The 71,921-nt window shown below is 49.6% G+C and overlaps 1 protein-coding gene across 3 annotated transcripts; it reads right to left on the bottom strand.

Moving 5' to 3' along the window:
- Nucleotides 1-34,381: 34,381 nt before the first annotated feature.
- Nucleotides 34,382-63,151, bottom strand: LOC138295240 (zinc finger protein 23-like). 3 transcript variants are annotated; one of them, XM_069233432.1, is made up of 2 exons: nt 62,747-63,151; nt 34,382-37,063 (listed from the first exon to the last, which is right to left on the bottom strand). In XM_069233432.1, the coding sequence occupies exon 2, from the start codon at nt 36,639-36,641 to the stop codon at nt 35,592-35,594; it is 1,050 nt and encodes a 349-aa protein (XP_069089533.1). In that variant the 5' UTR covers nt 36,642-37,063; nt 62,747-63,151; the 3' UTR covers nt 34,382-35,591. The 3 variants fall into 3 exon arrangements, with proteins under 3 accessions (XP_069089533.1, XP_069089534.1, XP_069089535.1); XM_069233433.1 differs by having other exon boundaries at nt 62,848-63,151; XM_069233434.1 differs by lacking the exon at nt 62,747-63,151 and adding an exon at nt 62,508-62,590.
- Nucleotides 63,152-71,921: the final 8,770 nt, after the last annotated feature.

The raw sequence follows: 71,921 nt of genomic DNA, 5'->3' as shown, positions 1-71,921 counted from the left end.
AGTGTGCAATTGGCACACATATCCAGACAGGGTGACAGGGCATGGCTGCATTTTACCAGGCTGGTACTGCAGTGTAAAGTCGCAAAGGCCGCACTGCATTTAATGAAAGGACCATGCATACAAGGTGGTTGCTTTCTCAAGGGGAACTACGTCAGCGCAGCCCCAACTTTATTATATAAGCTCTGTTCTGCGCTCCGTCCGGACGCGCAGAACAGGATACAATGGAAAGGAGAGTCCGGGTGGCCCTCTACACTGCAGCAGCACAGGCGGAGGATAATCCTCCCTTCATTTCCCTAATCCCACCTGGGCCTCGTGGCTTAGACCTGCACAGTAATGCTGCTGCACTCCAGCAGGAGACGCCAAGTGGCCCCCTTGCCGCGTCGGGCGGCCGACCCCCATTTACATACTTCCACTGCTGCGGGTGGGCCAGTGGTCGTAGAGATGCGCTCCTGCGAGTAGGGGGATCACAGTGGGCCCATTCCGGCCTGCAGTCAGGACGTGGGCCTGAAAACCCGACTTCTGCGCTTGGGGGCAGTCCAGAAAGCTCCCACAGGTGCCCCTTGAGCCTCCCTGGCTCCTTTGGCCATGCTGGGAAAACATATTGCAGCGGGGTTGGCATGATGTTCCGTGGGCCCGTTTCCCCCACCTGTAGCAGAGACAAGGCCAGGCACTTCTCCTGGTCGCTCCCCATATGGGCCCTTAGGCCCACATATATTGCCAGCTGGTGGCCCCCGCGCACAGCCCTGCGCTGCTGCACCTGACCCAGTGGCCCTCGTGGTCACCGACTCACTCCTGTGCCGCGCCCTACCGCACTCTCACTATATAAGGTTTGTTAGGGCGGCCGCCTGGTGGTCGACTGGCCCCCCGTGGTGATTTCCCTCTCATACCTACGTTGGTTCCCTCTTACTTTCACGTTATAGACACATTTTAACTTTTGTGCTTACTTTGCAGGCTCTGCGTGGCAAGGTCACATAACATACATTTTGCAGTTCAGACATTATTCTGCGAATACCCTGCCCATGCTGCTCATTATTGCAGGACTTCATCTGCACATTTCATTCAAGGCTAGGCTAAAATACATAACATCGCAAGCCCTTGTTTTTCAGTGTTTGTTCGAACAGGTTTTTAATATGTAGGCACAATATAGTCACACAGCTGGGCTTCTCCAAAAAAGTAGCTTTCACTATATAAAATAGAAGGCATGTTTTTGGAGGTTAGAGGAGCTGGAGTTGGGATGAGTGCAGAATTTGAAATGCAGATCTAAGCAAAGTGAGCTGACATCATACAGAGAGGACCTCACAGCTTCTTAGGTTTGGGTTCTCACTGCCACCTTCAGAGATCAAGCAGATAATATAATTATCACTAAGCCCTCAGATGAGGGTTAGCAGCAGATAGAGAACCATCTTTATCATGATTGCTATTTATATTGTCTTCGCAATGTCTGTGATGCTAGTTATCCTATTCTGTTTCATCTCTCTCGTGATAGCAGCACACGTCCCATGTTAGAATGCGTAGGTTTCAAGGGCAAGATCTGTTTCCACGACTCCTTGGGGAGTCAGTGTCATGTTCGAGGTTGCCAAAATCACTTGTTACTGTGGAGAGGTTAGAAGTTGAGGTGAGGCACTGTGGGCTAGCCAGGGAAACAGGCCAACAGATACTAATAGTATAGAAGACCGTAGCCCATACACTCTGATGTGATATCTCCCCACATACACAGTACTACTGTCCAAATACTCTTCTTGCAGCGATTCCGCAAGATCGTACTTTCTAAGATGATTGTCCTACCCCACCTTCTCTATCATTTTGTAAAGGTATTGGTGTTCCCTCAAAGACGATTCTTTCAGGACCTGGATCAGAGGTTGGGGGGAGTTTACTGTGGGATAGTAAACAGCACAGGGTGGCCCTTAATAAACTACAGCTACCTGAGGGATAGGATAGTTTGCGTGCCTATCCGTTGAGTCCTACTACCTTGTAGCGCATCTTCAGTGGGTATCCCAGTGGCTGGTGGGTGTGAACTTATATGAGATCAGCGCTGGAGATGGGCCTCTCCCTTGCATATTCTCTGCCAACTACTCTTCTCTACCATTAAGTTCCACCTCTCCTGGACCCTTCATGTTTGGTTGGCCCGGAAGTGCCTTATCAATCACCCAATTCACCAGACAGGTAATCCCCTACTCCTCCCCTAGCACCCTCCAAGATCTCCCAGGACCCCAGAGACACTTTACCGCTGACTGACAGCACAGCATGATCACTCTCTCGATACAATGATGGTCTCTTCCAAGACACCCACCCCTCACGTTTGATTAGCTCAACTAGGTTGTGCCACGATTCCCTCCCCTAGTCAATTTATATTACATGGCAGCTCCTGACAACGTTTTGGACTCTGTGGGGTGTAGTGGACAAATGCCGCCCCACTAATGCTGTCGTACACACCTTATACACTATACAGGAGGGTCTCACCTACTAATGTGGCTCCATAAAGCACTTAAGGAGCACCCGAGGACCCCCTTTGTGCACTATCATCAGGTCTGGGAAGAGGATTTGGTGCAACCCTTACACTACACCAAATGGGCTAGAGCGCTGGAGTCCCCCCCAGGCAATTTCAGAAAACACATGCTTAAAAAATATTCAATACATGGTATTACACCTAGCGTATCTCATGCTCTCTTGGCTGAAATGCATGTTCCCAGTCTCACCTGCCCTAGGTTCCAAGCCCCCGCTGCTGTCCTCCAGCATATGCTCTGGTCCTGCCCCAGTATAGCCAACTACTGGCATGCAATACACGTCTCACTGGACACTGTTACAGAACATGTGATGAATTCTTGGGAGGCCACAGCCTTAGGTATCTTCCCTAGGGGAAAGGATCAGAAAGTGTGGGCATGCTTTGCCAATCTTGCTCTCCTGCTAGCTGAGCAACTACTCACCATACACTGGGTGGCCATCCTGCCTCTGATGCCTCTCCAATAGCACAGAGCTCTTCTCGGTTGGGAGGAGCAGAAATCACCACACAGCAGAAAGCACTACACTACATTGGAAGGAAGCCCAGCGACGCTGCTGACACCCCATATCAGGACCATGGGACACCATGCTAAACCAGTTTAAGGAGGTGACTGTAGACAACTCTACCCCCCTTTGCTCCTAGTCCACTGCGCTGCTCTCAAGCCCTCGTGCTAGCTCAGAGCCATTCTCCCCCACCTCCTCTTACAACTGAGAACGGTGGGCCTGAGAGCTCCTGTATGCCTCACCTCTATCACCTCAAACTCTCAGTGTCTTCAGCCCATGCTCTCCTAATTTCTCCCTGATGACGACTTATCTTTCCTGCCCCTTTTCTCTTCCATGTTTTGGTTACCCTGTGGGCTTATGACTTGATTCCAGATGTTTCCCACTTTTTTGGACTGTGTTTGTGAGACACAGAGTAATCATTTGTGTTTGTTTACCATGTATATGTTTATGTTGGTCATTTACTATTCCATTTTTATGATATGACGACTAGCTATTTTCTGATCTTTCTATATTGTATATGAAATGTTGTAACTGGTCACATTGAAGAAATAAAACCTCAATAACAATTGGGGGAAAAGTAAGTACTTTTAATGTACATATAATGGTTTTAATTACCTGTGCATGTTAAATGAACTTGAAAATGTTAATCTATTGTTTATAAAATAAAAAAGTGTACACTGTTTAATTCTGTAGGATTGCAGTCTGTACTTTCAGCAGATGTTTATTTTATGACAGATCAGCATGCTAAAAGATACACTGTACAGATGTACAGATGTAGAAAGAATACAAATCTAACTAGAGTCCTCCTATTCCTGAGCTTTCTAGCAAACTGTCCTGCAATGTTTGTTCAAAGGGTGGCAGCTCCTTACCAGCACAAAACCATAAATCTGATGCACAAATACTTCGGGGGCTACAAACCTCTAAGGCCAGTGGCATCTGACTTCCAACCGACCCCAAAACTTTACTTGTCCTTTCCCGGGCAGTACTGTTAATGTGAGAAACAAAATGCCAACCATAAACAGCTTGAAGATAAGATCCTGGATAACAAACCCTCTGAATGTTATTAGAATAGATGTCCACAAATGTCTTTAAAACCGAGGTTACGAGCCCTAGAAGGCCTTGCAGAACAAATCTCACATAATTGAGTAAATACGCAGAGCCTGGTCTTATCAACAGGAAGCCGAAATAGTCCTTATACCACAGTAAGCTGGGAACAGGGAATGTAATCTAGTTGTTGCTTTTTGTAACATTTGCATTCTGGCAAAGTTTGATGCTCTCTGGAGTTTGCATATTGTCACCTCTGTGGAAAAGGGATAAGTTGTACTGGGACCTTATCTTGACTAATCCTTCGGCGCCTATGAAGACTGACACTATTTCTGTTCCATTGTAGTCGGATGATGCTTTGTCACATTTATAATATTTTAATGGCTTCTCCCCAGTGTGTAATTTCTGATCACACTATAGCTATTCCTTTGTAATGAATGTTTTGTTACACTGAAGACAGATACAGCTTCTCTCTGGAATGCTTGTTAACACATAAGGTTCCTCCTGTGAAAAATAACTATTTGCAATAAAATGTTGTTTCTGTCAATATGGGCTACCTGATCAGCACCTAGTCACACATTTTGTTCAGTTACTTCTCAGTGTTAATTTTCCAGATGTTGCATTAATAGCCCCTTCTTAATGATTGCTTTGTCATGGAAAACGACCTTCACAACGTTGCTGTTACCACAAATCCTTAACAACGCATATGCCTTTACATTGTATATGGCTTTCCCACACATGCCTTTACAACACACATTGAAGTATCTTGCAGGTATGTATATATTTATTAGGGCAAGGGTGTTTTTAGGGTTTGGGGGTGGGTGAAGGTATTGAGTGGCAAGGGTATTTGTAGGGTGAGTGGAGGTATTTGGGTGGCAAGGGTATTTTCAGGGCTGTTAGGGTTTAGGGGTCAATAAGGAGACATATATATATATATATATATATAATTTACACACACACACACACACAAAAACCAAAGGTTACAGGGACGTTCCAGTTAGGTTCAGATTTAACATGCACAAAACCACAGAAACTGTTACAGTTAGAGTTAATTCACTGCAGATTTTACATATAACTATATCCTAAGGTAACTATAACTCACACCCATGCATGCAGTATTCGCAATAATAATTTCACTGCAGATTTTACAGTAATATCATCAATGATATCATGAGTGATGTAATATCTGGAGCAAATAGCAGGTCATGGCAAGGGCGCGAGTTGTAGGTACCTGTGCTACCCCCCTCCCTCTTGCCATCCATTGTCCAAGTCCATGCCACTGTTCCCTCATTACAGTTCTGTGTGGCTGTTGCTCTAACACTGCCCTTCCTGCCTGCCCTGAGCTGTTAGCTTGCTGCCCTACCCACCATCTCCCTACCGTCTGTTGCTCAAGTAGATGCACCAGCCCCCTCTCTCGCATCCTGCATGGTCTGCTGGGCTACCACTGCCCTCCATTTAGCTTTATATCCCTGCCCACTCCTCTTGCCTTCTGTTGTCCAATTTTATGCCCCATCATTGCCCTCCTGCTTAGCCTTTGAGCTTAGCTTGCTACCCCTATCCTCCTTCCCCCTGCCCTCAGTGTGCATACCCTTGCTCCCTCCTTTTTCGGCCACCATGTTCCATGGACCTGCCACTGCCCCTCCTATATACTCTGAGTAGTCTGTTGAGCTGCCACTGCCCCTCCCACCTGCCTAGCATAGTCAGATGGCTTCCACCTTCACTCTGCCTATGTTCCATGGCCCTGCCCTGACCTTCATGGTCCATTGTGCTGCCACTTACTTCTATCATCCATGCTCTGTTATGCTGCAACTGCTCCTCCTGCCTACCCTACGTGGTCTGTTATGAAGATCCTTCCCCTGCCCTCTCTTATGTGTCCATCTCCTACCTCTTTCCTTCTAGCTTCCATAGTCTTTTGTGCATTCCCCTGCCTCCTCCTTCTTGCTCATCATGGCTTTTGTGCTGCCACTAACCCTCGCTTGCCATGTATTGTCTTTTATGCTGTCACAACCCCTCCCACCTGCCCTGTGTGGCCAGATTGCTGCCTTGGACCACCTTCTCCCCATTGTCTGTGTGTATGGCATTATAGTCTCACTGTTGCTCTCCATGGTGTGTTATGCTTCCAGTGCCCATCCTGCCAGCCCTCCATGGTCAGCTTGCTGCTCCTGCCTTGCCCCGTGCCCTCAGTTTTCCATGTACAGGGCCCTATTCCCTCCACCCTGCTTTGTCTGGTCTGTTGTCGCTTTTCTGCACCCTTCCTCCTGCCCCTCATGGTCTGTTATGCTGCAACTGTCTGTCCGGTATGGTCAGCTTGGTGCCCTTGCCTCTTTCCTCATCTGCTCTCTGTTGTTCATGAGCATGGTCCACCCCCCTCCCAATTGCTATCCGTGGTCCAGTGTGCTGCATTACCACCTCACTTGTCTTGTGTGGTGTACTGTGTTGCTGCAACCCTACATATGCCATGTAAGGTCAGTTTGGTGCCCCTGTCCACCTCCCTCCTGCCCTGTTATCTGAGTCCATGACTCTACCCCATTCCTCTTGGTCGCCGTCATCCAATGTACCATACTTGCCAACATTTTGAACTTTGTAAGAGGAAGATTTTGGAGGGAAAAAAAACTTTGAAAAAGAGGGGGGATTTTAGGAGGGAGACAAATAAAATAAAGCCCTTTTGAGCTTAAAAACATCTGGAGTCTCCTGCCTTAATCACGTCTGTTGGAATGTATGGTTGTACTGCCACTGCCTTTTCCTTCTACGCTCAGTGGTCTGTTATACTGCCACAGCCTTGCTTGCACGTCCTGCATGGTTGGTTTGTTGCGCAAGCGCCCCTTTCCCCTACCCTCCATGGTCTGTTGTTCTCCCACTGCCCCTCAGGCTTGTCCATCATCGTCAACTTGTTGCCTCTCTGCCCTCAATTATCTGAGTCCGTGACTTTGACCTCTGTTTCCTCACAGTGCTTTAATGAAAAACTAGATTGTTGATTCTTTGTTACAAAAGTGTAGCACAACTGACTACCAATTCCATCAAGATGGCGTTCAGATGTGCCACACTTTTGAAATAAATTAGGAGCATTAGTGCTATAGTTGCATATTAGAATTTTGTAGAGAAGCTGCTGTTCATCATGGAGTAAACGGCAGTCTGCTGCTGGTGTTGAAAGTGAATGTTTCAGTCTGCATGTCAGAATGTTTTAATGAAAGAGAAGATGATATCTGACTACTCACTTAAAACATGTCATAATTCTTCTTTCTACAGCACTAACCATAATCTCTATGACAAATTAAACTCCCTAATTTTGTTTGTTTCTAAATTAAAAGTTTTAGGTTTTACCAGTTTGATTCAATCAAGATGGCTTCAGGTGTGCCATACGTTTGTCATACGTAACTTTGTCATACGTAAGACTGTTAGCACTCTAGTTGTTCTTCAGAACGCTCTGGGAGGCTGCAGCAGAACAAAAGGGAATCAACTCACAGGCTGCTCCTGTTGCTGTTAATTTTTGACTGAGAATGAAGGATGTCCTAGATAACGAAAAGGAAAGTTTCAATTCTATAAAGGACATGGAGGCGAGGATTATGCATTACTATCTCCACTTTCTATTAAACAGCAGTTTTAAAGTATGAAAAAAACAATCACTACATTTCCCATGAGTCTAGTAGTGTGGCAACCATGAAAAAAAAAGAGAGAGAGGGACAGTGAGAGAGACATTGTTTCCCCCTCCTTTTCTTCACTGTAGCAAGTTAAGATTCATGCTCCATTAGTCATTCTTTGAGTCTGTGCCTATGGGAGAAGCTGAAGTCAGTTCTTATATTTAATGGAAGAACCATACTTATCTTGCCAATACATGTCTGAATCAGCAGAAAAAAGGTAGCAGAGGAAAACATTCTGAACAGTGATATTCTTCAAAGCCACGTGTATCCTAAACAACATAATTCTCCTATAACATGAGATATCCTATTAGTTTGTCAAAACCAGATTACAGTAAAACATTGTAATAATTCATACTGATCCAACTTAGTATACCAAACATGACATACTACCTGCCACTTTACTCATGGGCGGGCAGAGTTATAGATCTCAAGATATACCTTGGTTGGGATAATCCTCACCTTCGTGTCCTTAATAACATTGACATTTTCCTTCTTGTTAGCTTGAAAATGTCTTAATCCCGTCAAGGTCGGAGGCGAGGATTATGCAAGTTCAAAGCTTGAGATGCTGCTTCATATATAGGTTTGAAATAGAACTTCCTGAATGTGGACTCAGATGACCAGTCCGCCGCATTCATGATATCCTCCATTCTGCCACCTTCCTGAATGGCTTTAGAGGCCATAGCTCCATTGGTCGAATGAGCTCCAAACTGAGAGCCATCAATGCCAGCCTCTGCCATAATCCAATTTACCCACCTGGCTCTGGAAGGGGAGGCAACTGCTTCAAAAGGTTTCTTGAGGCCAATAAATAGCTGTCTCTCTCCCGGCAGTCTGATATCGGCCGTCATCTTCTCATATGCCTGCATGCACCGTACTCCACATAGTTTAGTAGCATCTTCGAAAGCTGGGTAGGATACTGACCTGATATTTGTTTTGGTCCTCCTAGAAACTGTGTTTACCCCTTTCGGTGTGAAAACTCTGGATGATATATCCAAGGCCCTGACATCGGAAACTCTTTTGCAAGACATCAAAGAGAGAAGCATGGATAGTTTTGCTGATATCTCTTTCCGAGAGAGATACTGATTATCGTGCCAGGGCAAAAAGAGCTTCTAAACTAGATTGACATCCCATAGGCAGCATACCCGGGTTTAGGAGGTTTAGACAATCTGATACCCTTCATGAGTTTACACACACTCATGGGTGTCCGCACGGTGCAGCTGTCAATAGGATTATGCACCACCGAGATTGCTAATCTGAATAAATTCACTGTGAGATAAACCAAGCCTGATTGTGCTTGCTCTGCTAGGAAAATTAGGACATCAGTAACTTTTGTCCCCATGGGATTCAGATGCCTCTCCATACACCAATGCATCCATCTTGTTCAAGCTGATCAATATCTCTTGGTAGCAGTGGAAGCCCAAGACTGCTGGATGAAGTGTTCAGCTTCACTCAAACGTCTTCTGCTTTGCCAACGTCACCTGAAATTCTCCAAGCCATGAGTCCGAGGTGCCCCTGGAGAACTAGAGGATGTTGACGGCTGTGAGTATTCCATAGAATCTCTGGACAAGATGGCGGCTCTTTTGTGTTGCCCAGGGTATTTCCAGCAGAGAGGGTGTTAGAAATGGGGTCTTTGGTTGACAGTCAGGTTACCCCCTGTTCAAGCAAGGACCCTCACTCTAGTTAGGATAAAAGAGAATCACCCTCAGCTAACCCCTGCTTACCCCCTTGGTAGCTTGGCAGAGCAGTAGGCTTAACCTCAGAGTGCTGGGCGTAAAGTATTTGTACCAACACACACAGTAACTTAATGGAAACACTACAAAATGACACAACACCAGTTTAGAAAAATAGGAAATATTTATCTAGACAAAACAAGACCAAAACGACAAAAATCCAACATACACAAGTCAAGTTATGATTTTTAAAAGGTTTAAAATAAAAAGAGTCTTTAGGTAGTTGTAACAACACACTAGCGCTGCTAGCGTGTAAATGTACCTGGTTTGCGTCAAAAATAACCCCGCACGGGCTGTGCGCGTCGAAAATAACCCTGCACGGTTATATGCGTCGAAAACAACTCGGCACGGCGATGCGCGTCGAAACAGCCAGCCACGCGACGGTCCGAAAGTCCCGCGGCGTAGGTTGCGATCTCTCAGCCTTCGTCAGCGATGCTGCGCGTCGTTTCTCCTGCTCCGGGCGTCGATTCTTCGGTCGCGTTTCCTGCGGCGTCGTTTCTCAGCTGCGGAACCGGCGTCGCGTCGTTTTCTCAGCCGCGATCGGATTCGCGTCGATCTTTTCTCCGCACGGCGCTCGGTGCGTGTATTTTTGTCCTTAGGCTGCCAGCCTCTCCTTTCAGGGTCCCAGGAACTGGAAGGGCACCACAGAGCAGAGTAGGGGTCTCTCCAGAGACTCCAGGTGCTGGCAGAAAGAAGTCTTTGCTATCCCTGAGACTTCAATAACAGGAGGCAAGCTCTACATCAAGCCCTTGGAGATTTCTTCTTCAAGATGGAAGGCACACAAAGTCCAGTCTTTGCCCTCTTACTCTGGCAGAAGCAGCACTGCAGGAAAGCTCCACAAAGCACAGTCACAGGCAGGGCAGCACTTGTTCCTCAGCGATCAGCTCTTCTCCAGGCAGAGGTTCCCCTTGATTCCAGAAGTGTTTTCTAAAGTTTGTAAGTTTGGGTGCCCTTCTTATACCCATTTTAGTCTTTGAAGTCACCTTCCTTCAAAGGGGACTCACACCTTCTTGTGAAATCCTGCCTTGCCCAGGCAAGGCCTCAGACACACACCAGGGGGCTGGAGACAGCATTGTCAGAGGCAGGCACAGTCCTTTCAGATGAGAGTGACCACTCCACCCCTCCCTCCTAGCAGAGATGGCTAATCAGGAAATGCAGATCACACCCCAGCTCCCTTTGTGTCACTGTCTGGTGTGAGGTGAAAAACAACCCAACTGTCAAACTGACCCAGACAGGGAATCCACAAACAAGGCAGAGTCACAGAATGGTTTAAGCAAGAAAATGCTCACTTTCTAAAAGTGGCATTTCCAAACTCACAATCTTAAAATCAACTTTACTAAAAGATGTATTTTTAAATTGTGAGTTCAGGGATCCCAAACTCCACATGTCCATCTACTCTCTAGGGGAATCTACACTTTAATCATATTTAAAGGTAGCCCCCATATTATCCTATGAGAGAGAGACAGACCTTGCAACAGTGAAAACGAAATTGGCAGTATTTCACTGTCAGGACATATAAACCACATTACTATATGTCCTACCTTATCCATACACTGCACCCTGCCCTTGGGGCTACCTAGGGCCTACCTTAGGGGTGCCTTACATGTAAGTAAAGGGAAGGTTTAGGCCTGGCAAGTGGGTACACTTGCCAAGTTGAATTTACAGTGTAAAAATACACATACAGACACTGCAGGGGCAGGTCTGAGACATGATTACAGAGCTACTTATGTGGGTGGCACAACCAGTGCTGCAGGCCCACTAGTAGCATTTGATTTACAGGCCCTGGCACCTCTAGTGCACATTACTAGGGACTTACTAGTAATTCAAATATGCCAATCATGGATGAACCACTTACATACAATTTAAACAGGAGCACTTGCACTTTAGCACTGGGTAGTAGTGGTAAAGTGCCCAGAGTAACAAAAACAGTAAAATCAGAGTCCAGCACACATCAACCACCTGGGGAACAGAGGCAAAAAGTTAAGGGAGACCACGCCAAGGATGAAAAGTCTAACACGTGTCCCCCCCAGCTAAAAGTGGGGAGCAACTACCCACCCTCATGGGAGTTCTCATCACTAAGGCGGAAGAACCTGGACAGACCATCAGCATTGGCGTGCTCTGTACCGGGTCGATGTTCCACCGTAAAGTCCATCCCCTGTAGGGAAATGGACCACCTCAACAGTTTTGGGTTCTCACCCCTCATCTGCATTAACCATCTGAGGGGTCTGTGGTCGGTCTGAACTCGGAAGTGAGTCCCAAACAAGTAGGGTCTTAGCTTCTTCAGTGCCCAGACCACAGCAAACGCTTCACGTTCTATGGCACTCCACCTACGTTCCCTGGGTAGTAACCCTGCTAATGAAGGCTACGGGTTGATCTAGGCCCTCTTCATTCAGCTGTGAGAGTACTGCTCCAATACCATGCTCTGAGGCGTCTGTCTGTACAACAAACTCCGTGGAGTAGTCAGGTGCCTTCAGCACAGGTGCTGTGCACATGGCAGCCTTCAGGGCATCAAAAGCGTTCTGGCAGGCCTCTGTCCAGATCACTTTCTTGGGTTGCTTCTTAGAAGTCAACTCAGTTAAGGGGGTAACAATGGTACCATATCCCTTAACGAACCTCCTATAGTATCCTGTGAGACCTAAAAAGGCTCTCACTTCAGTCTGGGTCTTGGGAGGCTCCCAAGCCAGAATCGTGTCAATCTTAGGCTGTAGGGGTGCCACCTGGCCACTCCCCACCTGGTGTCCTAAGTACACAACAGAACCCTGCCCTATTTGGCACTTGCTCGCCTTAATAGTGAGGCCTGCCTTCTGCAGGGCCTCTAACACTCTCCAGAGGTGTTGCAGGTGTTCCTCCCATGTGGAACTAAACACAGCAATGTCATCCAGGTAGGCGGCACTGAACTCATCCAGTCCTGCCAACACCTGGTTGACCAACCTCTGAAAGGTGGCAGGGGCATTCTTCATCCCAAAGGGCATCACATTGAAGTGGAAGTGCCCATCGGGGGTAGAGAATGCTGACCTCTCCTTTGCCCCTTCAGTTAAGGCAATCTGCCAGTACCCAGATGTTAAATCAAACGTACTGAGGTACTTGGCAGCTCCTAACCGATCAATGAGCTCATCAGCTCGGGGGATGGGGTGTGCGTCAGTCTTGCTGACCGCATTGAGACCCCGGTAGTCCACACAGAACCTAAGTTCTGGAGTGGCACCAGGAGCAGTAGCCTTTGGGACCAAGACCACTGGGCTGGCCCAAGGACTGCTGGAGTGCTCAATAACCCTTAGGGCTAACATTTTGGAGACTTCCTCCTTAATGCAAGCCCTCACCCTGTCAGTCACCCTGTAAACCTTATGTTTAACAGGTGTACTGTCCCCAGTGTCCACATCATGTGTGCACAGGTGTGTGACTCCTGGGATCAGGGAAAACAGTGAGGCGAACTGTCCCAGCACGTGGCGACAGTCCCTCTGCTGTTCCTCAGTCAGGGAGGGGGAGAGGATCACTCCCTCCACAGACCCATCTTTCTCTCCTGCAGACAGGAGGTCAGGAAGAGGCTCACTCTCTTCCTCCACCCCGTCATCTGTCGCTAGGAGCATGGATAGCTCAGTTCGCTCAAAGTGTGGTTTGAGGCGGTTGACATGCAGGACCCTCAAGGGGTTCCTGGGGGATTGCAAGTCTACCAGATAGGTGACCTCGCTCTTTCTTTCCACCACCTCAAAAGGCCCAGTCCACTTATCTTGGAGAGCCCTAGGCTCCACTGGTGCCATGACCCACACTTTTTGTCCAGGCTGAAACTCAACCAGAGTGGCATTCTGGTCGTACCACCGTTTCATATCCTCCTGGCTTGCTTCCAGGTTCTCCTGAGCGAGACTCCTGAAGCGGGCAGTCTGGTTTCTTAGCGCCAGCATGTAGCTAAATACATCCTGGGGTGGTTTACTAGGAGCTTTCTCCAAAGCCTCCTTCACCAGACTGAGCGGTCCCCTCACAGGGTGGCCATAGATGAGCTCAAAGGGGCTAAAGCCAAGTCCCTTTTGAGGCACCTCCCTGTAAGCGAACAGAAGGCATGGCAAGAGGACGTCCCACTTACGCCTCAAGGGCTCTGACAGGCCCTGAATCATGCCTTTCAAGGTGCGGTTGAATCTCTCAACCAGACCATTACTTTGGGGGTGGTAAGGGGTGGTGAACTTGTAGGTTACCCCACACACCTTCCACAGAGACTTCATATAAGTGGATATGAAGTTTGTACCCCTATCAGATACTACCTCCTTGGGGAACCCCATGCGGGTAAAAACCCCCATCAAGGCACGTCCCACCACGGGGGCGGTGACCGTCCTTAGAGGAATAGCTTCTGGGTACCGTGTGGCATGGTCCACCAAGACCAGGATGAACCTGTTGCCCATGGCTGTCTTGGGATCCAGAGGCCCCACAATGTCAATTCCTACCCTTTCAAAGGGAGTACTGACTACCGGTAAAGGTTGGAGGGGAGCTTTGCATTTCCCCCCACTCTTGCCACTTGCCTGACAAGTCTGACAAGATCTACAATAAGCAGCTGACTGCTTGTTCATCAAGGGCCAGTAAAAGTGGGAGACAAGCCTCTTATAGGTCTTGTCCTGCCCTAGATGTCCTGCCAAAGGCACATCATGAGCCAAACCCAGTAGGAAGGTCCTGAAGCCCTGGGGTACCACCAGCATACGAGCTGACCCCGGCTCAGGAACCTTAGGCTCACTATACAGGAGGCCATCCTCCCAGTAAATCAGGTGAGTACCTGGCGCTCCGCCAGCCGCCTGGGCTGCAGCCTGCTGCCGCAGTCCCTCAAGAGTAGGGCATTCCTTCTGCGCTGTGCAGAATACTTCCCTGGTGGGTCCCCCTTCCTGCTGCCACTGCGACAGCTCAGGGACCTCCCCCAGTTCAGCCACCTGTTCCCCTGTAGGTTCCGGGGCATCACCCTCAGGCTCTGCCTCCTCCCGGACCGTGGGAACTTCTGGGGCGGGTTTCCCGCGCCTCCTGCCTTTCCTCTTCTTGGCGGTCCCCTGGGCCACTGTTTCAGGCTCCAGGGGCTCTTGACTACCCTGATTGGCTGCCATAGACCGGGTGGATACGCATACCCACCCAGGCAGACCCAACATCTCCAAGTGAGACCTGTGTTCCACCTCCTTCCAAGGGGAATCCTCCAGGTCGTTGCCTAGCAAACAATCAACAGGCATGGTTGGACTCACAGCTACTTTCCAGGAACCTGAGACCCCCCCCCATTCAAAGGGAACCTGCGCCACTCTGCAGAGGCGCTCAGAATTGTCTACTGCAACTACTTGGTGAAGTACCCGGGGATCAATCTGCTCTTCAGACACCAGGTGACTCCTCACTGTAGTCACACTGGCTCCTGTGTCTCTTAGAGCCTCCACCCTCTGTCCATTGATGGTCACCCATTGCCTGTACTTCTTAGTGTTATCAGGCACTAGGTTTCTCTGGACCATCTCACTGTCCCCTAGTGAGACAAGGGTCATTTCTGCTGGTTCCCACCCACCTGAAACCAACTCCTCCCCAAGCGCTACACTGGCCAAACCCTGGGACGGTGCACCAGTGGGTGCCGGTGTACTTTTGGGGCATTTGGGGTCCCCCCTCACATGACCCACCTGGTTACATGAATAGCACTTACGTAGGGGACCACCTGCCATTGGCTTCCCTCTGGAGAACCATGGCTTGTTTTCACTGGGGGGTTGGGAATTCTTACCCTGGGAATCAGTTTGGGGCCCTTTAGAGAACTCATCCTGTTTGCCCTTACCCCCCCCTTTCGTCTGAGAGGGACCCTGCCCACCCTTGGCGTGGTCTCCCCCATACCTCTTTTGGACCCTGGTGCTCTCCCAGCGGTCCGCTTCCTGTGCAAGCTTCCTGGGGTCAGTCAGCTTGCTGTCAATGAGGTGCTGGCGCAGCTCTGGAAAACATAAACTGTACAAGTGCTCCCAAGCAATTAAATTGTAAAGCCCCTCATACGTGTTTACCTTACTGCCCTTCACCCAACCATCCAGTGACCTGCAACAAGAATCAACACATTCCAACCATGTTTGGGATTCCTTTCTCTTGTAGGATCTAAACTTCTCCTTGTACTGCTCAGGGGTGAGACCATACCTGGTAAGTAAGGCCTCCTTCATGGCAGGGTAGGTGAGACTCTGAGCATCCCCTAAGGCCGTCAGTGTGTCCCTCCCCTCTGCCTCAAAATGCTTCCACAGGGCTGCCCCCCAATGAGCTTCAGGGACCAGGTTCATGTGGAGAGCTGACTCATAACCCTTGAACCACAAGTAGATATCATCCTCCCTCTTATAATCCCTCACAAGGTCTTTTGGGATGTGTACCCTTCTCTCAGGCTGCACTGTAGAATTGCTGCCACCATCCTTACTGGACTGGCTTCTATGATCTATCTCTTTCAAGCTAAGCTCATGAGCCATTGTTATCTTCTTCTCCTCAAGGGCTAGCCTTCTCTGCTCCAATTGGTACTCCCTTTCTGCCTGTCTGTCCTGTAACTCTTCAGGTGTCAGACCCTTGGAGGATACACTGCTACTTGCCCTAGAGATTCTCCCCTGAGACATAGCAGGCCCACCCACTACATCAGTGTGAGTGACTTGCAACTCCTCTTCCCCCTCTGGCTCCTCATCTGTGTGCCCCTCAGCTGCTTTGGCTGTCACCCAGGCCCTCAGCGCCTTTTGCAGCTCATCCTTCTTGGATGAGCTCTTAATGGGACAGCCAACATTACTACAAAACTGCTTCAACTGAGCCACCTTGTAGCTCTCCAATTTCTCCAAGTCAAAAGCAGCTTCAGCTAGGGCATCTCCAGACTGAGACATGATGAGAGGTTAAAAAAATATGCACAGTTCCAAAAACAGAAAAGCAAGTTCTCAAATGAAGTTTCAGCAAGGTCAATCCCGGGATCAGCGAAAAAAAAGAAACTAAATGCAGAGAAAAACAGTCCAAGTAAAAACAAAAATCACAAGACTAGTAGTATGTGGTCACGTAGTGGTCTGAGATCAAAAACAGTAGTGTACACTTAATTACTGTATGTCAAGTACAAATACAAGTCCAAATCCCGACCGCTGGTCACCAATGTTAGAAATGGGGTCTTTGGTTGACAGTCAGGTTACCCCCTGTTCAAGCAAGGACCCTCACTCTAGTTAGGATAAAAGAGAATCACCCTCAGCTAACCCCTGCTTACCCCCTTGGTAGCTTGGCAGAGCAGTAGGCTTAACCTCAGAGTGCTGGGCGTAAAGTATTTGTACCAACACACACAGTAACTTAATGGAAACACTACAAAATGACACAACACCAGTTTAGAAAAATAGGAAATATTTATCTAGACAAAACAAGACCAAAACGACAAAAATCCAACATACACAAGTCAAGTTATGATTTTTAAAAGGTTTAAAATAAAAAGAGTCTTTAGGTAGTTGTAACAACACACTAGCGCTGCTAGCGTGTAAATGTACCTGGTTTGCGTCAAAAATAACCCCGCACGGGCTGTGCGCGTCGAAAATAACCCTGCACGGTTATATGCGTCGAAAACAACTCGGCACGGCGATGCGCGTCGAAACAGCCAGCCACGCGACGGTCCGAAAGTCCCGCGGCGTAGGTTGCGATCTCTCAGCCTTCGTCAGCGATGCTGCGCGTCGTTTCTCCTGCTCCGGGCGTCGATTCTTCGGTCGCGTTTCCTGCGGCGTCGTTTCTCAGCTGCGGAACCGGCGTTGCGTCGTTTTCTCAGCCGCGATCGGATTCGCGTCGATCTTTTCTCCGCACGGCGCTCGGTGCGTGTATTTTTGTCCTTAGGCTGCCAGCCTCTCCTTTCAGGGTCCCAGGAACTGGAAGGGCACCACAGAGCAGAGTAGGGGTCTCTCCAGAGACTCCAGGTGCTGGCAGGAAGAAGTCTTTGCTATCCCTGAGACTTCAATAACAGGAGGCAAGCTCTACATCAAGCCCTTGGAGATTTCTTCTTCAAGATGGAAGGCACACAAAGTCCAGTCTTTGCCCTCTTACTCTGGCAGAAGCAGCACTGCAGGAAAGCTCCACAAAGCACAGTCACAGGCAGGGCAGCACTTGTTCCTCAGCGATCAGCTCTTCTCCAGGCAGAGGTTCCCCTTGATTCCAGAAGTGTTTTCTAAAGTTTGTAAGTTTGGGTGCCCTTCTTATACCCATTTTAGTCTTTGAAGTCACCTTCCTTCAAAGGGGACTCACACCTTCTTGTGAAATCCTGCCTTGCCCAGGCAAGGCCTCAGACACACACCAGGGGGCTGGAGACAGCATTGTCAGAGGCAGGCACAGTCCTTTCAGATGAGAGTGACCACTCCACCCCTCCCTCCTAGCAGAGATGGCTAATCAGGAAATGCAGATCACACCCCAGCTCCCTTTGTGTCACTGTCTGGTGTGAGGTGAAAAACAACCCAACTGTCAAACTGACCCAGACAGGGAATCCACAAACAAGGCAGAGTCACAGAATGGTTTAAGCAAGAAAATGCTCACTTTCTAAAAGTGGCATTTCCAAACTCACAATCTTAAAATCAACTTTACTAAAAGATGTATTTTTAAATTGTGAGTTCAGGGATCCCAAACTCCACATGTCCATCTACTCTCTAGGGGAATCTACACTTTAATCATATTTAAAGGTAGCCCCCATATTATCCTATGAGAGAGAGACAGACCTTGCAACAGTGAAAACGAAATTGGCAGTATTTCACTGTCAGGACATATAAACCACATTACTATATGTCCTACCTTATCCATACACTGCACCCTGCCCTTGGGGCTACCTAGGGCCTACCTTAGGGGTGCCTTACATGTAAGTAAAGGGAAGGTTTAGGCCTAGCAAGTGGGTACACTTGCCAAGTTGAATTTACAGTGTAAAAATACACATACAGACACTGCAGGGGCAGGTCTGAGACATGATTACAGAGCTACTTATGTGGGTGGCACAACCAGTGCTGCAGGCCCACTAGTAGCATTTGATTTACAGGCCCTGGCACCTCTAGTGCACATTACTAGGGACTTACTAGTAATTCAAATATGCCAATCATGGATGAACCACTTACATACAATTTAAACAGGAGCACTTGCACTTTAGCACTGGGTAGTAGTGGTAAAGTGCCCAGAGTAACAAAAACAGTAAAATCAGAGTCCAGCACACATCAACCACCTGGGGAACAGAGGCAAAAAGTTAAGGGAGACCACGCCAAGGATGAAAAGTCTAACAGAGGGGAACCAGTATTGCGATCTCCAAATTGGGTCATCAAGATTATCGTTGCCCTCTGTCATCGAACTTGAGCTGCCACTATGGGAATCAGAAGGAATGGAGGAAAGGTGTATGGTTGCCCTGTTGTCCAATCTTGGAGAAACGCATCCATTGCCATGGCTCCAGTGTCTGGTCTCCAACTGATGCAATGGGGAAGCTGAGTGTTCAGCCTGGATGCAAATAAATCTACACTGCGCAGACCCCACCTGTCCATCAGATCCAGGAACACTAATGGAAGTAGTTGCCAGTCACTGTAGCCCTTGATGTAACTGGAGTTCCAGCCTGCAACTTAGTTCTATACCCCCAGTAGTTACTCAGCTGTCACTGATATCTGGCATTGAAGGCAATAGTGCCAGAAATACTTTACAAGTTCCGCCAGAGCTTTTGACCCCTCCCCCCACCATTTACAGGGAGCAAATGGTAAAGAAGCCTGTCAGGAACTCCAGACAGTTTGTGAAGGGCAAGCTCCTCTTCCATCCATTTTCCACCCATGGAGCTCTCTCTGCATTCCCCCCCAGTCATGGCGGCTGGCATCCAATTTTATTACCAGATCTGGGGCTGATCTGAAGATCGCTCTCCCATTCCATGTGGTCTATCCACCACTGCAGTTTTGTGTTGCTTCTGGCGTCAGGGGATTCAATTCTGATAATGTAAGGCCCTTCCGTAAATGGATTGTTTTTAGTCGCTGTAATGCCCTGTACTGCAGGGGATCAGAAAAAGTATAGAGGATGACAACTATAAAACAATTGAGGCCAGCTGACGTAAGGGTATCCTGCCTCCCCTTGAAACCTTGGTCAGTTCCTTTTTGATCTTGCGGATCTTCTGTTCCGGCAAAGCTCAGGGTTGCAGATCTGCAGTTGATAGGTAAGCCCAGAAAAGTCATACTCTGCACTGGGTTCAATTCCGATTTCTGACCATTGATCACAAACCCCAAGTCCAGGAGAAGCGCAGCAGTCATGGTCAAATGCGAGAAGAGTTCTGACCTGGACTGATACTTGATGAGGATATCATCTAAGTAGATGATCAACCTGACTCCTTTCGTCCTGAGGACTTCCACCATAAGATGGAGGAGCTTGGTGTAGCACCACAGTGCTGATGACAGTCAAAATGGTAGCATCTGGAATTTGTATATCTGGTTCCTCCAAGCAAACTGCAGAAACGTCAGTGAGGCAGGAAAATAGGGACTGTTAGGTACACATACTTGAAATCCAGGGAGACCATCCAATCGCCCTGTAAAAGAAGGTCCCTAAGTAGGCGAATTCCCTCCATTTTGAAGTGCAATAAACCAGCCACTCAGAACTGTTTCATGTTTATTACTGGTCGATAACCCTTGACTTTTTTCTTTTCAAGGATTAGATTGCTGAGGAATCCATGTGGCTGAAGAACCAACCTGCACATTGCCTCTTTGCGCAAGAGATCCTCTACCTCTGAATCGATGAGGTGTGTCTCTTCCTCTGAGAAATACAACGAAGTCGGTCTTACCATCTGTTCTGGAGTTTTGCAGAACTCTATGTGGAATCCTTGCACAGTTTCTAACACCCAAGAATCTGAGTTAATTTCAGCTCATTTGTGAAAAAAAACTGTAGCAATCTCCGCCCGAGTCTTTGAGGGGAAAGAAAGGATATGCCATACCACTAAATCCTATTGGGTCGTTGGCTCCTCCTCTTGTTGCACATCTAGTTCTGCCTCTCCTGCCTCACCATTTGGGAAGAAGGCACCATGACGACCGTCATGCCATCCGTTGTTTTTCTTGGATTGGCCTCTGTAGGAGACTTGGTGGTCTGGTCGGCTGGAGACGCGGCCACCTGCCTCTTTCGTCCCTGGAAAAAACCTTCCCCAGGAAAATGTTCTTGATTGATGACTGGGCCTTGTACAGTGCCAATTAATTTTCCCAATTCCTTCACAATGGTGTCTCCAAACAGGTTACCCTATGCCACTGTCCCAGCTTCAGAAGTGGGCAATTCCCCAAGTTTGGGATCAATCTTTATCAGCAAAGATCATCTCCTTTCTACTGAGAGGGCACAGTTGGCATTTCCCAGTAGGCCCACCACTCTGTGCCCAGCACGCTACAATGTCAGTAGTGAGGGGTTCCCTCCTAGTCTGAGGCAAAGAAAGGATATGCCTTACCATTAAATCCTTCTGGGGCATTGGCCCCTACACTTGCTGCATGTCTAGTTCTGCCTCTCCCACCTCCACGGTTGGGAAGAAGGCACTTTGCCAACCATGGTGGTGCGCCATGCTTTCCGTTGTTCCTTCTGGGTTGGCCTCTGTAGGAGCTTTGGTGATCTGGTTGGATGGAGGAACAGCCCCTACCTCTTCTGACCCAACTAAAAGTCCTTCCCCAGGAATATTTTCTTGATTGAAGAATAGGCCTTACAAGTGCCAAAAAGGTGGCCACAGCTTTACCCAATTCCATCACAAATGGGTAGCCGGACAGGATGCCCTGTGCCACCGCCCCAGCTTCAGACTTGGGCAATTTCCCAAGTTTGGAATCAATCTTTATTAGCAAAAATCACCTCCTTTCAATGAAAAGGCACAGTTCCAATTTCCTAAGAGGTACACCACTCTGTGTGCCTAGCCCGCTACAAAGTCGGTAGGGAGGGGTTCTATAGGTTTATATGGAATTTTCAACGAGTTCAATGATTTTGGTGAGTAGTCCCAAGACATAAAGAATTTTATCTTGGCATGCTCTCCAGGAACGATCAATCCCCTTTTTAGGGTGATTCATGTACTTGGAGAAAAACATGCACATCTAAGGCTCAAGGACTGGGGTGGCGCCACTCTGCCGTCTAAGGAAAGATAGGGGCATTCCGTTTGAAATCAAGCGCGCACTTCCTTGTCCTGATTTTGCAAGCCACATTTTCAGCCACTTTCTGCTCAGGGATCTACTCTGATGATCTGGGATGATCAATCTCTTCAGGATCGAACATATCAGTGGAGCATAACTCACCTTCTATGGAAATGGAGGCGGCCGAGCCGGAGCACCAAGGGCATCCAGAATCCTGCTCCTCTTCTGCAGAACCGCCTTCATGTGTTTGACCCTCCCCTTTACTGGAGGACCCCTTGCCAGGGTCAATATTGGGAATGACCAAGTCTTTTCTCTGGGAAAAACTTACCATCCAAAAGGGTGCATGTTTTAGCATGCTCACACTCTTATGGAAGGCTTACCGTAAGCAGTAAAAGCCTTCCAGGAGCCCTGCATCACGCGTTTGGGCCCTACGTGCATTTGTCACAGACAGTCCGCTAGGACCCCGCACCAACACCGTATTGTGACCCCGACCCCCCAGAAACCTATGACATTAACCTATCCACGCTTTCTTGCAGAGAAACCGCACTGGGGAGGCCACTCCTCTTCAAGGTCCTTAAAGGAGTGGGATGGTGTGAGCACATAGGCAGAACTCTCCAAATACTGCCCAGAATAAACCTTAATATATATGGGCAGTCCCTTTGCAGGTGCTCTTTAGTGCTTAAGCAATCATTTATGCAGAGAAACTGGGTGAAATAAAGATATTAAAGGCCTCTGAAGCGCTTACACAGACGTTTATGCACAAACTGGTTTATACTCACTAAAAAAGGGGAGTAAGGGCTTGGAGAAGAGACACGGACTGCTTAGTTGTGTAGTAACCTGTTGGAGCAGCCACCATAGTACAGACCGCGTTTCCAGAGTCAGCGAGCGATGGAAGGGCGAATGGACAACTGAGCCTCCAGAGTCGATGTCCTATTGCAGGCCGCTGAACTGTGAAGCACAAGAAATGCTGCTCTCTCAGGATGCGATTCGCTCGATGAGAATCGCTAGTGGCACAAAAGAGCACCACCTAGTGGGCCTGCTGTGAATACAGAAAGCATGCTCAGGCCAGAGCCTCCCATGTGATATCAATGGCCAATGAAAAAACACCTGTGACAATTATAACAGCGCTAATAGTGGTTCAACACCAGTAATCACTTTCTTAATCCCAGTTAAGCCGACAATCCCCAGAGACAGTCAAGAAAAGGAGGACTTATCTGAGTCTTGTAGTGAAAAAAAGATGAAGGGGAAAGAATATCTTTTACATATATATATATATAAACACACACACACAACTGTACTATGATTGGTTAACGGTTGCCCACACTACGGGACACATGGGAAATGTAGTGATTGTTTTCTCATACTTGTAACCCCTTCTGTGCCCAGGACGTAATGGTTATGTCCTCGGCTGCAGCTCTGTTGTGCCAAGGACGCAACCATTACATCCTGGGACCGACCCACAGGGAAAGCGCTGGTGCTCCCACGTGGGCCACCCACCCACAGGTCCCCACCGGGGATGGCAACGGAATACCTTCCGCCGCCACCCCTGACGCCCCCCTTGGCGATCTGATGATTTCGACACGAGCACGGTGCGCCCACATCGTCAGAGCTGGGAATGATATGTGATGTTTTACGTGGCTCCTACAAGGATTACTTACCTAAAAGCACTTGTAAATGGTTGATTTATCAATGATATTTAGGGATTTTATTTCATAAAGTCATTGGTCAATAATGTTTTTTTTTTTTTTTTTTATCCATTTACTTACCCTTATGCCAAATCCAACCAGTATGCCTGAGATGGACTAGTGGGTGGGTGTGCAATAACGTTTTGGTGTTTATCTTTGCTTTTTAGCGTCCATGCATATTCTCTCCATAGCGAACACCTTGCCATCACATCTTTTTGGAAACTAGTCACTAAGGGAATAATATGTGGTGTGTTTTGTGTGAATCCCATAAGGTTTAGGCACCTAGAAGCACTTGTAAATGGTTTATTTACGTTGGCAGACTGGAGTGGAGCTTTCACCCACGGCCAGCCGGAGCTCTCAACCAGTGCCCGGTCATAGCTTCCCCAGCCAGGCCCAGTCATAGCTTCCAGACCCAGCCAGAGGCACTGAAGACTCAGAACTGACACTGGGAAGGAGTTTGTGTATCTTTTGGACTACTTGAAGTGTGTGTTTTCTTTTTCTTTTTTTTTTTTTTTGTTCGCCTCCATCCAAGGGAAAAAACAGAAATCTTACCATATTCTGAGCTCCATAACCCCGGGTAGAAGGAGTGACTTTGCCCCCCTCAAACCGGAAACACTCAAAATGATGAAAATATCACTAAAACTGGCGCTAGGAGGCTGGATAGGCACTGAAAGCTCAGAACTGGCATTGGGAAGGTGTTTGCATGCCTTTTGGACCATGTGGTGTGTTTTTTTTTTTTTGTTCGCCTCCATCTAAGGGAAAAACCTGAAATCGTACCCGACTTGGAGCTCCGTAGCCCTGGGTAGAAGGAGTGACTTTGTTCCCTAGAACCAGAAAAACTCAAAATGTCGAAATTATCACTAAAACCGGTGCTGGAAATGGGTCAGAGGCCTTCCTGCAGGGCTAGACACTCTTCTAGGACTGAACCTGGTGGGGTAGCACAAGAGTCCTCTCTGGTCTGCAGCCACCCTGCCCAGTGTAGTGACTGCCTTCACCATACCGTGGGCTCAGGGTGCTGCCTTTGGGCGGGTACCTTCCACCTTCCTTGAGCCCAGGCATGGGGAGACCAGGAAGCTTAAACCCGGACTGCCCCACACCCTCTCCCCACGGGCATGCCCATTTCCCTCAACTATTAAGCCCCCACAAAGTGGGGGCTTACAGAACCCTGGGTGGAGACAAAAGTTTGAGTTAGCCCAGCGGCCCGGTCCGCCGACCATCTGGTCGGCCAGCCCAGTAACCAGATGGCCCAGGACAACTTGGTGACAAGATGGCTTGGGATGATCCAGGCACCACAGCAGTCACCACGGCAAAGACAAGAGCAGCCGTGCACTCTGAAAGGCTGCTTGCCTCCGGGTGACTTGTGCGGACCAGGGAGCCCCACCCTGACCCTCTGGTCGTCCTGCTGACTTGCAAGGGATTGTGGCCCCATCCCTGCACCCGGTGGCGCAGGGCGGGAGGGAGAGGCCCCCGTGCCGGGTGGCACGTGGTGGAGGCAGCCTCCCACGGGCCCACAGCCCCCTCCCTCCCCACCGGCCTAGCGTCAGAGGGACCACCCCCCCCCCCATGTGTGGTGGTGGGGGGGACACAGGCACCCACAGATGGAGACAAAAGCTTGGGTCAGGACGACTTTCAATAGATCACAGCAAGATAGCTGCTCTGCTACTTAAGAAACCCTGAACCAGAATCAGGTCACTTACAAATGATTTGGCAAGGGGTGCCCAACGAACATGCGGTGCAGTAAGGGCGATGGAGGCGGCCCCTTTCTGTCCACATCTGCTTATATTCAGCAGGTTGCCACGCCTGATCTGAGGTCATAGTCAGATGCCAAAGCAGTGGGGGAAGCCAGGACCACCATCCCCTGGGTTGCAGGGGACAGGGGCAGCACACCCTTTTCCCTGGAATGAAGCCCAAGGCCAGCAGTTGGCCCAACCATCCCCCTGTCTGGGGGAACAAGCCACAGAGGTGTGCACCCAAGGCTGTGTGCATAGGCAGCCATGGAAAACCACAGACAACCACATGCAGCATGCAGCCAGGTGCCCCAGGGCAGACCGGTCCCCTGCCCACACTCCGCCAAGGCGGGGTGGCAAGGCTAGGTGCACTGGCAGCATACCTCCATGACAGGACCCAGGGTGGGCTCTTGCTGCAGGCAATCAGTGGGGTCTGACCTGGGAGGGGGGAACAAAGGGAGCAAAGCTACCCTGCGACAGCCCCAGCTGCACCCTGGGAAAGCCCCAGCGCCATTGCCAATCAAGCAACCCTCAGACAGACGTAACCACGGGCATAACCAGGGGCAGCACGGTCCGTTCAAAGTGTCAGTGTTCAGTTTCCTGCTGTGAAGCAGAGGCACAAGGAAGGCAGCACCACCCGTTCGCCAGCCACACAGCAAGATGGCTGGGCACCCCATCAGGCTTCCCCTCTGGGAGTCAATCGCCACGATTCAAAGAACATCACCAGGTGCTCAGCCCAGGAGCCTTCCCACAGGAAGGGGGGCTCCCAGAGCAGCACAGGGACCAGGCAGCCCACCACCACAGGTCCCTCCAAGAGGACCAGGAGCGACCACACGAGTATTCAAACCCTTACCCCAGCCACACGGGACCAGGGCAAGCCAGGTACCTAGCAACAAGGGAGGGTCGCCCCACCTGCACACCAGCTATCCGCCACCAGATCTCAACTCCTGCATATCGAGTCACTGGCTTAAGGCAGCAGCCCCAAGCCATGCCAGCGGGCTGGGGGGATAACCCACACCCACTGCCCTGGTTAGAGGCACCAGAAGGGAAGAGGCCCCCCTCCTCCAGCACACCCCCACTGAGGGGAGACAGGGTTCCCTCACAGCCCCAGCTCCTCCTTATCCAGGCCATCCTGCCACCCAAGAAGGGCTACTCTACAGTCACCTGAAGCCCAGGCAGGCCGGGAATCAGATATGGGAGAGCCCAGGCAGCAGGGCTTTCAGGGGGTTGGTCCCAGCCCGGGGAGGCACTTCAATTCCGTTTCCCTGCCAGGGTCATGCTGGGTGAGCGTGGGTTTCATCTCAGGAGGGGCTTTCCATCTTGCCACTCCTGGCATAAGAGGGCCAAGTCCTCCCAGGCGGAGGAACCGTCCCCACACCCAGTCCTCTCCCAAGCACCCCAGTGGCTGCGGACCGCCCCATTAGCCAGGAAGCACGAGAGGAGAGCCAGGCCCTGTGCCTATTGGTGTTCCATTCTCGGAGGCGGCCAAGGGCTTCAGGCTGGCACCATCGGTCTCTCGGGCCGCTCCGCCATTAATGATCCTTCCGCAGGTTCATCTACGGAAATCTTGTTATGACTTTTACTTCCTCTAGATAGTCAAGTTTGATCATTTTGTCGATGCTCCACCAGGGCTGTTGCCGACACCAGCAGGGCCGATCCAAGGACCTCACTAAACCATCCAATCGGTAGTAGCGACGGGCGGTGTGTACAAAGGGCAGGGACTTGATCAATACAAGCTTATGACCCACACTTACTGGGAATTCCTCGTTCATGGCAAATAATTGCAAACTCTATCACAAACGGGGTTCAGTGGGTTACCCATACCGGTCGGCAAAGGGTAGACACATGCTGATCCATTCAGTGTAGCGCACGTGCAGCCCAGGCATCTAAGAGCATCACAGACCTGTTATTGCTCAATCTTGTGTGGCTGAATGCCACTTGTTCCTCTAAATTGGACACCGACCACTGGGGGTCGCGTAACTAGTTTGCATGGAGGAGTCTCGCTCATTATCGGAATTATCCAGACAAATCGCTCCATCAACTAAGAACAGCCAGGCACCACCACCCACAGATTCAAGAAAGAGCTATCAATCTGTCAATCCTTTCCGTGCCCGGGCCAGGTGAGGTTTCCCGGGTTGAGTCAAAGTAAGCCACAGGCTCCATTCCTGGTGGTGCCCTTCCATCAGTTCCTTTAAGTTTCAGCTTTGCAACCAGACTCTCCCTGGAACCCAAAGACTTTGGTTTCTCAGAAGCTGCTCGGCGGGTCACGGGAACAACACCTCCGGATCACTAGTCGGCATCCTTTATGGTTGGAACTACGACGGTACCTGATCGTCTTCGAACATCCGACTTTCGTTCTTGATTAATGAAAATATTCTTGGCAAATGCTTTCGCTTTGGTTCGTCTTGCACCGGTCCAAGAATTTCACCTCTAGCGGCACAATGCGAATGCCCCAGCCATCCCTCTTAATTATAGCCCCAGTTCCAAAAACCAACAAAATAGAACCGGAGTCCTATTCCATTATTCCTAGCTGAAGTATTCAGACCACCGGCCTGCTTTGAACACTAACTTTTTCAAAGTAAACACTTCGGACCCCCAGGACACTCAGTCAAGAGCTTCAAGGGGACACAGAGAGGCAGGGGCTGGGACAGGCAGTTGCTCACCTCACAGGAAACCACCAGGTCGATCCCAAGATCCAACTACAAGCTTTTTAACTGCAGCAACTGGGCCTCAGGCATGGGGGCCCAAACTAACCTCAGACCCGGGGACTTGCGGCCTCTTTACACACCAGGAAACCCCTCCCAGGGCCTGCAGGACCCCATCCCAGGCTATGTGCCACTCAGCAGGACAGAGGACAAAGCCCAGGCAAGGGTTTCCCACCCTGGGTCCTGCCACAGCCCTTGCCTGGGGCCAAGGGCCTAGCCGGGGACCCTAAACCCAAACCAACAGGGGTAGCCTCCCGTGGCCCAGCGTACGCCAAGGCCCTCCAGGGTACGGCAGGCTGGAGGAAGGGAGCACGCACCCCAGGCCCTGCAGGGGACTCTGCAGCCTGGGTTCTCTAAGCTCCAGCTGGGCCTCAGGCATGGGGGGCCCAAACCAAGCTCCGACCCGGGGCCCTGAGGCCTCTTTACAGGCCAGGAAACCCCTACCAGGGTCTGCGGGACCCCACCCCAGGCTATGTGCCACCCAGCAGGGGCAGAGGACAAAGCCCAGAGAGGACAAAGCCCAGGCAAGGGTTTCCCACCCTGGGTCCTGCCACGGCCCGGCTGGGGCCCCTGAACACAAACCAGCAGGGTATGCCTGCGCCTTGTCCCAGTGTACGCCAAGGCCCTCCAGGGTGCGGCAGGCTGGAGGATGGGAGTACCCACTCCAGGCTCTGGGACGCCAGTTAGCTCTGTGGGAAGCCAGGTTTGGAGGAGCGACCCATCGGACAGGGCTGCAAGGCGGCTCCACACCCGGGCCCCCAGGGCGGGGTGGGTTGGCCCAGGCCCTTGCGGTGCCCAGTCCTGGAACCACTGGACCCCAAGAGGGTCCGGAGTAGCCTGTCCCTAGTAATCCAGAGGAAGCCTATCCCCCTTTCAGGTACTCCGTGCACACCAAGGGACGGCGGAGACCATCGGCAAGAACACACGTGACCTCGTGGAGCCCTGGCTGGGTTTGAGGAAGCAAATGAGCCCCCATCTGGACATCCGGGGCTGTCTGGCCATCTAGACGCACAATAGGAACGCATGACCCGAGTTGTCAGAGCGACATGATGGCCGGGATGCGAGGGTGTAAAGGCTCCCCAGGAGCCCTGGCTTTGGGGTGGGCCAGAGGACAAAGACCGGTACAGGGGCTCCCGCCCCGGGACTGAACTCAAACCGGAAGGGGAAGCCTACCCGGGCCCGGCAGACTCCCAGGCCCATGCCGCTTGGGGTACGGCAGGCTGGAGGAAGGGAGAGCCCGCCCCATGGCCTGGTGGGGGCCGGCCGGGGCCCCTGAACCCGAACTGGCAAGGGAAGCCTCCCTGGGCCCGGTGGACTCCCAGGTCTGGGCCCCTCAGGGTACGGCAGGCTGGAGTAAGGAAGTACCCACCCCAGGGCCCGGCTGGGGCCCCTGAACCTGAACTAGCAGGGGAATCCTCCCCAGGCACCTGTGGACATCCAGGCCTGGGCCCCGCCGGGTATAGCAGGCTGGAGGAAGGGAGCGCCCGCCCCATTGCCTGGTGGTGGCCCGGCCGGGGCCCCTGAACTCAAACTGGCAGGGGAAGCCTCCCCGGGCATAGTGGACTCCCAGGCCTGGGCCCCTCAGGGTACGGCAGGCTGGAGCAAGGGAGAGCCCGCCCCAGGGCCCGGTGGGGCCCCTGAACTCAAACTGACAGGGGAAGACTTCCCAAGCCTGGTGGACTCCCAGGTCTGGGCCCCTCACGGTACAGAAGGCTGGAGCAAGGAAACACCCGCACCAGGGCCCCTGAACCCGGACTGGCAGGGGAAGTCTCCCGGGCCCCTGTGGACACCCAGGCCTGGGCCCATTAGGGTATGGCAGGCTGGAGAAAGGGAGCGCTCGCCCCATGGCCTGGTGGTGGCCCGGCCAGGGCCCCTGAAGCCAAACTGGCAGGGGAAGCCTCCCCGGGCCTGGTAGACTCCTGAGTCTGGGCCCCTCAGGGTACGGCAGGCTGGAGGAAGGAAGCACCGGCCCCAGGGCCCGGTGGGGGCCCTGCCCGGGCCCCTGAAGCCAAACTGGCAGGGGAAGCCTCCCCGGGCCCGGTAGACTCCCAGGTCTAGGCCCCTCAGGGTACGGCAGGCTGGAGCAAGGGAGCGCCCGCCCCAGGGCCTGGTGGAGGCCCGGCCGGGGCCCCTGAACCCAAACTGGCAGGGGAAGCCTCCCTAGGTCCGGTGGTATCCCGGGTCTGGGCCCCTGAGGGTACGGCAGGCTGGAAGAAGGGAGTGCCTGCCCCAGGACCCAGTGGGGGCCCGGGGCCCAGCTGGGGCTTTCCTCATACTGCCACGCAGGGGAGGCCTTCCGGGACCCCATCCCAGGTGCCTTGCCACATGGAGGGCCGGAGGACAAAGCCTAGGATGGGGGTTCCCAAACCGGGACCTGCCAGTGTCCTGGCCCGAGGCCCGGCCAGGGCCCCTGAACTCAAACCAGAAGGGAAAGCCTCCCTGGGCCCGGTGGACTCCCAGGCCTCGTCCGCTCAGGGTACAGCAGGCTGGAGGAAGGGAGCGCCTGCCCTGGTGGGCCCTGGGATCCAGTCGGGGCTGTCTGAACACTGCAAACCTCAAATTTAGCTTGAAAAAAAAAAAATCACGCTTTTCTCACATTTCTGGCTGGCATCACCTTGCCAGCACAAATTTCCTAACACCCAGCATTCCCCTCAGTCTCCCGAGTAAAATTATACCTCACTTGTGTAGGTGGGCCAAGTGCCTGCAACAGGGATTGGTCAAAAAACGTGTAGAGATTGAGGGGATATCACAGTGAGTTGATAAGCGCAATTTTTCAAATGTTTTTAGGCTGACACTGCTTTGGGCACCCACACAAGAGAGACAGTTTTATGGGATCCACCATTGTTTTCAGGCCCATATCTATCGCTAACTGGCAGAAGGTTGAAAGCACAAAAAATAGGAAAAATTGGGTATGTCCCAGTAAAATGCCAAAACTGTGTTGAAAAATGTTTTCTGATTCTAGTCTGCCTGTTCCTGAAAGCTAAGAAAGATGGTGGTTTTAGCACGGCAAGCCCTCCTTTGATGTCATTTGCAGGAAAATAACCAGATGCTTTCTTCTGCAGCACTTTTTTCTCATTTTTCCCCCAAACTCAAAATTGTAGCTGTATTTTGGCTAATTCCTCGGTCCCCATCAGGGGAATCCACAAACTCCGGGTACCTTTAGAATCCCCAGGATGTTGGAAAAAAAAAGGAGGCAAATTTGGCGTTGATAGCTTATGTGGACAAAAAGTTATGGGGACCTAAGTGCGAACTATCCCAAATAGCCAAAATAAGGCTTGGCACAGGAGGGGGAAAAGACCTGGCAGCGAAGGGGTTAAACTGCTGTTTAATAAAAAGTGAAGAAAGTAATGAATAATCCTTGCCTCCAGTCCTTACATTGAATGCCTGGCTTCCATCACATATGGCTGAGAAAGATAAAGTGAATTTACAGAAAATATGCTCTCATGTTAGCTTTTGGATCACCTTCCAAAACCTCTATGGGAAAATCATGAGAAAACAGTTTTCTCTCAAACACGATTTATGAAATCCCAGCTGAAGGCTTTTCACAGGGTAAAATCACCTTAGAACATACCACCATTCCTAAAATCACTATGGTACCATTAACAAATGATTTATACTGCAACTAGAATCTGTTATTACCCTTTACATGTTCTCCATTTTGTACCCTCCAAACCTGCCATTCGCTACAAAGCATTTCAATGGGTGCTACTGTGTAAATTGGTCCCAAGATGGCTGCCAGCCCTTCCTGGTCAAAGAGCTGACAGCCAATCAGATCTCACCATGAGATCTGTGCTTAGGTTCCTCCAATGAAATCTATATTTTTTTACTTTCAATGACTCCAAAACTACTGAACTGATTTACACTAAATAACAAAAAGCATGATCTTGACTCCAAGATTTAGCTTCCTGCCAAATTTGTTTTAATTACATTCAGCTGCTTGGGCTGTAGTCTTGTCTAAAGACCCTACAAGAATTAACATGGGAAACAGACTTTTTTTTACCCCTCACCCCCTTTTCTCAGCCCGCTTGACAAATTACTCTGAAATTTCCCATGCGCAATAAGACACATTTTGGAAAATGTTGTGAACATTTGTCAAAAGGCGCCAAAGTTATAGAGAAGTCAAGAAGCACTTTTCCTGTAGAAACGAGGTCGCAACTATAACTACCTACTGGCGACAGCCAGTAGGTTATGATATATATATATATATATATATATATATATGTTAGACTTGGCATCACTGGCATGGTCTCTCTCCCCTAACTTATTGCCGCTACTTCACAGGTTGCTTCTGTGTGCTGGACTCTGTTTTTGCTGTTTTGTTTTCTCTGGACACTTTATCACTGCCGATCAGTGCTAAAAGTTTAAGTGTTCCCTGTATAAAATTATATGCTTACATTGGCTTATCCAAGCTTGGCATATTTGATTTACTGGTAAGTCCCTAGTGAAGTGCACTAGAGGTGCCCAGGGCCTGTAAATCAAATGCTACTAGTGGGCCTGGGGCACTGGTTGTGCCACCCACGTTAGTAGCCCTGAAAACATGGCTCATACCTGCCACTGCAGTGTAATTTTAAACTGCCAATTCGACTTGGCAAGTGTACCAACTTGCCAGGCCTAAACCTTCCCTGTTTATACATGTAAGGCACCCCTAAGGTAGGCCCTAGGTAGCCCCATGGGCAGGGTGCAGTGTATGTTAAAGGTGGGACATGTACTTATGTGTTTTACATGTTCTGACAGTGAAATACTGCCAAATTCGATTTTCACTGTTGCAAGGCCTATCTCTCGCATAGGTTAACATGGGGGCTGCCTTTAAATATTATTTAAGTGCAGATTCCCTTTGGGAACAGATAGACCTGGAGTTTGGGGTCTCTAAACTCACAATTTAAAAATACATCGTTTAATGAAGCTGGTTTTAGATTGTGTTTGAAAATGCCACTTTTAGAAAGTAGGCATTTTCTTGCTTAAACCATTCTGTGACTCTGCTTGTTTGTGGATTCCCTGTCTGGGTCAGTTTGACAGTTGGGCTGTTTGCACCTCTCTTCTAGACAGTGATACAAAGGGAGCTGGGGTGTAGCCTGCATATCCTGATGGGCCACCTGGGTTGAGGGGAGGAGTGGTCACTTACATCTGAAAGGGCTGTGCTTGCCCTCACACAATGCAGTCTCCAACCCCCTGGTGTGTGTCTGGGGCCTGGCCTGGGCAAGGCAGGATCTTGAAAACAACAGAGACTGCTCTTTGAAGTAGGCCTACTTCAAAGGCAGAAAGGGGTATAAGAAGAGCACCAAAACCCCTGAAAATCAGACTACTTCTGGAACCAAGAGGAACCTCTGCTCAGGAGAAGAGCTGGAGAAGCTGGAGGAGGAGTACTGCCCCTTTGCCTATGACTGTGCTTGGCTGGGTTGGCCTGCAGTAGCTGCTTCTGCCTGAGAGAGGACAAAGACTGACTTTTGTGTGACTGCCCAGTAGTGAAGAATCTCCAGGGGCTTGAACTGAGCTTGCCTCCTGTTGTTGAAGTCTCAGGGACAACAAAGACTTCTGTCTGCCAGCACATGGGCTTTCTGCTGAGAGTCCTGCCTGCCAAGTGGTGCCCTAAGCTGTCTAAGGGTGCTTGAAAGGTGCAGCTGGTGGAAAAGGACAAAAATCCACACAAAGACCACCGTGAGGGGAAACTTTTGACAACCACCCGCCTTGCGGCAGATAAACGACTCACAGTCGGCTTCGCGGCTAAAACTGATGCGCCACCTGCTTCATGGCTGGGAGATCGAGGCAACGCGCCTGGAGACACAACGCGCAACACCAGCAGCGGCTGCTGTTAACAAGAAACCGCACTGCGTGGGGACTTGCATTGACACCATGCAACCGGATTTCAACGCAACATTGCTGGGTGTGGAAAATCAACGCAAAGCCTTCCTGGACCAGAGGTGCCCTTCCGGGATCAACGCATGGCTCTCTTGTGGGAGAGAAGAAATTATGCATGCCGACCCAACCGGAAGAGGAACGATGCATGGTCTCGCTTGAGCGTGAGAAATCACCGCATTGCTGGCCTTTCTCAATGCACACTCGCCATGCGGCTTTATTTTGACTCTACCCAGGTACTTTTGTGTAATAACAGCATTCTCACTGTTTTCCAAGGATTAAGACTCTAATTCTTTTTCAAATTCATATCTTGACTTGTGTATGTTGAATTTTTGTTTTTTGGTCTTGCTTTGTTTGGATAAACATTCCCTATTTTTCTAAACCTGGTTTGTGTCATTTTGTAGTGTTTTCACTGAGTTACTCTGTGTTGGTACAAAACTTTATACATTGCTTCTGAAGTTATGGCCTGCCTGCTCGTGCCAAGCTACTAATGGGATGAGCAGGGGTTTAACTGAGCGTGATTCTCCTTGACCCGGACTAGAGTGAGGGTCCTTGCTTGGAAGGGGGTAACCTGACTGCCAACCACCAAAGACCCCATTTCTAACAATATATATATATATATATATATATGTACACATGGTATATAGAAAGATTTATACTTACCTGCAAAACACTTACATTTTCATTGTAAAGGCATGTGTGTTAAAGGCATATAAGTTGTTAAGGACAGGTTGTAAAGGCATGCATTGTAATGGCATCTGTGGTTCTGTCTTACAATCCTTTGTCACGTTCAGTACATTCCTATGGTGTCGCTCTAGTGTGGAGGGCAGGTGTCCCAGTAGTAATGATTTTCTGATGATGCATTAGCTTTGCCTTTTTAAAGGAAGCCTTCCTACAATGAGTGCAGTGATATGCATTCTCCATGTAATTTCTTTCTCCTCTGTGTTGACGTCCTATTATTGTATTAGCTGTCCCCTGTCGATAAATGAATTGCCACATTGAGTACATTTTATTTTTTTTCCCTAGTTCTTTATTTTTTTAACAAATGCCTGGACACACTTGCTGTGATATGTGTTGTTTGTGTCATCACTTTATTAGCTGTGCCATTCTCATATAACTGCTTTGTTGCATTCAGTACAGTCATATCATTTCTATCCCGTATGAACTTTACGATGCTGTGTTAGGTTGCTTTTTTAGCAATTGCCTTGTCACATTACGTGCACTGATATGATTTCTTCCCTGTGAGGATTCTCTTATAGTACACTGGCTATGCTTATCTAATAAATACCTAATCACATTCTGTGCATCATTAAGAACACTGTCATATTCTGCACATTCATACAGATTTTCCCCTGTGGGGATATTCTGATGTTTTAACTCTCCCTTGCTAATAAATGCCTTGCCACATTAAGTGCAGTCTTCAGTGTGGACTTTTGATGTTCCGTTAGCTCCCCATTTCTTATGAATGCATTGCGATATTCAAATTAATTTATATAGTTTATTTTTCTATGTGAACATTACGATGTTGTATTAAATTTTGGTTTTGCAATAAATCCCTTGGTGCATTTTGTACATTAATATGGTTTCTCCCTAGTGTGGACGTGTTGATGCTGCGTTAGATTATTCTTCCTGAAGAATACTTAATTACATTCTGTATGTACAAAGTATTCTTTTCCATCTGGATTTTCTGATGCTGCTTCAGTTATTTGTTATAAATGCCTTGTGACATTCATTACATTGATATGGTTCCTCTCCTGTGTGAACTTTCCAATGTCGTATTAAATTTTGCTTTTTAAAGTAAATCTGTCACATTGTGTACATTCACATTGTTTCTCCCCAGTGTGGATTTTCTGATGTATTGTTAAACATTGCCTTGTAATAAATGCCTCGTCGTTTTCAGCACATACATATTGTTTTTACCCAGTGTGGACTTTCGGATGTATTATAAAACGTTGCCTTGTAATAATTGCCTTGTTGCATTCTGTAAATACATACCATTTTTACCCAGTGTGGACTTTCTGATGTATTATTAAACGTTGCCTTGTAATAAAACCCTTGTCACATTCTGTACATACATATAGTTTTCATCCAGTGTGGACTTTCTGCGATAATATTTAATGTCACCTTGTAATAAATGCCTTGTCACATTCTGTACATAGATATGTTTTTTAACCAGTGTGGACTTTCTGATGTATTATTAAACGTCGCCTTGCAATAAATGCCTTGTCGCATTCTGTACATACATATGGTTTTTCCCCAGTGTGAACTCTCTGATGTATTCTTAAACGTCGCCTGGTAATAAATGCCTTCTCACATTCAGTACATTCATACGGTTTTTCCCCAGTGTGACTTCTTTGATGTACTATTAAATATCCCCTTGTAATAAATGCCTTGTCACATTCAGTACATTCATATGGTTTCTCCCCAGTGTGGACTTTATGATGTATTGTTAAACTTTGCTTTACAATAAATGCTTTGTCACATTCAGTACAGCCATATGGTTTCTCCCCAGTGTGGACTTTCTGATGTAATTTTAAACTTTTCCTTTCAATAAATGTTTTGTCACATTCAGTACAACCATATGGTTTCTCCCCCGTGTGGATTTTCAGATGTCGTTTTAGCACTCCAATTCTTATGAAAGCTTTGTCACATTCAGTGCATTCATATGGTTTCTCCCCAGTGTGGAGTTTCTGATGTAGTATTAACTTTTGCCTAGTAATAAATGCCATGTCACATTCTGTACATTCATAGGGTTTCTCCCCTGTGTGGATTTTTTGATGTTGGGTTAGATGTGACTTCATAATAAATGCCTTCTCACAATCAGCGCAATTGAATGGTCTCTCTCCAGTGTGGAATTTTTTATGTTGCTTCAGCTCGCCATTTGTTATAAATGCTTTGTCGCATTCTGTACACTGATATGGTCTCTCTCCAGTGTGGACTTTTTGATGTCGCTTCATCTCTCCATTTGTTATAAATGCTTTGTCACATTCAGCACACTCATATGGTTTCTCTCCGGTGTGAACTTTGAGGTGATGTATTAATGTTTGTTTTGCAATAAATCCCTTGTCACATTCAGTGCACTTATATGGTTTCTCACTGGCATGGATTTGTTGATGCTGCTTTAGATTCTTCTTCCTTCGGAACACTTTATTACATTCTGTACATTTATATGGTTTCTCCTCTACGTGGACACTCTGATGCTGCAATAGGTCTTTCATTGTAAAGAACACGTTTCCAAATTCAGTCCATCAATATAGCTTTTTATCAAGTATGAATTTTCTGATGTATGCACTTGCTCTTTCTCTACCTAATAAATGAGATGTCACAATCTAGAAATTCATACAGTTTCTCTCCTGTGTGTTCTTTATGATACCAGGTGAGTTCTTCCTTCGTAATGAGCAGCTCATTAGACTTGCTTCAACATGTCAGTGTGTCATGTCTTCTATGTATATCATCTGATGCCTAAGAGCCAGGTACAGACCTCATTGAGCAGTTTGTTTTTTCTGCTGTAGAAAAAGACTTTGGCGAGGCACTGGCCTTCAAGGGAAGAGATTTCTAGGTACACTGTTTTTACATCACTCCATGAACAAGTGATAATTAATGCCTTTGCCTTTTTCCTTTATTACTGCATTTATTTCACCTGTTAGATTAAGAAAAAGAAACACTGTAAGCTCAAATGCAGAGTCCATCACAATTACCTATTGGCATTTAATGAGACATTTAATTGTCCATATAGACAAGTGCACTGAAAAATGTTATATTACACTTTCAATGTAAAGATGCAGTATGCAGAGTAAGGGCATACAATCTTTCCATAAGCCCCTTATATCAAGCTGTGTGGACTCAAGGAGTAACCAAGACACTAGAGAATGTTCCTTGTTCAATGAGTCAGACCCTCTCCCCACGACACACTACAATATCAGTACATAGCGACAAAACACCCTCCTTCTTATCCAGGCAATGCTTCCTATTATTACACAGCGTACCAAATAATACAAGGTCGAGCCTTTTCCAGTGATTCCATCTATCAATTTATCTATCTTTTCAAGTGTATCTATCTACCTCTACCTGCAAGGTTATATCTATCTATTTATCTATCTATCTATCTATCTATCTATCTATCTATCTATCTATCTATACAACCCTGTCTGTCTGTCTGTCTTTATGAGTCTCTTTGTTTTACAAGCCTCACTATTTATCTATCTTTTCAACCTTCTCTGTCTATTTGTAATAATGATTTACAAACAAAATTACAAAATAAATTACAAAAAACAACAGTAAAGGCAAGAAGCTTGCAGTCAACACCAGATCAATTGACCTTTTTAGGTTGTGTGTTAGTTTTACCTTTTTGATTTTACCAAATCTATGTGTACAACATAGTTGCTTATAGTGTCTTTCTGTCAGACTTCATCCATATGTTTGTTGTGTCAGTCACATTTTAGTATATTTTACTTTACTCAATTTGTTTTAGAATGGTGAGGGTTTGGCAGCTTCCCCAACAATAACATTTTGCAAAAAAGGTGACAGAACAAATCAAGAGCTGCCAAAGTCAAAAGGCTGGTGGCCAGCGCCACAATTGTTGGCTTGGACTGCAGCATTTATAGTGCCTTCCACTTGAGTGACAACAAAACGTGGGTTCAGGCTTGCCTGTGTAGCCTAGTCGGGAGGGACAATGGAAAAAAAAAAAAAAAAAAAACACATATGGAGCCACTCACACTGGAACAGAAGTACCAGGGAGTGAGGGAGGGGGTCATTAGTTTTCTCAATAACTACATCAGGAGTTTGTTTTTGAAAAACAAGCAATATTATATGTTTGGTGGATGGCTGTCAAAACCAACAACATTTTGCTATGAAACCTTATGTATAGTGAAGGGAGCGCCTGTTATGGTGGTTCCTTTCAACATACAGAGCGTACCCCTAGTCAGCTGTCATTTCCAAATAGGATGAACTATTATTGTCTGTCAGGGTGGGGGTGTTAAGTCCACCACCACTGTGGCAGAAGGTAGCGCGTCCTCCACGGTCTATCATTAACAATCTATTTTTTAACATATATTTTCTTATAGCCAAACGCAAATCATAACTTCATTTTAACTTTAAAAATGTTTAAGGTTCATGTCTTCTAGTCAACCATTTACAAACTCTTGCAGGATCCTGGTATCCTTGTCCAAAATATACCTTTAAAAAAAAGTGTTCTTTGAAGGGAAACCCTTTGGGGTCCCCAACATGTCCTGGGGGTCTGGAGTTAGTATGCCATTTCTCTTTTTGTTTTTCAGGATTTGGAGAAGCCAGTCAATCAGATTTACTGATGATTAACAGAAGCAGATATGGAGGACACAAAAAATAGCTCCTTCATCTAATAGGATTGAGTTATTCTTTTAAACTGTGGATTCACCGAAGTCCACTAACATAGATTTGCGAATCTCAGTGTATTAACAGTTTCAATAATTCAATTTGTTAACCATTTAAAATCCAATAAAAATGTTTTTAAATACTAAGTTCTCAAAAGCTATTGAACTGATTTAGATCCAGTCCAAGAAAAGACAGTTCCTTGAGTGTAAAGGTCTACGTTGATGCCTCGCATTGTGTAAATTCTTCAGAGTTTTGTTTCTGTATAGAAGAACAAATGTTCCTGTGGGAATTAAATTGGGAAATACCACTTCTGTCCCCCGCTTGGAGAGTCTACACAAAACTTGCAATGCAGAACCCAAACTGGACGATTTTATATAGTAAAGTTTTGCGCAGATTCGTTGGAGAAATTACTCCTGCACTTGGGGTCTACACTGGCATCCAGTAGGACGATGTAAGCGGTTCAGAGCATTTCAAACTGAGCTGAGGAATGGACCAACCTTATCACAATCTAAACTGAACCTCTGCACTCAAAGGTGAACCCTCATATCCAGAATGTCTCCGTTCCTGGTACAAACTTTGCATTGGTGGGAGGTCTTTCTCCGTAAAGACATAAAACTCGCGGAGCAAACTTCCAAAGAGAATACGGACGATCAATACCAATCTAGAATTCAGAAAAACAATAAAGACCAGACTGTTCTCAAAATCATGGCAAGAAACCATGCGTCTCTCTCAGCATTGCATCTTCAATAGGGAAGAGTGGAATGTCCCAGACCCTAATAACATCATCCTGTAGTTAACATTGGGCTCAGGGGTCCTAGTCGGGTACGTCAATGTCTTGGTAAGGTTTCAGCAGAATCAAACTTACCAGTAGGCCTCAGGGGAAACAAGCGTGGCATTTTTGTTTTTAGTATTTGGCTTTAGATGAGCATAAGATTTATGTTGTAAGTGGGCTCTTCCAGCTCAAAATGCCCTATAATGTTGTTTAAATTGCCATTACACTTTTACATTAAGAGCTCCTACCTTAAAGAGTACATGGTGCAGAGCAAACTACTCCAGTATTACTGGGACAGTTAATTTACAATCTTTCTAATGCAGGCATCTCCAACGAGTAGCTCATGAGCTACTGGTATCTCTCCAGCTGCCTGTAAGTGAATCTCCTGTTAAAAGCCTACTAAATTAGATGCTTTTGCATGATTGAGCAATATATGTACCCCAAAACTGAGAAGCCTGATGAAACTTTATTTATTTCCAAACCTCATTAAGTGATGCTTAGAGAAAAGTAGTTGGATTTCCAAATATATTTAAAGCTGATATCAGAGTGAGAAATAAGGCTCCCAGTGTTCCATTTTTACTGGTTTTTAGAGACAGATATGGACAGAAAACAATGCGTTTCATATTTCTATTTATTTTTAAAAGCAGAAAAACATTGTAAATTTCAGTCCAACAGCTGAGCAGATGGACAGCATGGGGAATTAAGAAACAGGATGAGATTTCCTGAATTAAGGCCTATGATAACGCATATATGAGGTACAATGGTAATATTTACCTGTGGATGTAATGTTTTGTTTTATTTGGCTGCTAAGGTAGGACCCAGAGCAGGTGCAGATACTATTCAGAGCAGAGGGTCTAGGCGCTAATTAAGAGCACAGCAAGTGTAGGTGCTATGCACAGCGAATCTACGCACTATTTACAGCAGAGTGAACATAAGGAATATTAACGGCACAATAAGGTATGACCATGAACAGAATAGATGTAGATGCTATCTAGAGCAGCATGTCTATGCACCATCTATAGCAGAGCAAGTGCAGGTGCTATGAAGAACACAGTGGATCTAGGCGCTACCTATAGCGGAGCAAGTACAGGAGCTATGAAGAACACAGTAGGTCAAGGCGCTACATACAGCAGAGTGAGTGTGGGAAGAATTCAGGACAGTGTTTAGGCACTATCAATAATATATGGACTGGGTGTTCTCATGAACTGAGTGTCATCAGGAATGAGATTAATCAAGCCATTGATTATCAATAACACAGAATCATCTCAGCATTATTAGTATTGATTGAGTAAAGTGGGCCTGATCAATACATTGATTGGCGTTATGCCGACAGTCGCTTTATCCAAAATTCTGAGTCACCAAGTGAAATTAACTACTCGAACTGCAAATTACAGACCTTATTTTGTCATTTCACTGATGATAGCAGATTAAGGGGCTGTGCTGTGCTTTTTATTTAATGACACTATGGGTGAGGTGCCATGTAATATAATTTGCTGTGACGCCACCCATTATGGTATTTTTCTACTGCAAATTTGACACAATTAATTGTGATAACAGGACACTTTGTAGCTGTGGCTTGACAGCAGCTTCTTCTTAAATGCAGTGTATAATATGTGTGTCCTAAATAATTCTGAAGGCGGAGTGACCCCAGGTCTGTTAGTGGTGAGTCACAGCAGAGTACAAGGGACCCCCAGAGGTCACATTGCTTCTGTCCAGCGCCTCTCTTGTGTCACCATATCTTACACCCACACCTCTGTCATGCCCCCATCTCTTACACCTACACCTCTCTCGTGCCTCCATCTCTCACACCCACAACTCTCTTGTGTCCTCGTCTCTCGCACCCACAACTCTCTCGTGTCCTTGTCTCTCGCAACTACACCTCTTTCGTGTCCTCATCTCTCGCAACCACCACCTCTCATGTCCCCATCTCTTGCACCCAACCCTCTCTCGTGTACCCATCTCTTGCACCCCACACCTCTCTCGTGTCCCCATATCTTGCACCTACACCTGTCTCGCGTCCCCATTTCTTGCACCAACATCTCTCTCGTGTCCCCATCTCTTGCACACACACAACTCAAGTGTCCACATCTTACACCCACACCTATCTCGTGTTCCCATCTGTTACACCCATGTAGGAGGCTGGCCTGGCTTATAGTGGGTACCTGACAGCTTGTGCCAGGTCCAGTTATCCCTTATTAGTAGATTAGTAGTGTTCTAGCAGCTTAGGCTGGATTAGGGGCTACAATGTAGCTGGTAGTCTTCTTGCTACTTTGTTGCAGTTTTGCAGGCGTCCTGGAGCAGTCAGCGGTCGATTCTTGGCAGAAGTTGAAGAGGAAGATGCAAAGGAACGCTGGTGAGCTCTTGCATTCGTTACCTGAAGAGAAGCCCACAGGAGAGACCCTAAATAGCCCTAAGGGGAGGATTGGCCACCTAGTCAGGTAAGCACCTATCAGGAGGGGTCTCCGATGTCACCTGCTGGCACAGGCCACTCAGGGGCCGCCATTGTGCCCACACACCTCTGCATTAAAGATGGCAGAGGTCTGGGACACACTGGAGGGGCTCTGGGCACCACACCTAGGGTGGTGATGGACAGGAAGTGGTCACTCCCCTCTTCTTTGTCCAGTTTCGCACCAGAGCAGGGGCCAGGGATCCCTGAACCGGTGTAGACTGGCTTATGCAAGAAGGGCACCATCTGTGCCCTTCAAAGCATTTCCAGAGGCTGGGGGAGGCTACTCCTCCCCAGCCCTTAACACCTATTTCTAAAGGGAGCGGGTGTAACATCCTCTCTCAGAGGAAATCCTTTGTTCTGCCTTCTTGGGACTGGGCTGCCTAGACCCCAGGAGGGCAGAAGCCTGTCTGTGGGCTGGCAGCAGCGGTAGCTGCAGTGAAAACGCCACAGAGCTGGTTTGGCAGTACCCGGGGTCCATGCTGTAGCCCCGGGGATGCATGGGATTGGCACCCCAATACCAGATTTGGCATGGGGGGACAATTCCATGATCTTAGACATGTTACATGGCCATATTCAGAGTTGCCATTGTGAAGCTACAAATAGGTACTCGCAAAGTCTGGGGAAATTGCCCTGAACTATGTGGGGGCACCTTGGCTAGTGCCAGGGTGCCCTCACATTTAGTAACTTTGCACCTAACCTTCACTAAGTGAGGGTTTGAAATATGGGTGACTTATAAGTTACTTAAGTGCAGTGTAAAATGGCTGTGAAATAACATGGATGTTATTTCACTCAGGCTGCAGTGGCAGCCCTGTGTGATATTGGTCTGAGCTCCCTATGGGTGGAAAAAGAAATGCTGCAGCCCATAGGGATCTCCTGGAACCCCAATACCCTGGGTACCTAGGTACCATATACTAGGGAATTATAAGGGTGTTCCAGTGTGCCAATCAGAATTGGTAAAAATGGTCACTAGCCTTCAGTGACAATTTTAAAGACAGAGAGAACATAAGCACTGAGGTTCTGATTAGCAGAGCCTCAGTGACACAGTTAGGCACCACAAAGGGAACACATTCAGGCCACAACTATGAGCACTGGGGTCCTGACTAGCAGGATCTCAGTGAGACAGGCAAAAACAAACTGACACACAAGTAAAAATGGGGGTAACATGCCAGGCAAGATGGTACTATCCTACACAACCCCCCTCTCCCCCAAACGAGGGACAATAAGGCTAACCTTGCCCAGATGAGTCTTCATTGTCTAAGTGGGAATATCTGGAGAGTCCATCTGCATTGGAGTGGGTACTCCCAGGTCTATGTTCCACTGTATAGTCCATTCCCTGTAGGGAGATGGACCACCTCAACAATTTAGGGTTTTCACCTTTCATTTGTTTAAGCCATATTAGAGGTTTGTGGTCTGTCTGAACAATAAAGTGAATACCAAATAGGTATGGCCTCCACTTTTTCAGTTCCCAGACTACAGCAAAGGCCTCCCTCTCTATGGCAGACCAAAACTTTTCTCTAGGGGTCAACCTCCTGCTGATAAAAGCAACAGGTTGATCCTGGCCCTCGGTGTTAAACTGTGATAGCACTGCCCCACCACTAATTCAGAAGCATCAGTCTGGACCATGAACTTCTTGGAGTAACAAGGGCTTTATAGGACAGGTGCAGAGCACATGGCCTGTTTTAGCTCATCAAAAGCCTTTTGACCGCTAGCTGTCCACAATACCTTTTTAGGCATCTTCTTACTAGTAAGGTCATTAAGAGGAGCTGCAATGGAGCCATAGTCCTTAATGAACCTCCTATAGTACCCTGTGAGGCCTAAGAAGGCTCTCACCTAGGTTTGAGTTGTAGGGGGAGCCCATTCCATAATGGTCTGGATCTTCCCCTGCAGTGGTGCAATATGTTCCCCACCTACCAGGTGGCCCAGATAAACCACTTTCCCCTGCCCTATCTGGTACTTTGAAGCCTTGATAGTGAGGCCTGCCTTTTGCAGGGCCTCTAAAACTTTCCATAGGTGGACCAGGTGCTCATCCCAGGTGGAGCTAAAGACAGCTATATCATCTAGATATGCTGCACTAAAAGCTTCTAAACCTTGCAGGACTGTGTTCACCAACCTCTGAAAAGTGGCAGGTGCATTCTTCAAACCAAAGGGCATAACAGTGAACTGATAGTGTCCTCCAATTGTGGAAAATGCATTTTTAAGTTTAGCATCTTCTGATAATTTAATCTGCCAAACCCTGGAGTTAAATCAAAAGTGCTTAGATGCTTGGCAGAAGCCAGTGTATCTATTAGCTCATCTGCCCTGGGCCAGTACCAGAATCCGTATGTTCTGTGAGGATTGTGAGTGACGCGCATGCCGACCCGGAACCGAATCCAGCAATCAGCAGCAGCAATGAGAGACGTGGAAGACGCATTTTCACTCAGGAACTCCTCACGGCTCGCAGCTCCTCCCAAGGAACCCCAACGGAAGCGGCCCGTTTGTCGGGGAGCGGCTTGTTGGGGGGGGGGGCAAGGGGGACGCAATCAGCTCCATCATTTTTCTTCTTTCTCGCTACGGCTCGACAGCTCCAGCAACCGTAGTCAACACTGAACATCGGTGCATCGGAAAACCTGCATACCGATAAGAAGTACCCCTCATCCCCTCAGCCTCCCCCCCCCCGGAGCTGGGGGCAGCTGGGGAGCTGGTTGAAGGTTGTGGGGTGCATGGTGGTTGCAGGGGGAGGCGGTGGTAGTGACGGTACAGGAAGGCTAGGAACGGTCAGGCGTGGGGTGTGAGTACTGCACACACACCCCCGCCTGCCCCTTCCCGGGTTCTTCTCAGCTTACCCACTACTTACACACCTTGCTCCCCCTTTGCACCCCTCTGCCTCACTCCAGCCGGATTGTTACATTATGTACATCAGTACATCAATACTTTAGCATTCCAGGCGCATCCCAGGCGCGCTCGTGCCTCCCCGCCACCCCCATCATTTATCTTTTATCTAATGCCAGTCAATTGCCTATAGTCTTGGGGCATGGAGGAGAGGCGGCGCCGTGAAAACTAAGCTGGCTGGCTGCACCAAGGAGAGGCGGCACCCAGAACACGCAACTAGATTGGATAAATTGTCTGGTCCACCAGGAACTTATTCATCGCATTAAGAGCTAGTGTCAGAACAGCATGTCAACACAGCACGTCAGCACTGCACGCAAGGACTAACTTGAATAAATCTCATCACAGGTTGCCGCTCCTTTAGTGTCAGTAAGCGTTAGTAAGTAAGCCAGTATAATGCGTTCTGGCAAGCTTCGGATCGATCCCGGGGGGGGGGGGGTTTGCGGGGGGACAAGACCCTCAAAAAGAGCAAAGCATTTCCATCCAGTGAACTCCCCAGTAGTATGTTTAAGTTCCTCTGGAATTGAAGGGACACAGCCCACTTAACAGAGGGAACCCAACTTGGAACCACCCTCAATGCCATCAGCATAAAAAGCGAAGTATAAAATCACAGACTTCTTTTCCATTGAGCATTCATGCCCGCAGGAAAATAAAGTTCCGATAGATCTAGCTGATGCTGTGACCGGGATAAATTCTGAGAAGGATCTCTGTCTGGGAAGTAATTCTTCCACACGGCAAGAGCCTGAGAGGTCGGCTTTCGGTAAGGAGAGCTCGAAGGACGAACCCAAAAGACCAGATTGTTCAGGGTCAATTTTAGACCTGGATTTCAGCGTCTGGGAGGACTCACTTCCAAGTACTCAGGCAAGGAAGGAGCTGGACCTGCCGGACTTGGACGGGACTCCTGACCATCCCTTGATAGAACTCATTGATACGGACTCCCTTGCGGGTGACACAAGCACGGAACAAGGAAAAACTATTCATCCCCATGAATCCAGTCAAAAGCACGAAGCAGATATGTTGCGTACCATCATTTCCCTTAGCCCATTTCAGGATAGTACTCGTAATTCCCAGCTCCAGTCAGATGTTCCAGCCAACACGTGGGGCACACTCCTGTCGACATTGGACATCATGGCAACCGCAATAAAGCGCCAGGCAGATAAGCAAGATATCCAAGTCGATTTACCCAATATCATGGCTAAATATATCGTGGGCATTGATTCAAAACTACAAGCCCTGAATGATTTGATTCAGAGAGCCCAAAGACAGAATTACATACAACAAGTGGCATGTGACTGTGCGATCTCAGGGGATAATCCCCAGACCATTATCCCCATAATAAATGATATATTAGCGGAGGTCAGAGCACAGGCCCTAAGTACAAGGGAAAGACTCTGTGTTTTAGAATTTGAAGAACCAGGAAAAGGTGAAGAAAAAAATAATATAATGGAAAATTTGTCAAGAGAACCCTTCAATGCATCTTCCACACAAGTTACGACACAAATAGAGCCCGGAAACTCACATAGCAGTCCACATGAAGGGGCCCACCAATCAGGGAACCATTGCATGAATTCAAGCATTCTTAGAAAAACTGAGGTGAATACTCCCCATAATGCCTCACAAAGCCCAGTACACTTAAGGTCAAAAAGGGAGAAGAAGAAGCAAAGGAAAGCAAGGAAAAAAGCAAAATTAGTTAAACAGAAAAGTATATGTCAAATTTGTATGCGTCATAAACAGCCAGTCGTTAGTAATGCTAATGCTAACAATTCTTTGCCATTTGATATCCAGTTATCTGCAGTGGTAGAGGAATGCCCTGGTTCAGGCCCAAGTTCTCAAAGTGTTTTTATATCTTTAGTAATAGAGGGCCAAAGACACAAGACCAGTCCCCAGGAAAACTGGGAAAACTGCTGTAGGTTAGTTCTCAAGTGTTGATCTTATAAGTTTATTTTGGTTAGAAATGATTTTTAGCTGTTAAGCTCTTGAAAATGTATTTTATTTTTAAGTGTCAGTTTTATTGCATAATGTGTTTGTTTTATATTGAAATGTTTTTTATTAAAATCGAGCAATACATTTAAATCAGGTCAGGTCATCTGCCCCGGGTATAGGGTGAGCATCAGTTCTGGTTACTTTATGGAGTCCTCTGTAGTCAACACAAAACCTAATTTCCCTTTTACCATCCTTACTGTGAGGTTTTGGGACAAGCACCACTGGGCTAGCCCATGGACTTTCTGAAGTATCAATCACTCCTAAGTCCAGCATTTTCTGTACCTCTTGTTTTATGCAATCTCTGACATGGTCAGGCTGCCTATAAATCTTACTTTTGACAGGTAAACTGTCTCCAGTATTGATTGTGTGCTCACACCAGGTAGTGGTACCTGGTATCAGTGAGAAGAGGTCAGAGAATTGGCCTAGGAGATTTATACAGTTGTCCTTCTGCTCAGCAGTAAGGCAAACTGCAAGCACCACTCCCTGCACTAAGCCATCAGCTTGAGTGCTGGAGAAGAGGTCAGGGAGAGGGCCACTCTCTTCTTCCTGCCCCTCATCAGTTGCCACGAGCAGGGTTAAGTCATAGTAGGGTTTTAGGCGATTGACATGGAGCACCCTAAGGGGACTCCTGGCAGTGCTCAGGTCTACCAAATAAGGTAACCTCACCCTTCTTTTCAACAATGAGATGGAGTACACTCCATTTGTCCTGGAGTGCTCTTGGGGCCACAGGCTCCAATACCCACACCTTCTGTCCTGGGTGGTACTGAGTCAGGACAGCCTTCTGGTCATGCCATTGCTTTTGGAGCTCCTGGCTTGCCTGAAGGTTTTTACTGGCCTTTTTCATGTACTGAGCCATTCTGGATCTTAGGCCAAGTACATAGTACACAATGTCTTGCTTTGGAGCTTTTAAAGGTTGTTCCCAACCTTCCTTCACAAGTGCAAGGGGACCTCTTACAGGGTGCCCAAAGAGGAGTTCAAAGGGGCTAGAGCCCACTCCTTTTTGGGGTACCTCCCTGTAAGCAAAAAGGAGGCATCGCAACAGGACATCCCATTTCCTTCTGAGTTTTTCAGGGAGTCCCATAATCATACCTTTGAGAGTTTTTTAAACCTCTCAACTAGACCATTTGTCTGTGGATAATAAGGAGTAGTGAACTTATAAGTTACACCACACTCCTTCCACATAGCTTTGAGGTGTGCAGACATGAAGTTACTACCCCTGTCTGACACCACTTCCTTAGGGAAGCCCACTCTTGAAAAGATTCCTAGGAGGGCCTTTGCCACTGCAGAAGCTTTAGTGATCCTTAAGGTAATTGCTTCAGGATACCTAGTGGCATGGTCCACTACCACTATGATAAACCTATTGCCTGAAGCTGATGGAGGGTCAAGGGGGCCAACTATGTCAACCCGTACCCTTTCAAAGGGCACCCCAACCACTGGGAGTGGCATTAAGGGGGCCTTAGGTGTGCCACCAGTCTTGCCACTGGCTTGGCAGGTCACACAGGAGCGACAAAACTCCTTAGTGTCCTCTGACATGTGAGGCCAGTGAAACAATGGAACAAGTCTGTCCCAAGTTTTGCTCTGGCAAAATGCTCAGCAAAAGGAATGTCATGTGTCAAGGTCAGAAGAAACTCCCTATACTAGAAAGGGATGACAAATCTCCTGGCAGCTCCAGGTTTAGGGTCCCTTGACTCAGTATAAAGGAGGTTATCTTCCCAATAGACCTTATGGCTATCAGTAACATCCCCATTCTGCTGTTTGACAGCTTACTGTCTTAAACCCTCTAGTGTGGGACAGGTCTGCAGTGCCACACTCCGCTCTTCCCTAGCAGGCCCCCCTGCACCCAAAAGCTCAGCAGTGTCTGCTGCCAGCTCATCTGGTGTAGGTTCTGCACAGGGAGAGGATTCCTCTTCCTCAAAAGGGGAATCTTCTGGAGAGGGAGGGATAGTGGGCAAGGAGTTACCCTTTCCACCCCTAGCTTTTGGGAGCACTTGGTCCCTTGTTCCAGGATACAGGTGTCCCTGTCCTCTTTGCTTCTTGGCCTGAGCCCTTGTCAAAGCAAAGATATGCCCAGGAATGCCCAGCACTGCTGCATGAGCCTCCAACTCCACTTCAGCCAAAGCTGATGTCTCCAAATCATTGCCTAGTAAGCAGTCTACAGGTAAATCAGTGGCTACCACAACTTTCTTTGGACCGGTAACCCCCCTCCAGTTGAGATTCACAACAGCCACGGGGTGGCTAAGAGTGTTGTTATAAGCATCAGTCACTTGGTACTGCTAACCAAGTAGGTGTTGATCAGGGTGGACCAGTTTCTCAATCACCATAGTGGCACTGGCTCCTGTATCCCTGTAGGCCTCAACCTCAACACAAATTTATTAGGGGCAGTTGTTCGTACTTACCCATATTAAGGGGACAAGCAACCACAGTGGCAAAGTCAATACAACCATCAGAGACTAAAACAGCCTCTGTGGTCTCCCTAACAAGACCAACCCCAACTACACTACCAATGGTGAGCCCCGCTACACCCTTTGATTGGCTATTTGCAGTAGACTTCCCACCACCACTGCTATTACTAGGGGCACTAGAGGACGCAGTTAGGGTTATGGAAGTGGAAGCCTTGGTGTTTTTTCTTTGGACAAGTGGAGTCACTTGCCCAATGGCCTTTACTTTTACATAAATAACACCATGGCTTCATTTGATTGTTAGAAGAGAATTTGGACCCACCACCCCCAGAGGATTTTTGTGGGCCTGATGAAGACTCAGAATGTTTTTTATCTTTGTCCCCACCCTTGTCAGAAGACTTACCATCCTTCTTCTTGCCGTCCTTGTCACCACCTGTATGAACTTTTCTGTTCACTCTTGTTCTGACCCATTTGTCTACCCTCTTTCCCAATTCTTGGGGAGAGGTCAGATCTGAGTCTACCAAGTACTGATGAATCAAGTCAGACACACAATTATTCAAAATATACTCTCTCAGGATTAGATTATACAGGCTTTCATAGTCAGTCACCTTACTGCCATGTAACCATCCCTCCAAGTCCTTCAATAAACAGTCTACAAAGTTTGTCCAGTCTTGAGAGGACTCTGTTCTGGTATCTTTGAACTTTATCCTGTATTGTTCAGTGGTTAAGACAAATCCATCTAACAGTGCATCCTTCAAAACTTTGTAATTATTAGCATCACTTTCTTTGACAGTAAGGAGCTTATCCTTACCAGTGAAATATAGCCACAAGATAGCAGCCCACTGCCTTTGAGGGACCAACTGTACCATACAAGCCCTCTCAAGTGCAGCAAACCACTTGTTAATGTCATCCCCCTCCTTGTAAAGGGGGACTATCTTATGCAAGTTCCTAGAATCTTGTTCTCTTACAGGATTTCTATCAAGAACACTGCTTCTGCCACCATGGGGAACTAACCCCAACCTCTGCCTTTCCCTCTCTACATCTAGAGATTCCCTGTCTAAGGCCAACTGCTGCTGTCTTAGCTTCAGTCTGGCCTCTTCCAACCTCAGCTTTCTGAGTTCCCTCTCTAGGGTGTTATCCTCAGGATGGGAGGCATGGGAATTCTGAGACACAAAAGGAAATGTGGGAATTGGCAGAAGTGGTTGTTTCTCTAACTGGCTAGACTCTAGTTACCTGGCCTTTTGGAGTGAAGGTGCCCTACTAGTGTGTGACCCCATCCCACTACCAGTATCACTAGGTGGCCTGTTAGCTGGCAGGTCTTTGGATGAACTCTCCCCAGAGTCCTCAGGACCGTCCCCTGATTCTTGCTGGGTACCCCCCTCCTCTACCTCATGATTCTGGGATGGGCCAGACTGGTTCTGGGCACTTTCTAGGAGAAGGCTAAGGAGAAGATCTTTGGTAGGGCTCTTACCAATGCTTAAACCTCTTTCTATGCAGAGACCCCTCAAACTTTTAAAGTTTAAACTACCATAGGTTGCCTGGACAACTATGGGAGTAAGTTCTACTGCAGACATGGTTGTTAGAAAGGGTTTAAGACAGAGAGAAAAAAGCTTTTAGCAATTTTTTAAAGAAAAGAGAACAACTTTTCAAACATTTCAAAACTTTTGAAAACTTTTTAGAAACTTTTTAGAGAGTTTGTAGAAAGAAAGTTAAACTGTTTAGGTTAACTGTGTATATTTTTAAGTATATGGAATATGTTTTTCCTATGAAAAGCACCAATGACAAAGTGGTAAAGCAGTTACAAGTACTAATCCCACCGCTGCACCACCAATGGAGGAGGCTGGCCTGGCTTATAGTGGGTACCTGATGGTACTTACACCTTGTGCAGATCCAGTTATCCCTTATTAGTAGATTAGTAGTGTTCTAGCAGCTTAGGCTGCTAGAGGTAGCTATAGCAGAGCAGCTAAGGCTGATCTAGGAGACATACAAAGCTCCTACTATACCACTTATATGATATAGCAATATAGCACTATATCATAAGAATCACAATACTCAGAGTTACTAAAAATAAAGGTATTTTATTTTAGTGACAATGTGCCAAAAATATCTCAGAGGATATACTCCCTTAGGAGGTAAGTAAAATACACAAAATATACACACAAACCAAAATCAGGTAAGTAAACAGTTAGAAAAGTAGTGCAAACACTGTAGAATACAATAGGATGCAATAGGCCTAGGGGCAACACAAACCATATACTAAGAAAGTGGAATGCGAACCACTTAGGGACCCCAGGCCTAGTGTAGTGTGTAGAGGGTCGCTGGGAGTGTAAGAAAACACTAAGGGTGTCCAAGATACCTGTAGGAAAGTACCATCTTGCCTGGCATGTTACCCCCATTTTTCACTGTATATATGTTGTTTTAGTTGTATGTGTCACTGGGACCCTGCCAGCCAGGGCCCCAGTGCTCATAAGTGTGCCTGAATGTGTTACCTGTGTTATGACTAACTGTCTCACTGAGGCTCTGCTATCCAGAACCTCAGTGGTTATGCTCTCTCATTTCTTTCCAAATTGTCACAAACAAGCTAGTGACCAATTTCACCAATTCACATTGGCATACTGGAACACCCTTATAATTCCCTAGTATATGGTACTGAGGTACCCAGGGTATTGGGGTTCCAGGAGATCCCTATGGGCTGCAGCATTTCTTTTGCGACCCACAGGGAGCTCTGACAATTCTTACACAGGCCTGCCACTGCAGCCTGAGTGAAATAACGTCCACGTTATTTCACAGCCATTTACCACTGCACTTAAGTAACTTATAAGTCACCTATATGTCTAACCTTTACCTGGTAAAGGTTAGGTGCAAAGTTACTTAGTGTGTGGGCACCCTGGTACTAGCCAAGGTGCCCCCACATTGTTCAGGGCAAATTCCCCGGACTTTGTGAGTGCGGGGACACCATTACACGCGTGCACTACACATAGGTCACTACCTATGTGTAGCTTCACAATGGTAACTCCGAATATGGCCATGTAACATGTCTATGATCATGGAATTGCCCCCTCTATGTCATCCTGGCATAGTTGGCACAATCCCATGATCCCACGGGTCTGTAGCACAGACCCTGGTACTGCCAAACTGCCTTTTCAGGGGTTTCACTGCAGCTGCTGCCAACCTCTCAGACAGGTTTCTGCCCTCCTGGGGTCCAGCCAGGCTTGGCCCAGGATGGCAGAACAAAGGACTTCCTCAGAGAGAGGGTGTTACACCCTCTCCCTTTGGAAAAAGGTGTTAAAGCAGGGGAGGAGTAGCCTCCCCCAGCCTCTGGAAATGCTTTCATGGGCACAGATGGTGCCCATTTCTGCATAAGCCAGTCTACACCGGTTCAGGGACCCCTCAGCCCTGCTCTGGCGCGAAACTGGACAAAGGAAAGGGGAGTGACCACTCCCCTGACCTGCACCTCCCCTGGGAGGTGCCCAGAGCTCCTCCAGTGTGCTCCAGACCTCTGCCATCTTGGAAACAGAGGTGCTGCTGGCACACTGGACTGCTCTGAGTGGCCAGGGCCAGCAGGTGACATCAGAGACTCCTTCTGATAGGCTCCTTCAGGTGTTGCTAGCCTATCCTCTCTCCTAAGTAGCCAAACCCTCTTTTCTGGCTATTTAGGGTCTCTGCTTTGGGGAATTCCTTAGATAACGAATGCAAGAGCTCATCAGAGTTCCTCTGCATCTCTCTCTTCACCTTCTGCCAAGGAATCGACTGCTGACCGCGCTGGAAGCCTGTAAAACTGCAACAAAGTAGCGAAGACGACTACTGCAACTCTGTAACGCTGATCCTGCCGCCTTCTCGACTGTTTTCCTGCTTGTGCATGCTGTGGGGGTAGTCTGCCTCCTCTCTGCACTAGAAGCTCCGAAGAAATCTCCTGTGGGTCGACGGAATCTTCCCCCTGCTACCGCAGGCACCAAAGAACTGCATCACCGGTCCCCTGGGTCTCCTCTCAGCACGACGAGCGAGGTCCCTTGAATCCAGCAACTCTGTCCAAGTGACTCCCACAGTCCAGTGACTCTTCAGTCCAAGTTTGGTGGAGGTAAGTCCTTGCCTCCCCACGCCAGACTGCATTGCTGGGAACCGCGTCTTTTGCAGCTACTCCGGTCTCTGTGCACTTCCGGCGGAAATCCTTTGTGCACAGCCAAGCCTGGGTCCACGGCACTCTAACCTGCATTGCACGACTTTCTAAGTTGTCCTCCGGCGGCGTGGGACTCCTTTGTGCAACTTCGGGTGAGCACCGTTTCACTCCTCTTCGTAGTGCCTGTTCCGGCACTTCTGCGGGTGCTGCCTGCTTCTGAGAGGGCTCCTTGTCTTGCTCGATGCCCCCTCTGTCCCCAGACGCAATTGGCGACATCCTGGTCCCTCCTGGGCCACAGCAGCATCCAAAAACCCTAACCGCACGATTTGCAGCTAGCAAGGCTTGTTGGCGGTCTTTCTTCAGGAAAACACTTCTGCACGACTCTCCACGGCGTGGGGCATCCATCCTCCAAAGGGGAAGTTTCTAGCCCTTGTCGTTCCTGCAGAATCCTCAGCTTCTACTGTCCAGTAGCAGCTTCTTTGCACCCACAGCTGGCATTTCCTGGGCATCTGCCCATCTCCGACTTGCTTGTGACTTTTGGACTTGGTCCCATGTTCCACAGGTACCCTCGACTGGAAATCCATTGTTGTTGCATTGCTGGGTTGTGTCTTTCCTGCAGAATTTCCCTATCACGACTTCTATGTACTTTGGGGAACTTTAGTGCACTTTGCACTCACTTTTCAGGGTCTTGGGGTGGGCTATTTTTCTAACCCTCACTGTTTTCTTACAGTCCCAGCGACCCTCTACAAGGTCACATAGGTTTGGGGTCCATTCGTGGTTCGCATTCCACTTTTGGAGTATATGGTTTGTGTTGCCCCTATCCCTATGTGTCCCCATTGCATCCTATTGTAACTATACATTGTTTGCACTGTTTTCTAAGACTATACTGCATATTTTTGGTATTGTGTACATATATCTTGTGTATATTTGCTATCCTCATACTGAGGGTACTCACTGAGATACTTTGGCATATTGTCATAAAAATAAAGTACCTTTATTTTTAGTATATCTGTGTATTGTGTTTTCTTATGATATTGTGCAAGTGACACTAGTGGTACTGTAGGAGCTTCACTCGTCTCCTAGTTCAGCCTAAGCTGCTCTGCTAAGCTACCATTATCTATCAGCCTAAGCTGCTAGACACCCTATACACTAATAAGGGATACCTGGGCCTGGTGCAAGGTGTAAGTACCCCTTGGTACTCACGTAAGTACCCCTTGGTACTCACTACAAGCCAGCCCAGCCTCCTACAATACCCCACCCCAAGACCCTGAAAAGTAGGAGTAAAGTTACCCTACTTCCCCAGAAAAACAATAAAGTCGTGATAGGAGATTCTGCAAAGACCACAACTGACTGTAAAGCACTGAAGACGGATTCCTGGACCTGAGGACCTGCAAAGGAAGGGGACCAAGTCCAGGAGTCACTAAAGTGTCCAGGGGGGGCAGGAGCCCACTAAACCTCGGATAAAGGTGCAAAATGGCTGCCTCCGGGTGGAAGAAGCTGAAGATTCTGCAACAACGGAAGATTCCAGGAACTTCACCTTTGCACAGAAGATGTCCCACAGCATACTGGAGAACGCAGAGTTGTTTCCACGCAGAAAGACCGCAAACAAGCCTTGCTAGCTGCAAAGGTCGCAGTTGAAGAAAATGGGTGCTGCCCAGACCCAGGAAGGACCAGGAGGTCGCCACTTGGAAGAGGAGACAGAGGGGGCGCCCAGCAACACAGAGAGCCCACGCAGAAGCAGGCAGCACCCGCAGAAATACTTGAACACGGTTCAAGAAAACTGAGCACGGCGGTCATCTCAACACTACAAAGGAGGGTCCCACGAAGCCGGTGGTCAACTCAGAGAGTTGAGCAATGCAGGACGGAGTGCTGGGGACCTGGGCTGTCCTGTGCACGAAGGATTCCTTGCAAAAGTGCACAGAAGCCCTAGCAGCTGCAGTTCACGCAATACACAGGATTACTGTCTGGCGTGGGGAGGCAAGGACTTACCTCCACCAAATTTGGACAGATGGACCACTGGACTGTCGGGGTCACTTGGATCCAGCTCCTGTGTTCCAGGGACCACGCTCGTCACGATGAGAGGGGACCCAGAGGGCCGGTGAAGCAGAAGTTTGGTGCCTGCGTTAGCAGGGGGAAGATTCCGTCGACCCACTGGAGATTTCTTCTTGGCTTCCAGTGCAGGGTGAAGGCAGACAGCCCCCAGAGCATGCACCACCAGGAAACAGTCAAGAAAGCTGGCAGGATTAGGCGCTACAATGTCGCTGGTCGTCTTCTTGCTACTTTGTTGCACTTTTGCAGGCGTCCTGGAGCAGTCAGCGGTCGATCCTTGGCAGAAGTCGAAGAAGGAGATGCAGAGGAATTCTGGTGAGCTCTTGCATTCGTTATCTGAAGAGAAGGCCACAGGAGAGACCCTAAATAGCCTTCAGGGGGGGATTGGCCACCTAGACGGGTAAGCACCTATTAGGAGGGGTCTCTGACATCCCCTGCTGGCACTGGCCACTCAGAGGCCTCCACTGTGTCCGCACACCTCTGCATTCAAGATGGCAGTGGCCTGGGACACACTGGAGGAGCTCTGGGCACAACCCCTGGGGTGGTGATGGACAGGGGAGTGGTCACTCCCCTCTCCTTTGTCCAGTTTCACGCCAGAGCAGGGGCTGGGGGATCTCTGAACCAGTGTAGACTGGCCTATGCAAGGAGGGCACCATCTGTGCCCTTCAAAGCATTTCCAGAGGCTGGGGGAGCCTACTCCTCCCCAGCCCTTAACAGCTATTTCCAAAGGGAGAGGAAATCTTTTGTTCTGCCTTCCTGGGACTGGGCTGCCTAGACCCCAGGAGGGCAGAAGCATGTCTGTGGGTTGGCAGCAGCGGTAGCTGCAGTGAAACCCCCAGATAGCTGGTTTGGCAATACCCGGGGTCCATGCTGGAGCCCCAGGGATGCATGGGATTGGCACCCCAATACCGGATTTGGCATGGGGGACAATTCCATGATCTTAGACATGTTACATGGCCATATTCGGAGTTGCCATTGTGAAGCTACACATAGGTATTGACCTGTATGTAGTGCACGCGTGTAATGGGGTCCCGCACTCACAAAGTCTGGGGAAATTGCCCTGAATTATGTGGGGGCACCTTGGCTAGTGTCAGGATGCCCTCACACTTAGTAACTTTGCACCTAACCTTCACTAAGTGAGGGTTAGACATATAGGTGACTTGTACAAGTTACTTAAGTGCAGTGTGCAATGGCTGTGAAATAACGTGGATGTTATTTCACTCAGGCTGCAGTGGCAGTCCTGTGTAATATTGGTCTGAGCTCCCTATGGGGGGCAAAAGAAATGCTGCCGCATATAGGGATCTCCTGGAACCCCAATACCCTGGGTACCTAGGTACCATATACTAGGGAATTAGAAGGGTGTTCCAGTGTGCCAATCAGAATTGGTAAAAATGGTCACTAGCCTGCAGTGACAATTTTAAAGACAGAGAGAGCATAAGCACTGGGGTTCTGGTTAGCAGAGCATCAGTGACACAGTTAGGCACCACAAAGGGAACACATTCAGGCCGCAACTATGAGCACTGGGGTCCTGGCTAGCAGGAACCCAGTGAGACAGGCAAAAACAACTGACACACAAGTAAAAATGGGGGTAACATGCCAGGCAAGATCGTACTTTCCACACCTCTCTCGTGTCCCCATCTCTTGCCCCCACACCTCTCTCGTGTCCCCATCTCTTGCACCCACACCTCTTGTGTCTCCATCTCTTGCACCCACACACCTCTTGTGTCTCCATCTCTTGCACCCACACACCTCTTGTGTCCACATCTCCTACAGCCACGCTTCTCTTGTGACCCCATCTTATGCACCCACCCCTCTCATGCCCACACTTTACACCCACATCTCTTTTGTACACATCTTACACCCACATCTCACTTGTGTCCCCATCTCTTACACCCGGGGGTCTGTTCACTGCCTGTCACTTATATTCAGTGTCTATGTCCCTGTGTCCATTACTTGTGGTAAGTGTCCTTTCACTTTCAGCCACATTGTCCTGCTCAGGTTTAAAGTACTACATTTGGAGCAAGCATTGGCAAAGCCAACAGGTTTCACCTATGGAAAATATATTAGCCTTGTCAATGCTTTTTTTTTTAATATAAGGCATCCTATTTCTGACAGAGTATGGCATTATTGCTGTGCGCAAAACTAAACTTATCTCCAATAACCTCGGCCATAAACGAATACACTACAAATATTTACACCAAGCTTACACGACACCGCATCCGCTGGCCAAACTAGATCCCACCCGGCCACACTGCTGTCCTAAATCCTCCACTGAACAAGCCAAATTTGTGCACCTATCCTGGACCTGCGCCCTAATCCGTGAGTTCTGGTATACTATCCATGACACCCTGACCCATATGACGGGGCAAACACTTACCCCTGAGCCCCCTGCTGGCACTACTTGGCTATGTTATACCCTTGCCATTGCATATCAGATTCTTTACTGCACTTGTATTGCTACTAGCTAAATGTCAGATTTTCCTTCATTGGAGCAGTAGCACTCTCCCCACTCAAACAGCTTGGCTTCAAGATATGTCCTACTGCGACACCACTAGCAAAGTCTATCCATTGTTACAAATGCCATCTTCAAGACCCAAAGACATATGGCAATCTTTTCGGAACTATCTCTCGACATTGAACCCCCAATCAATTGATAGTCTGGAGGTTGTTACCTCGATATTGTAACTAACTGATCTCTCTTTATTGTGGTTCTGGGGTACGGCATCCTTGTATACTAAAGCAACTGTACCTTTCGCTCTCCCTCAACTCTCTTTCCCCCTACAGTTATGGCTCCCGAAGACTGCTAAACCATTATCTCTTCCAATTCTCCTTTATATCCCCCATCTCCCCTTCTTTTGGACATTTTGACTTACAGTCATGTTCTATGCTTTCTGAGCTGCCGAATGATGTCATTGCTTTCTTGCTTGAGGTTTGTCTTTTACACATAATTTTAAATAAAGGGGGAGATCAATTGGCTTTGCAAAGTTTCTTTTTCATGCTTACTTGCAGCCTGTCTCTGCTCTGTGAGCTGTTCATTGTCTGGCAGCAGGTCTTCGGCCAAGCACTGAATGTCACATAATGAGCTTCTTAAAATAGATTGTTCAACAGCTTCACATCACACTTGGAGCTCGACAGTTCTCTTCTCTGCCAGATAGAAATCAGTCTTCAAAACTAAAGGCAGGGACACTGGTATGATGCGATTGTGCGGCAGCGGGGATATTTGCATAATTATAGATTTGCTGCATTTGCCACATTATCCATCATCTTCCATGTAACACTCACACAGGAGGCTCACTGCAGAGCACACGTATACTGCAGGCTCACTGTAGAGCACACATACATGCACACTGCAAAGCACACGTATACTGCAGGCTCACTGTAGAGCACACATACACACACACTGCAGAGCACACGTACACTGCAGGCTCTCTGTAAAGCCCACATATATGCACACTGCAGAGCACACGTACACTGCAGGCTCACTGTAGAGCACACATACATGCACACTGCAAAGCACACGTATACTGCAGGCTCACTGTAGAGCACACATACACACACACTGCAGAGCACACGTACACTGCAGGCTCTCTGTAAAGCCCACATATATGCACACTGCAGAGCACACGTACACTGCAGGCTCACTGTAGAGCACACATACATGCACACTGCAGAGCACACATAGATGCACACTGCAGAGCACACACACACTGCAGGCTCACTGTAGAGCACACATACATGCACACTGCAGAGCACATGTACACTCACACCACACGCTCACTGCAGAGTATGCTGCAAAGCACACTTACAATCACACTTTTAAGCACATTGCAGGCTCACTGAAGAGCACACTTACAAGCACACTGTAGAGCACACATACAAGCATGCGGTAGATCACGTTTACCAGTGTGCAGCAGGGCACTACATTAACAAGCAAATTACGGGCCATTCTTAGGAGCTCACTGCAGGGCATGTACGGCAGGCTTATGTGCTTCATGCTGCGGGGATATTTGCATAATTATAGATTTGCCGCATTTGCCACATTATCCATCATCTTCCATGTAACACTCACACAGGAGGCTCACTGCAGAGCACATTTACACTCACAAAGGAGGCTCACTGCAGAGCACACGTACACTGCAGGCTCACTGTAGAGCACACAAACATGTTCACTGCAGAGCACACATACACTGCAGGCTCACTTTAGCGAACACATACATGCACACTGCAAAGCACACGTACACTGCAGGCTCTCGGTAGAGCACACATACATGCACACTGCAGAGCACACGTACACTGCAGGCTCACTGTAGAGCACACATACATGCACACTGCAGAGCACATGTACACTGCAGGCTCACTGTAGAGCACACATACATGCATGCTGAAAAGCCTGCTGTACGAATGTAAAGTTTGGGACGCAATGGTACAAGAGGGTCAAATTTGTTCCAGTTTGTGCTGGGCTTTTGCGTTGAGTGTGTGTCCTTCACCGTCAAAGTGGTAAATACGTGCTACTTTTTACATTGCACTGTTTTAGCACTCATTAAAATGTCTGAAAAGGTGGGCAGAGTGTGCCGACCCCCAATGTTAGAACTGATGCCTCAGCAGTGATTAAGATCTGATGGCTCTGTAACTCGCTGATGCCCAGAACCCTTTACATTTTAAAGGTTGGCTTCAGACACTCCCTGTGCTGAAAATAGTGGAGGTCACCTCATGGCATATGACTGAGGGTGAGCTGTCTCATTTCCATGTACCTGCAATTGAAAGTTTTTGTACAGTAAAGGAAATTTCGTAATGTGATTTCAATCAGCATTCCCCCATACACATGTTCAGCAGGTGCATAAACCAACCAAGCTATCTTACTTGCAATGGAACAAGTGACCTGCTTGTTATCTACAGACCACCCAAGCAGGCACTGGACTTCCTGGTCTGCTTAACAGATTCCAGCTGGGCCCATAACAAAGGGTGAAGTTAATCAGGCCGCCTTTTGTTGGAGTACCCTGGCTGTGAGATATTGGGAGGCTCACAGCTAAGTGCAATGGAGGGATGGAGGGGAGACAAAGGCCTACAGTTTACTTCAGAGGTAGTCGAGAGGCATGCTTTTGACTGTGTTCAGTCCCTGTGCATCTGCATGCACTGTAATAATGGCAGGTGTGTTGGTCTGTCCCAGTAGTTACACAAATGATTGTATAAATACCACTGTTTTGTTGTATTTCTTTTATAGTGCTACTCATCCCAATGCAGGGTGTCAGAGCGCTTTATATCATACATACAAATTATACATTGATAATAAATCATATGGGAGTAAATCAATGTGTAGGATGTGATACATAACACATGGAGGGTTACAAGGTGTAGGAGCCACGTGTCGTTCATAGCTCAGTGTGCTAAATTAAAAGAAGCACAATTTATAAACTGCAAATAACGAAAGGATCTCTAGGTTAAATGAAGTAACCCACTTACGAGTAAAATAAAAATCTGTAATTTGTTTGTTACATAATGTGCTTAGCAGGAGACGTATTAACCCTCTATGCTGCTTTGATTCAAAGCAGGGACTAGCAAAAAACAGATCACCAGCAATTACGTTAACCTCCAGAGTTATGTGATCGCTGTTATCATTCCCTGAGATTTAGTTGGCACATAAAGAGCTCTGCAGCAGTTGTCTTAACATAAGATATTTTATAATGCAGATCTGCAATCAACTAAGCAGAACAGATTAACTGCCACATTTTTCGTCGTAGCCAATTACTTTGTGGCAGAGTTAAAAAAATAGTTTATAAATTGAGGTGTCAAGGTTGCATCAATTTGTTGGCACAAGCCTGATGAAAAATCTAATTTGTCAAATATTGTAATGTGCTCAGATGTACTCATAATACACCTGCTATATGTGTGAGGTCTTAAGATCTGATGTCACTTCTTGTGATGTAATTTCCTGTGATGTCATGAGTTGTGATGCCACTTTCTGTGATGCCATGCGTGATGTCACACACTGTGATGTCCCTCACCATCATGTCACTTGCGTATTGTCTCACTTGATTAGTCCCCGCCCAGTTGGTTTTTTAGGACTTGTGCTCCGAGTACATACAAACATAATTCACGAATAGTTTATAAAAATGTGCCAAGGTCTTCAGAGGAGCACATTAGGAGTTGTCAAAACACAGGGTCTGTGGGGATCAATGCTCGTAGGATAAGGGTTTGAACACAGAGATGGAGGAAATATGGAAGAGAACCAGAAAGAAAGAAGAAACACAAACATGCAAGGTCTGGAAGGACCTTAGCTCCTTCCTGCTGTGCTTCCTGTCATGGGACAGAACAAAGCCCTCCTCCTCCCCAGGTGTTTCCATCTGTGGTAAGGGTGCCTAATGCACCACGGTCCAGGGCCGTAATAGAGACCCCGGTTACCCCTAAAGCACAGAAGCCTCCCCTCCCCCCAACATAGCTGCCAGGGTTTCAGATTGCTTGTGTGTGACAGTTTCATAGTTTCAGTTTACATATGAGTGAAATTCATCCACTAAATGTGTGGCACTTAGATCAACACTTTCTTGTGACTAAAATCTTGCAATACGTCCATGGAAACAGACACATATCAGATGTTACAGCCATTCGAATCCCAAGAAGCTCGAACTCCGCAGCAGGTGTTTTTAAAATAATGATTTCTAAAGATCCACATCCTCCCCCCCAACCTCAGCCCCGAGTGCGACGGGACCACAAGTAACAGAGAAATCTCTATGATATAAGCAGCAGCCCACTGAGCTATCCACATAATATACTGTTCTGAAATAAGCTGCTGGACTTTCTTTGCAGGAGGCACATTAACCCTCTGCAATACTCTATGATGAGAGTCAAAACTGCCAATAAAGAAAACTCTGACCTCTCTCCAGTGGGAGCATTACTCACCGGCCTCATCTGAGACTCCCCAAGCCTCAGAGAGCAGGGAGAGTAAAGCCTGCTGCTTGGGACTGACACTATCTGAGGAGTCAACCCCACTGGCTACAGTCAGGATGAGCGACCAATGAACAGGAGGCACAGCAGGACCAGCAACCAATGAACGGGAGGCGCAACAGGTCCAGCAACCAATGAACGGGCAGCAGGAACATCACTCACCAGCCTCATCCGTGACTCCCCAAGCCTCACAAAGCTGGGAGAGTAAAGCCTGCTGCTTGGGACTGACACTATCTGAGGAGTCACACCCACTGGCTACAGACAGGATGAGCGACCAATGAACAGGAGGCGCAGCAGGACCAGCAACCAATGAACGGGAGGCACAGTAGGACCAGCAACCAATGAACGGGAGGTGCAGCAGGACCAGCAACCAATGAAGGGGCGGCAGGATCATTACTCACCAGTCTCATCTGATACTCCCCAAGCCCCACAGTGCTGCGAGGATAAAGCCTGCTGCTTGAGACTGCCGCTGAAGGATCCTTCAACAAGTATGAATACAGACCTGGGAGTGTGTGAACTTGTGGCCGCCCATCAAAAGAAACAACACTTCTGCTCGCTCACGCTGCGGCCCGCCCCCTCTCAAAGTTACTTCACTTCCGGTCTCTGCAAAGGACGCCATGTCCTTGATGCAGTGCCACGTGACTGCCACAGCCCGCCCCATTCATGGTGACTTCGCTTCCGGTCTTGGCAAAGGACGCCCTGTGCGTGATGCAGTGTCACGCAACTGCCGCCGCGGCCCGCCCAGTTCACTTCCGGTATCGGAAAAGGACGTCTGGCCTTGCTGCGGCGGTGCCTTTCTCCGCGGCCCGCCTCCCTCGGAGTGACTTCACTTCCTGTTTCGGCCGATGGGCTGCCAGCAGGCACAGGAAGAAGGCTAGAGGCAAGCAGCTGTAGGGGGAGCGACGTGTGCCAAGAAACAAGCAGCTGTGGCAGTAGCAGGACCTGTGACCAGAGACAAGCAGCTGTGGAGGACGTGTGACCAGAGACAAGCAGCTGTGGAGGACGTGTGACCAGAGACAAGGAGCTGTGGCAGTAGTAGGACCTGTGACCAGGGGCAAGCAGCTGTGGAGGGACGTGTGACCAGAGACAAGCAGCTGTGGCAGGACGTGTGACCAGAGACAAGGAGCTGTGGCAGTAGCAGGACCTGTGACGAGGCAAGCCGCTGTGGAGGGACGTGTGACCAGAGACAAGCAGCTTTGGCAGTAGCAGGACCTGTGACCAGGGGCAAGCAGCTGTGGAGGACGTGTGACCAGAGACAAGGAGCTGTGGCAGTAGTAGGACCTGTGACCAGGGGCAAGCAGCTGTGGAGGGACGTGTGACCAGAGACAAGCAGCTGTGGAGGGACGTGTGACCAGGGGCAAGCAGCTGTGGAGGGACGTGTGACCAGAGACAAGCAGCTGTGGAGGACGTGTGCCCAGAGACAAGCAGCCGTGGAGGGACGTGTGACCAGAGACAAGCAGCTGTGGAGGGACGTGTGACCAGGGGCAAGCAGCTGTGGAGGGACGTGTGACCAGAGACAAGCAGCCGTGGCAGGACGTGTGACCAGAGACAAGCAGCTGTGGAGGACGTGTGACCAGAGACAAGCAGCTGTGGAGGACGTGTGACCAGAGACAAGGAGCTGTGGCAGTAGTAGGACCTGTGACCAGGGGCAAGCAGCTGTGGAGGGACGTGTGACCAGAGACAAGCAGCTGTGGCAGGACGTGTGACCAGAGACAAGGAGCTGTGGCAGTAGCAGGACCTGTGACGAGGCAAGCCGCTGTGGAGGGACGTGTGACCAGAGACAAGCAGCTTTGGCAGTAGCAGGACCTGTGACCAGGGGCAAGCAGCTGTGGAGGACGTGTGACCAGAGACAAGGAGCTGTGGCAGTAGTAGGACCTGTGACCAGGGGCAAGCAGCTGTGGAGGGACGTGTGACCAGAGACAAGCAGCTGTGGAGGGACGTGTGACCAGGGGCAAGCAGCTGTGGAGGGACGTGTGACCAGAGACAAGCAGCTGTGGAGGACGTGTGCCCAGAGACAAGCAGCCGTGGAGGGACGTGTGACCAGAGACAAGCAGCTGTGGAGGGACGTGTGACCAGGGGCAAGCAGCTGTGGAGGGACGTGTGACCAGAGACAAGCAGCCGTGGCAGGACGTGTGACCAGAGACAAGGAGCTGTGGCAGTAGCAGGACCTGTGACGAGGCAAGCCGCTGTGGAGGGACGTGTGACCAGAGACAAGCAGCTTTGGCAGTAGCAGGACCTGTGACCAGGGGCAAGCAGCTGTGGAGGACGTGTGACCAGAGACAAGGAGCTGTGGCAGTAGTAGGACCTGTGACCAGGGGCAAGCAGCTGTGGAGGGACGTGTGACCAGAGACAAGCAGCTGTGGAGGGACGTGTGACCAGGGGCAAGCAGCTGTGGAGGGACGTGTGACCAGAGACAAGCAGCTGTGGAGGACGTGTGCCCAGAGACAAGCAGCCGTGGCAGGACGTGTGACCAGAGACAAGCAGCCGTGGCAGGACGTGTGACCAGAGACAAGCAGCCGTGGCAGGACGTGTGCCCAGAGACAAGCAGCCGTGGCAGGACGTGTGCCCAGAGACAAGCAGCTGTGGAGGACGTGTGCCCAGAGACAAGCAGCTGTGGAGGACGTGTGCCCAGAGACAAGCAGCTGTGGAGGACGTGTGCCCAGAGACAAGCAGCTGTGGAGGACGTGTGCCCAGAGACAAGCAGCTGTGGCAGGAAGTGTGACCAGAGACATGCAGCTTTGGCAGTAGCAGGACCTGTGACCAGAGGCAAGCAGCTGTGGAGGGACGTGTGCCCAGAGACAAGGAGCTGTGGCAGTAGCAGGACCTGCGACCAGAGGCAAGCATCTGTGGCAGGAAATGTGACAAGAGACAGGCAGCTGTGGCAGAAGCAGGACCTGTGACCAGAGACAAGCAGCTGTGGAGGACGTGTGCCCAGAAACAAGCAGCTGTGGCAGGACGTGTGACCAGAAACAAGCAGCCGTGGCAGGACGTGTGACCAGAAACAAGCAGCCGTGGCAGGACGTGTGAGCAGAGGCAAGCAGCCGTGGCAGGACGTGTGACCAGAGACAAGCAGCCGTGGCAGGACGTGTGACCAGAGACAAGCAGCCGTGGCAGGACGTGTGACCAGAGACAAGCAGCTGTGGAGGACGTGTGCCCAGAGACAAGGAGCTGTGGCAGTAGCAGGACCTGTGACGAGGCAAGCCGCTGTGGAGGACGTGTGACCAGAGACAAGCAGCTCTGGCAGTAGTAGGACCTGTGACCAGGGGCAAGCAGCTGTGGAGGGACGTGTGACCAGGGGCAAGCAGCTGTGGAGGGACGTGTGACCAGAGACAAGCAGCCGTGGCAGGACGTGTGACCAGAGACAAGCAGCCGTGGAGGACGTGTGCCCAGAGACAAGCAGCCGTGGCAGGACGTGTGACCAGAGACAAGCAGCCGTGGCAGGACGTGTGACCAGAGACAAGCAGCCGTGGCAGGACGTGTGCCCAGAGACAAGCAGCCGTGGCAGGACGTGTGACCAGAGACAAGCAGCTGTGGAGGGACGTGTGACCAGAGACAAGCAGCCGTGGCAGGACGTGTGACCAGAGACAAGCAGCCGTGGCAGGACGTGTGACCAGAGACAAGCAGCCGTGGCAGGACGTGTGACCAGAGACAAGCAGCCGTGGCAGGACGTGTGACCAGAGACAAGCAGCCGTGGCAGGACGTGTGACCAGAGACAAGCAGCCGTGGCAGGACGTGTGCCCAGAGACAAGCAGCTGTGGAGGACGTGTGCCCAGAGACAAGCAGCTGTGGAGGACGTGTGCCCAGAGACAAGCAGCTGTGGAGGACGTGTGCCCAGAGACAAGCAGCTGTGGAGGACGTGTGCCCAGAGACAAGCAGCTGTGGCAGGAAGTGTGACCAGAGACATGCAGCTTTGGCAGTAGTAGGACCTGTGACCAGGGGCAAGCAGCTGTGGAGGGACGTGTGCCCAGAGACAAGGAGCTGTGGCAGTAGCAGGACCTGCGACCAGAGGCAAGCATCTGTGGCAGGAAATGTGACAAGAGACAGGCAGCTGTGGCAGAAGCAGGACCTGTGACCAGAGGCAAGCAGCTGTGTCAGGACGTGTGAGCAGAGACAAGCAGCTGTGGAGGACGTGTGCCCAGAAACAAGCAGCTGTGGCAGGACGTGTGACCAGAAACAAGCAGCCGTGGCAGGACGTGTGACCAGAAACAAGCAGCCGTGGCAGGACGTGTGAGCAGAGGCAAGCAGCCGTGGCAGGACGTGTGACCAGAGACAAGCAGCCGTGGCAGGACGTGTGACCAGAGACAAGCAGCCGTGGCAGGACGTGTGACCAGAGACAAGCAGCTGTGGAGGACGTGTGCCCAGAAACAAGCAGCTGTGGCAGGACGTGTGACCAGAGACAAGCAGCCGTGGCAGGACGTGTGACCAGAGACAAGCAGCCGTGGCAGGACGTGTGACCAGAGACAAGCAGCCGTGGCAGGACGTGTGACCAGAGACAAGCAGCCGTGGCAGGACGTGTGCCCAGAGACAAGCAGCCGTGGCAGGACGTGTGCCCAGAGACATGCAGCTGTGGAGGACGTGTGCCCAGAGACAAGCAGCTGTGGAGGACGTGTGCCCAGAGACAAGCAGCTGTGGAGGACGTGTGCCCAGAGACAAGCAGCTGTGGCAGGAAGTGTGACCAGAGACATGCAGCTTTGGCAGTAGTAGGACCTGTGACCAGGGGCAAGCAGCTGTGGAGGGACGTGTGCCCAGAGACAAGGAGCTGTGGCAGTAGCAGGACCTGCGACCAGAGGCAAGCATCTGTGGCAGGAAATGTGACAAGAGACAGGCAGCTGTGGCAGAAGCAGGACCTGTGACCAGAGGCAAGCAGCTGTGTCAGGACGTGTGAGCAGAGACAAGCAGCTGTGGAGGACGTGTGCCCAGAAACAAGCAGCTGTGGCAGGACGTGTGACCAGAAACAAGCAGCCGTGGCAGGACGTGTGACCAGAAACAAGCAGCCGTGGCAGGACGTGTGAGCAGAGGCAAGCAGCCGTGGCAGGACGTGTGACCAGAGACAAGCAGCTGTGGCAGGACGTGTGACCAGAGACAAGCAGCCGTGGCAGGACGTGTGACCAGAGACAAGCAGCCGTGGCAGGACGTGTGACCAGAGACAAGCAGCTGTGGAGGACGTGTGCCCAGAAACAAGCAGCTGTGGCAGGACGTGTGACCAGAGACAAGCAGCCGTGGCAGGACGTGTGACCAGAGACAAGCAGCCGTGGCAGGACGTGTGACCAGAGACAAGCAGCCGTGGCAGGACGTGTGACCAGAGACAAGCAGCCGTGGCAGGACGTGTGACCAGAAACAAGCAGCTGTGGAGGATGTGTGCCCAGAAACAAGCAGCTGTGGCAGGACGTGTGCCCAGAAACAAGCAGCTGTGGCAGGACGTGTGACCAGAGACAAGCAGCCGTGGCAGGACGTGTGACCAGAGACAAGCAGCCGTGGCAGGACGTGTGACCAGAGACAAGCAGCCGTGGCAGGACGTGTGACCAGAGACAAGCAGCCGTGGCAGGACGTGTGACCAGAGACAAGCAGCCGTGGCAGGACGTGTGACCAGAGACAAGCAGCCGTGGCAGGACGTGTGAGCAGAGGCAAACAGCCGTGGCAGGACGTGTGAGCAGAGGCAAGCAGCCGTGGCAGGACGTGTGAGCAGAGGCAAGCAGCCGTGGCAGGACGTGTGAGCAGAGGCAAGCAGCCGTGGCAGGACGTGTGACCAGAGACAAGCAGCTGTGGAGGACGTGTGCCCAGAAACAAGCAGCTGTGGCAGGACGTGTGACCAGAGACAAGCAGCCGTGGCAGGACGTGTGACCAGAGACAAGCAGCTGTGGAGGACGTGTGCCCAGAAACAAGCAGCTGTGGAGGACGTGTGCCCAGAAACAAGCAGCTGTGGCAGGACGTGTGACCAGAGACAAGCAGCCGTGGCAGGACGTGTGACCAGAGACAAGCAGCCGTGGCAGGACGTGTGACCAGAGACAAGCAGCCGTGGCAGGACGTGTGACCAGAGACAAGCAGCTGTGGAGGACGTGTGCCCAGAAACAAGCAGCTGTGGAGGACGTGTGCCCAGAGACAAGCAGCCGTGGCAGGACGTGTGACCAGAGACGAGCAGCCGTGGCAGGACGTTTGACCAGAGACGAGCAGCCGTGGCAGGACGTGTGACCAGAGACAAGCAGCCGTGGCAGGACGTGTGACCAGAGACAAGCAGCTGTGGCAGGACGTGTGCCCAGAGACAAGCAGCTGTGGAGGACGTGTGCCCAGAAACAAGCAGCTGTGGAGGACGTGTGCCCAGAAACAAGCAGCTGTGGAGGACGTGTGCCCAGAAACAAGCAGCCGTGGCAGGACGTGTGACCAGAGACAAGCAGCCGTGGCAGGACGTGTGACCCAGGACAAGCAGCTGTGGCAGGACGTGTGACCAGAGACAAGCAGCTGCGGCAGGACCTGTGACTAGAGGCAAGCAGCTGTGGGGGAACGTGTGCTCAGAGACCAGCAGCTGTGGCAGGACCTCTTCCCAGAGGCAAGCAGCTGTGGGGGGACGTGTGCCCACAGACAAGCAGCTGTGGCAGGATGTGTGACCAGAGACAAGCAGCTCTGGCAGGATGTGTGACCAGAGACAAGCAGCTGTGGGGGAACGTGTGCTCAGAGACAAGCAGCTGTGGCAGGACGTGTGACCAGAGACCAGCAGCTGTGGGGGAACGTGTGCTCAGAGACAAGCAGCTGTGGCAGGACGTGTGCCCAGAGACAAGCAGGTGTGGAGGGACGTGTGCCCAGAAACAAGCAGCTTCGGCAGGACCTGTGGCTAGAGACAAGCAGCTGTGGCAAGACGTGTGACCAGAGACAAGGAGCTGTGGTACAAGCAGGACCTGTGACCAAAGGCAAGCCGCTGTGGCAAGACGTGTGAGCAGAGACAAGCAGCTGTGGTAGAAGCAGGACCTGTGACCAAAGGCAAGCAGCTGTGGCAGGACGTGTGACCAAAGGCAAGCAGCTGTGGCAGGACGTGTGACCAAAGGCAAGCAGCTGTGGCAGGATGTGTGAGCAGAGACAAGCAGCTGTGGAGGGATGTGTGAGCAGAGACAAGCAGCTGTGGAGGGATGTGTGAGCAGAGACAAGCAGCTGTGGAGGGGCGTGTGCCCAGAGACAAGGAGCTGTGGCTGTAGCAGGACCTGTGACCAAAGACAGGCAGCTGTGGCAGAACGTGTGACCAGAGACAGGCAGCCGTGGCAGGACGTGTGACCAGAGACAAGCAGCTGTGGCAGGACGTGTGACCAGAGACAAGCAGCCGTGGCAGGACGTGTGACCAGAGACAAGCAGCCGTGGCAGGACGTGTGACCAGAGACAAGCAGCCGTGGCAGGACGTGTGACCAGAGACAAGCAGCCGTGGCAGGACGTGTGACCAGAGACAAGCAGCCGTGGCAGGACGTGTGACCAGAGACAAGCAGCTGTGGAGGACGTGTGCCCAGAAACAAGCAGCTGTGGAGGACGTGTGCCCAGAAACAAGCAGCTGTGGAGGACGTGTGCCCAGAAACAAGCAGCTGTGGAGGACGTGTGCCCAGAAACAAGCAGCTGTGGAGGACGTGTGCCCAGAAACAAGCAGCCGTGGCAGGACGTGTGACCAGAGACAAGCAGCCGTGGCAGGACGTGTGACCCAGGACAAGCAGCTGTGGCAGGACGTGTGACCAGAGACAAGCAGCTGCGGCAGGACCTGTGACTAGAGGCAAGCAGCTGTGGGGGAACGTGTGCTCAGAGACAAGCAGCTGTGGCAGGACCTGTGCCCAGAGGCAAGCAGCTGTGGGGGGACGTGTGCCCACAGACAAGCAGCTGTGGCAGGATGTGTGACCAGAGACAAGCAGCTGTGGAGGGACGTGTGACCAGAGACAAGCAGCCGTGGCAGGACGTGTGACCAGAGACAAGCAGCCGTGGAGGACGTGTGCCCAGAGACAAGCAGCCGTGGCAGGACGTGTGACCAGAGACAAGCAGCCGTGGCAGGACGTGTGCCCAGAGACAAGCAGCCGTGGCAGGACGTGTGCCCAGAGACAAGCAGCCGTGGCAGGACGTGTGACCAGAGACAAGCAGCTGTGGAGGGACGTGTGACCAGAGACAAGCAGCCGTGGCAGGACGTGTGACCAGAGACAAGCAGCTGTGGAGGACGTGTGCCCAGAGACAAGCAGCCGTGGCAGGACGTGTGACCAGAGACAAGCAGCCGTGGCAGGACGTGTGACCAGAGACAAGCAGCCGTGGCAGGACGTGTGCCCAGAGACAAGCAGCCGTGGCAGGACGTGTGCCCAGAGACAAGCAGCTGTGGAGGACGTGTGCCCAGAGACAAGCAGCTGTGGAGGACGTGTGCCCAGAGACAAGCAGCTGTGGAGGACGTGTGCCCAGAGACAAGCAGCTGTGGAGGACGTGTGCCCAGAGACAAGCAGCTGTGGCAGGAAGTGTGACCAGAGACATGCAGCTTTGGCAGTAGTAGGACCTGTGACCAGGGGCAAGCAGCTGTGGAGGGACGTGTGCCCAGAGACAAGGAGCTGTGGCAGTAGCAGGACCTGCGACCAGAGGCAAGCATCTGTGGCAGGAAATGTGACAAGAGACAGGCAGCTGTGGCAGAAGCAGGACCTGTGACCAGAGGCAAGCAGCTGTGTCAGGACGTGTGAGCAGAGACAAGCAGCTGTGGAGGACGTGTGCCCAGAAACAAGCAGCTGTGGCAGGACGTGTGACCAGAAACAAGCAGCCGTGGCAGGACGTGTGACCAGAAACAAGCAGCCGTGGCAGGACGTGTGAGCAGAGGCAAGCAGCCGTGGCAGGACGTGTGACCAGAGACAAGCAGCCGTGGCAGGACGTGTGACCAGAGACAAGCAGCCGTGGCAGGACGTGTGACCAGAGACAAGCAGCTGTGGAGGACGTGTGCCCAGAAACAAGCAGCTGTGGCAGGACGTGTGACCAGAGACAAGCAGCCGTGGCAGGACGTGTGACCAGAGACAAGCAGCCGTGGCAGGACGTGTGACCAGAGACAAGCAGCCGTGGCAGGACGTGTGACCAGAGACAAGCAGCCGTGGCAGGACGTGTGACCAGAGACAAGCAGCCGTGGCAGGACGTGTGCCCAGAGACAAGCAGCCGTGGCAGGACGTGTGCCCAGAGACATGCAGCTGTGGAGGACGTGTGCCCAGAGACAAGCAGCTGTGGAGGACGTGTGCCCAGAGACAAGCAGCTGTGGAGGACGTGTGCCCAGAGACAAGCAGCTGTGGCAGGAAGTGTGACCAGAGACATGCAGCTTTGGCAGTAGTAGGACCTGTGACCAGGGGCAAGCAGCTGTGGAGGGACGTGTGCCCAGAGACAAGGAGCTGTGGCAGTAGCAGGACCTGCGACCAGAGGCAAGCATCTGTGGCAGGAAATGTGACAAGAGACAGGCAGCTGTGGCAGAAGCAGGACCTGTGACCAGAGGCAAGCAGCTGTGTCAGGACGTGTGAGCAGAGACAAGCAGCTGTGGAGGACGTGTGCCCAGAAACAAGCAGCTGTGGCAGGACGTGTGACCAGAAACAAGCAGCCGTGGCAGGA

This window comes from Pleurodeles waltl, chromosome 5, assembly GCF_031143425.1.
Source record: "Pleurodeles waltl isolate 20211129_DDA chromosome 5, aPleWal1.hap1.20221129, whole genome shotgun sequence".
Taxonomy (NCBI): domain Eukaryota; kingdom Metazoa; phylum Chordata; class Amphibia; order Caudata; family Salamandridae; genus Pleurodeles; species Pleurodeles waltl.
This window is presented reverse-complemented; position numbering and strand designations above follow the sequence as displayed.

Excerpts from the sequence above, each read along its gene's own strand:
- LOC138295240 (XM_069233432.1), bottom strand. The coding sequence starts at position 36,641 with ATGAAAGACCTATTGCAGCATCAGAGTGTCCACGTAGAGGAGAAACCA.